At 31.7% G+C, this 64,442-nt stretch overlaps 2 protein-coding genes across 2 annotated transcripts; both read right to left on the bottom strand.

Annotated features, from left to right (window-relative positions):
• Positions 1–24,828: 24,828 nt before the first annotated feature.
• Positions 24,829–32,807, bottom strand: LOC134242307 (uncharacterized). Its single transcript, XM_062724389.1, has 7 exons — positions 32,614–32,807; positions 31,165–31,469; positions 30,882–31,022; positions 30,189–30,422; positions 27,574–27,677; positions 27,153–27,294; positions 24,829–25,662 (listed from the first exon to the last, which is right to left on the bottom strand). The coding sequence occupies exons 1-7, from the start codon at positions 32,762–32,764 to the stop codon at positions 24,829–24,831; spliced, it is 1,911 nt and encodes a 636-aa protein (XP_062580373.1). The 5' UTR covers positions 32,765–32,807.
• Positions 32,808–53,070: 20,263 nt separating this feature from the next.
• On the bottom strand, positions 53,071–63,487 carry LOC134242308 (uncharacterized protein in xynA 3'region-like). The gene is made up of 7 exons (XM_062724390.1): positions 63,391–63,487; positions 58,586–58,890; positions 57,833–57,973; positions 56,783–57,016; positions 56,148–56,251; positions 55,249–55,390; positions 53,071–53,434 (listed from the first exon to the last, which is right to left on the bottom strand). Exons 1-7 carry the CDS (start codon positions 63,485–63,487, stop codon positions 53,300–53,302), a joined length of 1,158 nt encoding a protein of 385 aa, XP_062580374.1. The 3' UTR covers positions 53,071–53,299.
• Between the last annotated feature and the right edge of the window lie 955 nt (positions 63,488–64,442).

The following is a 64,442-nucleotide window of genomic DNA, read 5'->3' as shown; positions in this document are numbered from 1 at the left end:
TCTTTAAAGTTTTAACAAACGGTATTAAAAAAGTTGACATTTGTACCTCATAAAACTAAGTAAAACTAGCATACTTTTAAAAAAAGCAAAATTCTTTAATTTAACCTTTGTTACCAATGTTTATAAGCATGATTCGAAATAAGAAGTGATTTCCAGTGTTTTCTTTGAAAGGAAACACTTCCTTCACTATGCATTATGAAACGATGGAAGTAAGTAGGAGAAAGTAAAGTACCGAATAAGTAAAAAAAATCATGCAGTTTTCTTTAAAAGCCTGGATACGTATGATTTTTATTCATAAAATGTATTTCTTGATCAATTATCAATTAGAAAATATGCAGTAGGTAGTTCTAATCGCATTTCCTGAAAAATTATTTGAGATTTACTAATTTTCCCTATATAATATGATTAAATTTAAAGATGAAATTTAAAGAAACACCGTGGGTAAATACATTTTACTTTGAGAATTTAGGGACATCTTTGTGAGCATTTTCAATTACTCATTGCCTGATTTTCAGAACCTGAGGATCGGATAACCTTAAAATATCAGAGGTCAAAGGCATGCGTTCATATATCCTATCTGTGCAAAACGTTTTTAAACCTCTCTTCATGAATCTAAATTCAGATTTTGCCATAAAATTTGATAAATAACAAATTCCCTTTCCCTTATGAGATCTATACTCATTTGGGGGTTAATCGTCACGAAAAGATTTTTTTAATCTAGCTTTCCTTTGAGATAATAAAATAGTTTCTGTTGTAAGTTTTAAAGGTAATAATTAAGTTTTGGTCTTGATTTTGCAAACTTTAAAATGTCTCATTGACTTTAAGGTCAAAAGCTAAAAGACAAAAATTGACCTTTTATCTACAATGTTTTAGATCTTTTTCTTTAAGCCGGGGACACATTTTTTTGTGAATGACCTAGTTTAAATACTTAATCTGATTTCTATAATACCAATGTTAAATATTAATGTAGAATATTTAATACTCAGTAATACGAACGCATGGATGATTAAGTTTGATGCAAAGTACGTATTCTTCCAAGGAATTATGATTGTTCAGTGAACCCTAATTAATGAATAACCATTGAAATGAGCTCTACCTAATTGCTCATAAAGAGAAGTCACAATACAGTGATGAATGGCTTCAAATTTTGACCTTTACTCGGCACTCAGGGACTATTTTATTAGATGTAATGGATTTTAATTGTTCCAACGGCTTTCGTAACCTGAGGCGTCGAAATTTTTGATCTAATCCGAAAGACCCGCAACTTTCACTGCAGGTGCCGATTGCAATGCTAAGAAACAGTTGCTACCCTTTTTTGATCGACGTTGGTCAGTCAGGGTCGAGATTCGATCTCACGACCTCCCGATCACAGAGCAAGTGCTCTACTCCAGATCAGAAACAGATTAATTATCTTAATCATATTCTACTCTTTCTTTTTCAGAACGTTTTTGAATTTTGAGAACCATGGCCTACCTAACTCTTTTTATTTTGTTTGTTACACCATTGGTTTTGTTGCCTTCTAATGGATTGGAGCAAAATGCAATTATACATATAATCTCAAAATTACGGTCCCAAATATATAAGTTAGAAGAAGGAATAGGAATGCGTGAACGTATTCTCAGGGATCAAAGGCGAGATATTTTTAGATTAACGCAGGAAAATTTCCAATTGGTTGAAGATACAAAGAAGTGCAAGAAAGCGGAAACTAACGGAATTCAGCAGAGAGGCACACCAATGAAAAAGTACACTAATTACCTTAGTTACAGCAGTTTTCCGCACTATTCTTCTAAATGCTTGCGGATAGCGTGTTGGTATTAAATGTATCCTGAAGAGTTGAAGAGTTAATGTTAAAATAAAGTTACGGTCCTATGATTTTTAACGTATTTATGCCTATTCAAAATTGTAAAAGATTCCCACATTTTTGCCTAATCTCTTGCAGATAATGTGTGGTTTCTTTCTTAGTTAGGGCCGGTACACACAGTCGTGTTTGCCTTATAGGTCATGTGACTTTTGTTCTAGCCTTCCAGTGTGTACACATTAAGGACAGATGATTCAAACAAACTTTTGTCAAAATTTTGAAAAATTTGTATAGAATAACAAAGATGGCTTTAGAATTATAGAATTTCGAACTTCACAAAAAGTTTACAATTTGTTTATATTCTAGAGATTTATTATTTGCATCATTTGCAATGAAATTAGGTCAACATTTTATTTGCATCATCTGCAATGAAATTAGGTCAAAATATATACCAACCCAGGCATCATTTTTGTTTGTATCATCTTTCCTAAGCATCATCTGCACCTGTCCTTATAAACTTTTTTTAGTTCTCCTGAGCTGAAAGCTCACCTGAGCTGAAAGCTCAAGTGAGCTTTTCTGATCACATTTTGTCAGGCGTCCGTCTATCTGTCCGTCTGTCTGTCTGTCTGTCTGTAAACTTTTCACATTTTCGACTTCTTCCGCTGGGCCAATTTTAACCAAACTTGCCACAAAGTATCCTTGGGTGAAGGGAATTCAAGTTTGATCAAATGAATGGCCACGCCCTCATTCAAGGGGAGATAATTGGGAATTAATGAAAATTAAGTGGCATATTTTAAAAATCTTCTTCTCAAGAACCACTGTGCCAGGAAAGATGAAACTTATGGGGAAACATCCTCAGGTAGTGTAGATTCAAGTTTGTTCAAATCATTACCCCCGGGGGTAGGGGGGGGGGCAAAATGGCCGACCAAAGTTTTAAATAGATATATATAGGAAAATTCTTTAAAAATCTTCTTCTCAAAAATGACAAAGCTATAATTCATCATATTTATATGGAAGCATGCTCATGTAGTGTAGATTCAAGTGTCTTCAAATCATGACCCCCGGGGGTAGGGCGGGGCCAAAATGGCCGACCAAAGTTTTACATAGAAATATATAGGAAAATTCTTTAAAAATCTTCTTCTCAAAATTGACAAAGCCATAATTCATCATATTTATATGGAAGCATGCTCAAGTAGTGTAGATTCAAATTTGTTCAAATCATGACCCCCGGGATAGGGCAGGGCCCAAATGGCCGACCAAAGTTTTACATAGAAATATATAGGAAAATTCTTTAAAAATCTTCTAAAGAATGACAAAGCCATAATTCATCATATATATACACTGTATGGAAGCATCCTCAGGTAGTGTAGATTCAAGTTTGTTCAAATCATGACCCCCAGGGGTAGGGCGGGGCCAAAATTGCCGACCAAAGTTTTACATAGAAATATATAGGAAAATTCTTAAAAAATCTTCTTCTCAAGAATGACAAAGCCATAATTCATCATATATATATGGAAGCATGCTCAGGTAGTGTAGTTTAAAGTTCGTTCAAATCATGACCCCCGGGGTAGGGCGAGGTCAAATTGGTCGCCCAAATTTACATAGAAATATATAGGAAAATTCTTTAAAAATATTCTTCTCAAGAATGACAAAGCCATAATTCATCATATATATGGAAGCATGCTCAGGTAGTGTAGTTTCAAGTTTGTTCAAATCATGAGCCCCCGGGGTAGGGCGGGGTCAAAATGGTCGACCAAAGTTTTACATAGAAATATATAGGAAAATTCTTTAAAAATAATCTTCTCAAGAATGACAAAGCCATAATTCATCATATTTATATGGAAGCATGCTCAGGTAGTGTAGTTTCTTTTTTTTTATTTATACAAAATTTTATTCACATAAGTGAATGGGATTGGGCAGCAGGCAAAGCCTATTTTAGCGTAGTGTAGTTTCAAGTTTGTTCAAATCATGATCCCCCGGGGTAGGGCGGGGTCAAAATGGTCGACCAAAGTTTTACATAGAAATATATAGGAAAATTCTTTAAAAATATTCTTCTCAAGAATGACAAAGCCATAATTCATCATATATATATGGAAGCATGCTCAGGTAGTGTAGTTTAAAGTTCGTTCAAATCATGACCCCCGGGGTAGGGCGAGGTCAAATTGGTCGACCAAAGTTACATAGAAATATATAGGAAAATTCTTTAAAAATATTCTTCTCAAGAATGACAAAGCCATAATTCATCATATATATATGGAAGCATGCTCAGGTAGTGTAGTTTCAAGTTTGTTCAAATCATGAGCCCCCGGGGTAGGGCGGGGTCAAAATGGTCGACCAAAGTTTTACATAGAAATATATAGGAAAATTCTTTAAAAATAATCTTCTCAAGAATGACAAAGCCATAATTCATCATATTTATATGGAAGCATGCTCAGGTAGTGTAGTTTCAAGTTTGTTCAAATCATGATCCCCCGGGGTAGGGCGGGGTCAAAATGGTCGACCAAAGTTTTACATAGAAATATATAGGAAAATTCTTTAAAAATATTCTTCTCAAGAATGACAAAGCCATAATTCATCATATTTATATGGAAGCATGCTCAGGTAATGTAGTTTCAAGTTTGTTCAAATCATGACCCCCGGGGGTAGGGCAGGACCAAAATGGCCGACCACATTTTAACGTAGAAATATATCAGAAATTTCTTTAAACATCTTCTTCTCAAAAATGACAAAGCCATAATTCATCATATTTATACAGAAGCATGCTCAAGTAGTGTAGATTTAAATTTGTTCAAATCATGACCCCCATGGGTAGGGCGGGGCCAAAATGGCCGACTAAGATTTTAAAAGATATATATATATATATATATATATATATATATATATATATATATATATATATATATATATATATATATATAGGAAAATTCTTTAAAAATCATTTTCTAAAAAATAGCAAATCCATGATTGGTCATTGGACTACTTTTGGATTTAAACTTTACAATAAAAAGCCATTTTCTACTTTTTCCTACCCTTAGTGCTCAGGTGAGCGATGTGGCCCATGGGACTCTTGTTTATTTCTTGATTTAATTCTTTATTTCTTAATATAAGATTTAGACGACACTTAATTCTCAACCAATAAAAGCCATTTACCCAAAGTTCAAATTACTTTTATATTGGCATACGTGTTGGGGGATTGAAAGGAATACAAAAGTTTATTCCAATAGAATAATTCATATTATCATAAATAAGATAAAGAGAATAAAGAAAATACCTACATATCCTTCTGTTAACATTCTCCTCTTTGTAAAGAAGTGTTAATACACTTTTCGGTAAAATAATTACGTCCAAGCCAGTTATCTTTTATTCTGTTTTAAATAATGTTCACTGTTTTACTGTTTATGGATCAGACACATGCGGAATTTATGTAAATGTTTATTATCTTGGAAGTCTTGCCTAAGCGTGTGGACATGTGAGCCTAACATCCTTGAAAACTTAAGGTTTTAGAAAAATAAGGTAAGCATTACTGTGTGTACCGGCCCTTAGAGATCAAGTCTTCATTATGTATTGCTTAAGTATTTTTATTTGTTATTTCAGGTGACAAGGCCATTAATGCATATACATAAGGGTAGAATAGACAGCTCTGGCACCATACAGTCATCTTTCAGCTGCTGGAAGATTTTTTTTTAAAAATTGTTATATGTGCCTGCATCGTAAAAAATAAATATTTTAAAAGTCTTCTTTTATTTTTACATATGAAGGACATGCATATGTTTGATTTTTCCTTCTTTCCGATTCTTATCACATGTAAATTTCGAAATTTGAAAAAAAAAAGTTGTAGTAACATTTTAGCTTAGCTTTAAAATCTGTGGAGTATGGCTTTTTAACTTTTTGATAATAACAAAGAAGAGGGGCACTATTTGTAAGATGAATTATTATATTATTTTCTTGCTTCGTAACATGCTCACATACAGACAATGAGCTAATATGAAATGACAACATCAAGTTGAAATGACTCAAAATTTCAGGTTACTTGATAGTTATGCAAGATCAGATTATGGAGGAAAATAATTGTTATATAGTGTCAACTAAATCCTGTTGGTCTAACAAAGCTGGCTCTGGGGCCATAGAACTTAGAATAATTTACTTTTTTCTCATTCTCACTTTAACAAAATAAATATGGGAATATAAAGTGGAAAATTGAGACTAAATCTAGATCAATAGTAAGCTCATTTTCATCTTTGTTTGGACCCTGAGCCTGGATCATATTTGACAATTTGCTAGAAAACGGCTTTATTATAGCATAACAACAATGCTTTATGATAATTGTGATGGTTTCAACATAATTTAAAATACGAAATAAATGAACTGTAGTCAGCAGAACACAAAAGCAAGAGTAAGTGCCAGTCCGTTATTCATGATCTTGAAAGTTCATAGACACAGACTTGAAAGTTTTTTTTTCAATTTTTTTTTGTGAAATTATAAATAAAGTAATAAATTAATAAATAAAGCAATAAATAAATCTAAACATTATACAAAAGTTTTTGGAAAATATACCGGAAATTAACTTCAAATTCAGAATGTTTGTAAGATCTGTATAAATTCTGTTCAATTCCTGAATATTAGGTTTAAAAAAAAATACACTTAGTAAGGTTTCAGAACCAAAATTGACAAACGTAGAATTTTTGCATGATCCGCGTATTTTTTTAATTTTCCAGAAGTATTAACTTTCAGAAAATTACAGGTTTCAGAACCTAAAGAATCTATTTTTATGAAGGAAAATAAAAGTTAAAATAATTTCAGTATGCCCCATAACGAAAATGTTGCTTTACTTATTTCTCTCTTTGTAAGCGTGCGTGCACAGAAAGGTCGAATAAGTAACCATAGTTACTATGTTCTAAGTACACAAGAACGAATGTAATTAGACCAAAAATTTTGATGCAATCTTTTTAAAGAATGTTGTTAGAACATATATCTATTTTTTCAGTTGAATGTTGTTTATAAGTTTGAGCTAAAAATAAAAGTGGCGTGACTTCGACATACACAAAACAACGAAACGGTTGAACAGTTTTAATAAAAAAAATATGAAATTTATTTAAATGGGGAAAGTTAATAACTAAATACCTTATAATAGAAGTCTTAATTCTTTCCATTGTGCATGATTAAAAAATCATTAAAATCCGCAAAACACACAAAGGGTTTGAAGTCGTAAAAAAACCCATTTTATTTCATGTACATCATATTAATATGCCATTATGGTGCTGGGGGGCAGATTGTGCAGATTGTGCAATTCTATGCCTAAGATGTGTAATACTCTATTTGAGTCCCCCTTTTCCAGACCCCCATTTTGTAACTGTTTTTTACTCTTTTCATCATTTAGTTCAATAAGTGCCATATTGCACTTCTACATGATGTTATATGTTTTTGCCTGCTTTTAACATACAAAAACAGCTCTGTCGTTTGGCAGGAGAAATATGGAACATAAAACATCAAAACAAATCCACAAAACACACAAAAAATATTAGTGCCCTTGAAAACCGTCTATCTACGGCGCCGCTGGAGGGCCAGGTAAAAAAATATTTTTATTTGTTCGGACAAATTAGAAATTCGTTCGGACGAATTAGATATTCGTTCGGACAAATTAGAAATTCGTTCGGACGAATTACTTATTTGTTCGGACGAATTAGATATTCGTTCGGACGAATTAGTTATTTGTTCGGACAAATTAGATATTCGTTCGGACGAATTAGTTATTTGTTCGGACGAATTAGAAATTTGTTCGGACAAATTAGTTATTTGTTCGGACGGATTAGATATTTGTTCGGACAAATTAGATGTTTGCACAAATTATCTTGTAAAGAGAGATATACAATTTGTTTATTCAGGAGGATTCATCCCTTTTTAATACATAAATAGCTCTTTGGACCATGACGTACACACGTTGCAACTAGACATGTGCTATTAAAGTCGGGTATGTTGATTGTAAATATTCGGAAATAATGGTTCTATACCGGTATATATTATAGGCCTAAAGTCTGCCATTCTGAAGGTATATTATCTGAGAGCCCATTAGTTAATTCAAAGGGTCAGTTACTTCTTACCAAACATCTTTTCACTCCCATCCCTGACACACTCATAAGATTTTTGTGAAGTTTTCTTAATTCACAAACCGGAATATTTAATTAAAAACTCAATGAGGACCTTTTTTTCATTTTATGCAGCGCATATGTACCAGATTGATTAATTGAATGTTTTACGCCGAATCGGCAATATTTCAGACACATGTCGGCGACATATGTATCAGAAATGTATATCAAAAATCATGTCATGTCATGATTAATAAATGCAGGGTAGTGAATATGTACATTAAAATTGTAAGAAAGAGATCAACATTAAAACGACTTATCTTCAAAATATTTATTGATAATGTTGTTCATTAAAGTTATTTTGCACAGAATCAAAATGAAATGAAAGGTCTTGGTGCAAATCGCACATTAATCGCGGTGTCCTGACAGTTGTTCACATTTTCTCTAATTTGTCCGAACAAATAACTTATTCGTCCGAACGAATTTCTAATTTGTCCGAACGAAATCTAATTCGTCCGAACAAATAACTAATTCGTCCGAACGAATTCCTAATTTGTCCGAACAAATATCTAATTTGACCGAACAAATAACTTATTTGTCCGAACAAATTTCTAATTCGTCCGAACGAATTTCTAATTTGTCCGAACGAATACCTAATTCGTCCGAACAAATAACTAATTCGTCCGAACAAATATCTAATTTGTCCGAACAAATAACTTATTTGTCCGAACAAATTTCTAATTTGTACGAACGAATATCTAATTCGTCCGAACAAATAAGTAATTCGTCCGAACGAATTTCTAATTCGTCCGAACGAATATCTAATTCGTACGAACAAATAACTAATTCGTCCGAACGAATTTCTAATTCGTCCGAACGAATATCTAATTCGTCCGAACGAATAACTAATTCGTCCGAACGAATTTCTAATTCGTCCGAACGAATTTCTAATTTGTCCGAACAAATTAAAATATTTTTTTACCTGGCCCTCCAGCGGCGCCGTATCTATCTAATACGAGATCGGCTAAAATAATGCAGCGGCAATGATCGGTCGAACATTTGAAAAATTATAGCGGTAATGAGATGAAATATTTAGCGATTTAGGGTAATGTTTACCACCGAGAAAACATCTCATACTGTGGTTTCATCATTATTCGTGGAACAGTAATTTTCGTGGATTTCGTTGTTGAGTTGATCCACGAAATCAAATGTTCAACGAAGTTTGGTGCCTCAATTTTGATTTACGATAAACCTTTTAGAAGCCCATTTCGACTTTCGATAATATATATTATATAGCCCTATCCTCAACAGATCGACTTTAAAGACCTTTTTTTTCCTTTTTTAAAATAATTATTTTAAAAGATGAGTAAATAATTTTAAATATTTATCTGATTTTTTTTTGGTAAAACGTTTTGCGCGGAGATAAACAATTATACAACACGTAGATCTTTCAACGAAGTGCAAAGCCATAGAATGATAATCAGGCGTAAATGTGTTAAATTGTTTTCTCAAACAATTTAAGTGTTTAAACCCCAATTATCACCTGTACAGTGAAAACAACAAATTACCGTCACATAAAAACGTTAAAAACATGCTAAATCCATACAAATTATCAACACAATTTAATGCTATTTGAATCTTATCTGTTTGCTTAGAAACATATTTTTGTTATCATGGTTATACATGAGGTAATGGGTACATGTATATATGTATGCTGCAAAAGTCCTGTCATTCATGGCTGAATTATTGTCGTTCATATTACTTGTTTAAGCGGATGTTGTACCCATCGCGCATGATCGCGCATGATCGCACGTGAATGTGTAAGTTCCGAGATCTTCAAACAAGGGTCTGGATGTCTCTGTAAAGTCCCGAAACACGCCGTGCATGTGAAAATGAGTAACTAACGCCATTTTGTGAATTGAAATAATATTTAATTGTTGTTACTTTTAATATCCTGTTGCAACTTAATTATCGTCCGTATTCCACACTTGCAATCATAATTTTTGTCCGTATTCCACACTTGCATATTAAAGAAATAATTCACTGTTGAAGGTCCCGAGTTTTAAAAAACCAATGGAGATAAATAGTTAATTAAAGAGTTTACTCCTGTTAGTGATTTTCATAAAAGATATCTACTTACCCTGACATTGTAAATGGCACAATGTTCCCGGTAAAGCATAACGACGAAAGAAAAAATGAAAAGATAGACATTTTTTTTTCTGTTTGGACCATTATCCACGAATTTACGTATCCACGAAACTGTAAATTTTACTAAATCCACGAAAATTGATGCCCACGATATTAATGAAACCACAGTATTCTTTGTAAATACAATAATAAAGATAAGCCATGATCTTTAATTGACGGACTAGACATAGATAATAAAGAATCAACACCTCCCTATTAGCAAATCTACTAGCTTGGATCTTAATTTCGCAATATCTTATTACACTTACAGAAAAATACCATCTAGTATTCAGTACCTTTTATGAGCAATTGATCTTAAGTTAATCCGATTAACATGGAATGGGTTGAAACACACGACCTTAGGGATTTTTTTTTTCTTTCCGCCTATAGAAATTTGACATAGCGTGGATCCACCACTTTTATCTAACAGATTGATCCACCATATTGGTTTTCCACCCATAGAAAACTTACATATCTTGGATCCGTCACTTTTATCTAACTGTAGAGCCGCCATATTGGATCTAGCCTTAATCAACCCTTCATCCGATTAGCAAATTATTGGTCGAAATGCACATCCCAAAATTTATTGTTCCAAATGCCTAACACCTCCTTATACTACTGTTATACCTCTATTGTCTAAAAATCCAGCTACATTTCTGCAGCAAGTGAAAAGCTGGACATTTATACTTGTACGATGTACGTGATACTGACAGCCTTAAAGCATACAGAGAAATATGGAGAAAATGAGCAATATTTCAGCCATAAAGACATTTCAAACAATATAGATCACTATCAGCGCCTTTTAAAATCAAAGGCTGAATCAGGTGACATTGATACTTTTTATGCCAGCACATATCCCCTGACGAGACCGTTGCGTATACGGTTTCATAGTAAGAACCGGTCTCAGCGTCTTGACTCTGCGACGTACATGTAATGCATGTACATGTACTTGAATAATATTTATTCATATCTTTAAAGAAATCAAACGAACGAAACTTAATTTATATTCTAATAATTTCTATTATTCATATTCCCCAATTAATTCAAATTACATGTACTTATTTTTGGGTTACATTAACCCTTATTTGTCAGCCAGTCTGTTAATCTGTCATAAAAACTTTATATTTGATAATAAATTTTGAATGAGTTGAAATGGGACTTTCATGCTTCACACGTGCATTATTTGTGACAAGAAGTTTTCAAATATACATGTAATATGATTATTGACCTGTGGCCTTGATGTTGAAGCTTGATCTACTTAAAAAATAATATATCTTTAAATTGACCTTTAATTTTTGAAGGCTTCCATTTTATGAACATGTATTACCTGTGACAAAGCCTTTCAAATTTCACTATGAGTTTTGACTTCTTGACATCTAAGTTTGCCCTGCTTTTCAAAAACATGAACAATAGTCATTCCTTTGAAATATGAAGAGATAGGGCTTTTTCCCCTGAGTATTACATGAGACAAGACCTTTCTAAATACAATTGATTCTTGACTCCATAACCTTGAGTCTGACTCACTTTTCACAATTCTAACCTTGGAAATAACTTTAGAATGAGAAGAGATAGGGCTTTTATATTACACAATAATCAAAGGTACGTTACCTGTGATAAAGTCTTTTCAAATACTAGAACATGTCTATAATGAATATTGACCTTGAGATTTAATCTGCTCTTCCGCAATTTTAACATTGCTTAAAATTACCCATAACTTTTGATAGAGAAAGGGTAGTGCATTCATACCTGGTATTACACATGTACATGTATATTAACTGTGAAAAGTCTTTTCGAAAAAAAAGGTATTGTTGATATCATACCGCGTATGTCATGGCTTTGAATCAAGGTCATTTGGGATAAGATGTTTTGACTTGATGCATTGCTTTAAAGAACATGTGTGAATTTGTTAATAAAATAGCACACAAATTTTATTTGCTTATCACCAGGTGTGTCATGGTCTGACGCAAGGTCAATTCGACAAGGCCAAGGTCACAAACATTCCTTTACCATCTTTTTCACAAGTAAAACATTATAAGTTGAAATCTACCACTTAAAAGATTTCAAAATGTAAAAATAAGAATGTTTTAGTGTGCTTCATGAAATATGCATACATGACAAGTCTGTGTGAATCATACACCTATAACTCATACAAAACTTAACAACATTTCTCAAATGAATGACTGTATTTCCAGTCTGCTCTGTCGGCTGAATACCTTTTGATGGACTTTGTTATTTCCTGAACGAAACTAAGGGAATCTTGAATGATGCAAAGGTAAAATAAAACGGTGCCAATGACAATATACATGTAGTTAAAAATCATATTGAGTTTTGTATTTAATTTCATAAATAATGATTAATAGATTTTCTACACTTATATATGTTATATACATAGATAACAAATGGGTCTTATAAACAAAGATAAAATTGTCTACATTCTGTTGCAATCGATACACAAGCAAACAAAGTAAACATACGGAGAAGAGCGATCAAGTTCGAAAGTTCATTAAAAAAAATATTGCAGCTCTCCACGGGAAAATGGTAGCGTCTCTATTCAAGTGAAAAATTCTCTGTTTAAAAAAAAATCTAAACCTTTACATTGCTCTTCATCATATAACCACTAATGGGCTGGTAATGTGAGTGAGGAAAAAAACTGATTGCCTTTAAATACGGATATTTGTCATTAAATTAGTAATCTGTCTTATTACAAAACTTATCATATTTTTAAAAAATAACTTTGTGTTAAACAAAGATTTAAACATTTTCTCTTCCGCTTCAGAAGAAAATGTGTAGAAAAATAAGAAGCACCAACTATATGTTCATAAAATCAGATAAAAGTAAATATATTGAAAAAGGTAACAAATTTTCTTATCTAAAACTTTTCTTTAGAAAGGAAGATAAATCTTTTGAAGATTAAAAGACACATTCCTTAATAACTTTGTTGAATATAACATATATTCACTGTTTACTCAAGTAATGTTTTAGAAATATTTTTGATTGAAACAAAGATAATGTACAAATTCAAAAATATATAACTTTTACATAACAAAAGTCACGTTATGTCCAGATTTAAAAACCAAACCACTTTCTACCTTAGTTTATATTTCAAGGCGGGCAGATTGTATTCCTGCTAAAACCGACACGAAGGCTAGTTTTCGTCTCAAATGGTTATTTATGAAATCATTCTAGCCGTACCTATGGAACATATGGTTAACAGTTGAAGGATGATACCATGTATTCTAAATACAGTTATTTTATTTAAAGTTAGAACAGATTTTTTTTTAAATTTACATCGTTTTTATAAACAATCCGTAAGATATATAAGGAGGCTTCGAAATCATACATTTCATCATCAGTTCTTGAGGCGAAAGCAATCATGAGAAACCTATACGCCTGTTTGATTGTAAGTAACTTTCTTATTTATGTAGGTTCTCTTTTAGATATACGTTTACTTTACGATTTTTGTTAGGAAATTATTTCATAATTATAAACATAAATATTCAAGTGTGTTGACACTAAAAATATATATCATATTTCTTATTTATTATCATTTTTTTATGTATTAGATATCCTTTTTTATATAAACATTTATCACTTATTCTAACTTAGGTATCCGAAAAAAAAATGTGAATAAGTACCTGTACAAAATTCTTGATTCAATCTTGATTCAATCATACTATATTGTGATTTGAATACCAACTTAATGATTCCTAAAAAATTCTGAATAAATCAAATGTCTCAACTGAGCATAAACAAAGGCTTATGATATAAACTCATTTTTTACATACATAAACTCATATGGTAAAATTTTATTTCAAATTGGTGTTAGAGAATATTTTAATCGAGAGGCATTGACAAGCAAGTTGATGAAACAAGAATATTCTCGTTTAAAGACATAATTTTGTAAGTTCTATTGCCGATACAATGACCTTCCTGAATTTCTATGCAAAAACGGATCTAGAAAAGACGTTATGAACGAGCTTGACATGCAGATTTTCTGAACTTGAGTTGCAAGTCAGGCTTTCATATTATGCTATCAATGTAAAAATCAAAATAAAACAAGTTTGATCTGACCGAAGTAAAGACATGTTTTTAAAATGTTTTATCACGTAATATTTTTTTTTATTTTAATGCAATAAGTATTATGATACCCCAGTTACCCATCAACTGGCTAATTTCTTTCTATAATCCTTACAACGCTAGAACACCTTATCTTATCCTCCTTTAATGAGTAGAAAATCTCTAAACAGTTTGTCATGTGTTGCCACCTTTGTGGCGTTTAATAATTTGTTTGAAATTCTCAAAAGTATTATTAACAATGACATATAATTTTTTTTAGCAGACACAAGATATCAGGATGAGAAATAACCAATTTTTTAAAGAGAGATAATCCACATTTACAGTAATTACCACTTAGATTTAACAGAAAAATCATAAAAATGGGTCTGAAAACGCTTAAACATAAATTTAAACAACAAACAAAAAAGGCGGAGGCGGGGTAGAAGGAGGTAAATAACAAACTTTGAAAAAACGTCCCTCCTCCAAGGATGTAAATAGCAGAAAAGGCAGAGTAACGCACCGCGTGGTCAGAATTTCAATCGTTAGATTTTTGATTGGTCAGATTTTGATTAGTCAATCTCTGCCTCTCCTACCTCGTTAAGACATGAAACAAAATTACCATTACAAGCACAGCTATACAATATTTAAGATTTTCACACTCAAGGAGGACACTTATTGATTACAATAAAAAATTTTAAATAAACTAAAATTTATTTATTTTAATGCAATAAGTATTTTGATACCCCGGTTACCCATCAACTGGCTAATTTGTTTCTATAATCCTTTCAACGCTAGAACACCTTATCTTATCTTCCTTCACTGATCGAGTAAAAAGTCTCTAAACAGTTTGTCGTGTGTTGCCACCTTTGTGACGTTTAATAATTTGTTTGAAATTCTCAAAAGTATTATTAACAATGACATATAATTTTTAACAGACACAAGATATCAAGATGAGAAATAAACCAAGTTTGTAAAGGGAGATAATCCAAATTTACAGTAATTACCACTTAGATTTAACAGAAAAATCATGAAAATCGGTCTGAAAACGCCACTGACTTGACCGAACTAGGGAAAGTTCAGACCCATAAAGGAAAATAAATGGCAACACACCTCAAACATAAATCATACCAAAATTGAGTAAAATGTACATATCTGTTCTGTACATTTCGAAAATGGGAATATACATATATCCCGTAATGCAACAAAACAACTTTCTCATGAAATATATATGACAAGATACTGTTTCTATTAATCTTTAACAATTCCATTATGATAAAAAATTTGAATTCACAAGTGTCTTATGGGGGATAAACATATGCCCCCATCACAACCAAATGAGGTTACTATTCCAAGTGTATGCTGTCTGTGGGTCCTACGTATTAACGAATGACTCCGTGAAATGTTCGATAAGGGATAAACATATGCCCTTATATTCGCAAAGCATCTCTGTACTCGTTGTTTTTTACAAAGTTCACATGTGTGTGATTTTCACATAAGGACTACCTCGAGCAATGTTTCAGATGAGGGATAGACATATGCCCCCATATTGAAAAATATTTCACACTGTAAGCTTCTTCACTGTTTTAAAAGTCTACATGCACGCAATCTTGTCGCCTACCAGCCTAAGTATTAACAAATGACTTAGGCACTATTGTTCTGGATGAGGGATAAACATATGCTCCCATAAGTTAATATTTCTAAAAATCACTTCAAAGTCAAGATCCTTAACAAATTACAAAACAAAATTTTCTCATGAATCCATTTCCACTCAAGCATACCCATTATATCAAGATGGTGTCACGTGTCTTACGTAATATTTAAATGAATCCGACTTCCATCCACCCAGGAATCTAATCTGACTTTCGTTCATCCTTTGTGATGCACAGTAAGAGGCCATTCCAATTCGGAAAGAATGTCCTTTGAATCTATTGACATCCAAATTACAAAACATGAGGCTTTGCTTTAATTTGTTTGAAAATTCTTGCCTTGTGACTGCAGTGTTTTGGGGTAGCAAAAAGGGGCCTATCGGTCCTCCCTCTCATCTTAATGTAGTGTTCTAATGTCCCCACGGGACAATATTTGAAAGAGTTGCAAGAATTATTTGTAAGAGTAAAAATTTTACCATCAGAATGTTTATAATTTTGATAGTGAATCAAAACTTTACTTTTCTGAAAAGTAACCTGTGAAACTTATGAAACCTTATTAGCAGTGGAAACTGATGTTATCTCTCCTATTCTGATGAAGCCGTGAAAAGCCAATAAAAACATTGTTTGAAATAACGCCCTTTTATTTATGTTCGATACTGTATGTTCTAACGCATCACAAATTTTATGCAGAACGTCCATGGTTATTGGTAAAGGAATATCCATTGAAGGTCTTGTTTCGCGACAGGAACTTAATAGTTTCTGAATGAGAAAGCATGATGTATTGTCAGGCAAATTATTAATTTTATGTATATATGCTATTGATGAAATAAATGACACGATAGAGAAGGCAGCGTAACCTTCAGCAAATAAATAAGAGATAAACAAAGCCAAAGTTTCCTGAGACAACGGAAGATCATTACTCAAAACAAATTTGTTTGCAAAATTTCTATAAATAAACCATGCCCGTTTATATGCTTGAGTGGAAGCTGGTGCCAATGTTGAAGTCAACAGGTTCCTCAAAACTGGTTCTAAGGAGGTAACTGTTGGCAGATTGGGAATCACCGTTGGTTCATTGTCCATCTAAGGAGCAAGTTGATGGAACTGCTGCACCTACATTTGCTACAGGTCGAAGTTCAGCACCCACAATCTGTGATCTGTGTTCGATTACAGCACCCGATACCCGTCCTGAAATACCTGCATCCACTGACTTATTTGTTATTTGACAAACTGACCCAGGACTTGCTGTTAAGCTATTGCTTGATGTAGTGGAAGCATTATTTCCCCTATCCCCCTTATATTATGAACAGAGATACTCCCCTGATGTTGCAGCAATAGTTTTATCTCTGCTAACACCTTCTCCAAGACCGACTTTGATATGGTTTGGGTCAATGCAGCAAAGGTTTCAGGGGGAACATCAAGGGGTTGAGTGCTTGTATCGACTGCCACAACATCAGTGGCGGTGGACCCTCTAGTTCAGTTTTGTGTACGACGTGGTCTTTTCGCCTGACTTGTTTTGGACTTTGGGCTTTATTCCTTTTGCCTGACATAATGCTGGTAATATATCTATGGAAATTTCAAATTAAGGAAGAAGTATCCAATATATTACGTTAGTATAAATATAAACTGTAAAAGGCTTCGGCCTTATTTGACAATGAACAAGAATTGTAAGACCTCACTGTAGGCCCTAACTGTAGGAATCAGTCACATTACAACGTATTTGAGCATATTTATATTTAACATTACATTAAATAACCACTTTCAAGGCTCAATACAATGTGTACATGTAAATCTAATACAACAAACTAGAAAGTGGTGAACCTTTTCTTACAATTAATTTCAATCACCTCATTGATTCTGTCGGTTTTCGATAAAACACCCTGTATCTCCTACAGTAAGTTGTTGACAAAGAATTTCCTGAAATATAGTAAATAATAGAACCAAAAGTGTAGGAACAGATCTGTATTTCCCGAATTGCTGTAAGCCAATAAATTCACCCATTGTGCGACTGCAAATGCCATTAGTGAAAATCACTAAGCCGCTGCTGATCAGTAAGAACTATCCGCCAGATAAAACGAAAGTCTGACATAAGTAATAAATCACCACTTTTTAAGCTGACACCCCACGCACCGTGTCAAATTCCCAAAAAGGCTGTAAGGCCTTTCCCACAGATAACTACCTGTTCGGCAGTTGTTCATTATTTTCATCATTACTATAAACGAGGTACTTGATGGGCTTGTAATGTATCTTAGCTCAGTTGCAGAACAATAAAACTTTGATAATTAAGTGAATAGTGAAAAAGAAACTATTTGTACAAGACACAGTATTATATAAAGGGGATAACAAAAACAAACAGTAAACTTATTCCTTCAAAATTGAAATGCAGATTTTCTTTCTTTCTTTTTTTTTTTTAAATTCTTCCATAATCTGGACCATTGAATTGAACATGATTAGGTAAACCAACTTGAAGTGAAATCGATTTAAAAATCATCAAGTAAAAGTGGGCCTAACATGAATTGAAAAACCCAAACCGGCTAAATGGCAAGAACAAAAGACTGCCTGAAACTTGTACATAGGATCTGCATAAAGTACTGTAAAAATTCACAATATTTTAGAAATAAACTAACAACAAAACAAACAAATTGGCTGATACTTTTCCAACGAAATTTCTTGACAGAAAAAGGATAAATCTGTATACATTCCTAGACATCCTAAATGCCTATCGTACTGTTAAAAAGAACAAAATATTGTATAATTTGAAAGAATATCTATCTGAAAAATTGCCGAAAATTAAAAGTAACAAAATGGTGACAATTTTCATCAATTTGATGGATATCTATTTTCTCGCTGAAATTAAAGCTCCCCTTGTCCTCCTATATAAATGAACATACCCCTGACTGTTCAAATGAACTCAGTCATGAACAAATTTACGACTGCAGTCTCCTTCACCGGGAGAAAAAAAATAATTCCCATGTTCCCATAATACGCAGTAACCAAGTGCTGGCAATGCATCTCTCAATATTACGTTTACTTTGTCTGCAATATCATTGTACCCAAAACGAACACCAAATCGTGGCAATAATATACAAACAATTATTTTCGCAACTTTATATCGGTGATGCATTACCGATACCACTGATTCAATTTTTGCAGCTAACAAGGTAGCGTCGGTACTAGGTGAATATCGTTCTCCCCAATCATTAGAACAACTACATTTGGACCTAAAGCAAACACGCTCTCCATATCCTTAGATATTACATCATGAACCTTTCTTCGACCCGCTCCCCTGTACAAAACGGAATGCGTTTCTCCAAGACCTAGCCTCAAAAAATATCTAATGTCACCATGTTTCACGAATTCATGAAAACGACGCAAAATTGAGTGTCCAAGAATGACAACTGAAGTTTTACCCATTGAAGACATAATGAAATGATTTTACTCACCAAAATCTTGATATAATAAATAACAAACTTTGAAAAAACGTCCGTCCTCCAAGGATGTAGATGGTAGAAAAGGCAGAGTAACGCACTGCATGGTCAGAATTTCAATCGTTAGATTTTGATTGGTCAATCTCTGCCTCTCCTACCTCGTTTAGACATGAAACAAAATTACCATTACAAGCACAGCTTTACAAAATTTCAGACATTCACATTCAAGGAGGACACTTATTGATTTCAATAAAAAATTTTAATTAACTTAAATTTATATAGTCTTATTAAATTGTTTTAAAAAAAGCCATCATATTAAACTGCAGTTAGACACACACTTTCGCATTAAGGAATGAGAGTGACAGACAAAGCTCCTGGGTCATTTCAAAAATTTATCAATATCCGCTACATTTTAAATTATGAGTTCTTTAACATGTGAAGTTATTGTTCTGACTATTTTTTAAAGTGTTTGGAGTTAGTTGTGCGCAAATGCTTTTTACGTAATTTACCATTTTCTGTGCATAAAGCTTAAAAAAGCCAATAGAAAGACGACTAAATTTTATATAATTCTCAGGCATAAGGACGCTACTCGCAAAAGTTTTTATGCTTAGGAAATTGTCTTAAGGAAAACACAATGGGTTCTCGTAGAATGTCCGTATACCCTTGGAATTTTACGATCTTATTTATGTGCACATATTTATTACAAATTCTAAAAATTCCATATGGCAAACACTTGATGTAAGTGATGTAAGTGAATTGGACTTCACTTAGGCAAAACTTTTTGGAAATGTTATTTATAGATATACAGAAAGGGATAATCTTTATTCGTCTGAACGTATGCCGTTTCAAAAAAAATAAAATAAATACAAAATGTATTTATTTTCTCGGAATATTTTAAGAAGTATTTCTTATGGGCGTCCTTAACCTAACTTTGAAGTGTTTATCTCATAAATGTAATTTCACTAACACTTGAGGATCAAAGTACATCTTTATTGGTGTTAAATAAATATGATCTGCGTCTTGTTTTACTAAAATACTAGAAACTAAGACCAAAAAATACAATGATTGTAAAACAAAGTACATAATTATTTATCCTCTTTAAAATTGCTGGCATAAAAATAAATTGTTAACTTCTTTTTTTTAAAATCAAATCAATTCAAAATAAATAGTTATGATCAGAATTAAATTTTGGTCTTAGGCGTAAGTTCTTTGTAAAAGAGTCCCTGGACTTTTTATGTCTTTCACTAATATGGGATCTCAAGGATATCTGATCCTCAGCCAAGAAGGAAAAAAAATCAATATTTTAATTAAAAATCATTAATATGAGGCATGAAAATGAAAACTTTTCATGGAACAATTTTAATCTTATTCATCTTTATATGATTCAAGGTTTATGGAAGCCTTTGAAAAGGTCTTATAAAAAGTTGACATTTGTTCTCCATAAAAAGAAAAAAAATAATTACAATTTTAGAGAATTAAGATTTTCTTGAATTGAGCCTTAGATACCAATGCTTATTAAAATGATGTGAAATTAAAATTAATTTTTTATGTCTTGCAAATATAGCAAAAGCCTTTTACACTATGTACATGTATTATATAATACATGAAGTTAAGAGAAGAAAATACCAAATATGTATACAAATCATGAGAATTTCTCTGAATTCCTGGATTCCTATTGTTTTTTAATCTACAATATATTTGTTTATCAATTTGCAATTAGAAAATGCATGGCTGATATTCCTATTCGCTTTTTCTGAATATATATTGGAGATTTGACAATTTTCCATGTATGATATGATTAACTTTAATTCTTAACTTTAAAGAAATTTTGTGTGTAAATTTACATTACTTTGTGGATTCAGAGATATTTTTATCATTAACTGCTAATTTTATAAACATAAGGATCGGATTACCTTAATTTTATTTTAAGAAAAAAGAACATCAAGGATTCCCCTGTTTGCTTTGTCTTTTTTTCTATGGACAATCCCTTTGGATTGTAAATGGTTTAAAATAAATCATTTGCTTTACATGTTACATGTTCAAAAAGTTCAACTGACCTGCTTATCTTGTATAACTAGTCTTTGATATACATGTACAAATGTAATTACTGTTTTGGAGCTTTTTGATTTTTATTTATCGATTTCCCTTCGAGGTATTTGCGCTGCTGCAACTGTCGCTGTCATGGAATACTTTTGTTGTGAAAGACCTGGGAGAGAACAAGGATCAACGATGTATGTAGCAAATTCTCTCTCTCTCTCTCTCTCTCTCTCTCTCTCTCTCTCTCTCTCTCTCTCTCTCTCTCTTTGTTGCACGACACGTACGTTTCGATTAAAATGATCCAGAAAAATAATTTGGGAAAGAAAATGATCTTTGATGGTTGTCTTTGCTTTATTAATGTGTTCTGAAATATTTGTCATTAAGGAGTTAAAAAATAAAAGGCTTTTGGCCACTTTGAGCCCCGATTCAACCCCTTTTCTTTGGTATCAAATAATAGATCTTGTAATTTTTGTTTCAATGTCTTTTTAGAGATTTCTTTTCGTTGAGAGGATATGTTGAATAAAAATATTTAGGGACCATGCCTCCAAGTCCTTATTGAGGTCATTTTACATAAATTTTAACTATGCATATTGTTTAGAACAGTATTCTTATCATTTTTGTTCATTATTGCTTATCAAAATATTCCTCCTTTTTTGAGATATAAAGCGTCAAAGATTTAGCATTCTGGACCCTTGTAACCCCTAATTACGTAATATATGATTCAAATATTGTAATATATTGTTGCAAATTGTGAAGATAAATATCTTTGCCTCTGTTATGTATTACAAAATATTGGTCATAAAAGTGTTATTGATGAAAAATTTTGGACCGTCTAAACTTTTAATTTGACGTATGAGCCCCTTTTTTTCTTGATATTAAATGAAATGTGTTGTTATTTTGCATATCTTTAATCATATATGAATTAACAGAATATTAACAAATAAATTTCATATTAATGAAAACGTGTCAAATGCGAGATGTTTGGAGGCCTATTTTTTGTGCCCAGCTGAGCTTCGGTGCCTTTTTCCCTGGAAATGGTCTTTTCCAATTAATTATGTATTCTTATTTTTGTAAACGGAATATTTAAATTATGTTTTTTTTTTCATATTATTTGCTGAAGACGAGGGAGACAACTCCAGTGAACGCCGAAGCAGGTATAATTTTTTTTTTCTGCTTGTTAAATTATATTACAAAAAAAATATAGTTTTTACATGCTTTTTCATACTGTTTTTAATAAACATACATTGTATATTCGGGAGGTCAAATTTTGTGGTTTGTGTTAAAATTATTGGTTCCTGAGGATTTGAATTCGTGGATGAAGAATTTTAGAGAGGTTATGTATGAAACATTTTACATTTTGTGATAAACATGAATTCTTGGGTCTCTTCACACATATACCTCGAAAACAAAAATTAAACCACCATGAAAAGTTTTGATTTCACAGTATATTATACAATTATTGCTGTTTTTTTTTAGGTCAATACAATGATTTAGCCATCTGAGGAGTGCAATATTCACCGAGCCCGAAGGGCGATGTGAATATTGGACTTTGAAGATGGCTAAATCATTGTATTGACCGAAAAACAGCAATAATTGTTTTAATCTATGATTCATTGATAAAATGATACAGCTTATTACTTGTTTGCATTTTATTAAGTAATAGCCAAATACAAGAGAGAAGCAGAATTAAAATGTGAATAAACCTTTCCAGTGGTATCAATTTGAAATGTTTTTAAATCAGTTTATTTGTCATGAAAGAAATATATAATGTCAGTCTTTTTTTGGATATATTTTGAAAGGAAGGAGGATTGTCAGGGAAAACTGACTGAAAAAAAGTAAAAAAAAAAATGTTATTCAGTAAAAGTGTTGGAGGGGGCTCCCTGCATCCCCTTTTACCATCCTTACCCTAAAATATATATTTGCTTATGTTCACATGAAAAAAAAAATCACAGTTCTTAAAAATAGCTTTCCAAATCAATCTGTATCAATTTGGAATTTCCCAATCTATTTTTAGATCAATGGAAATGAAATAAATCCTTGTATTGACCTGGAACGTCACGTGCAGGTCAATACAACGTAGTATTTTTCTAACATAGATGGATCTCAGCCAATCCGAGAGATGGAACTTATTCAATCATATAATAAAAATGATTGTTTACCACTGATGCCTGTGCAATGTTACATATAATTTGAAACCCGGATTGCATTTTCCGAAATGCATTGCTAGTCAATAGATCGGTTTCAAAAGATAAGAAAAATTGAAAACAAATACAGAATAGATGAAAATTTCAAATAATCTCTAACAAAACAACAAAATTAGTTTGATTAGATAATAAAGTAAACTATACTTCGCTTTAGTATTTTTATATTAAGAACAGCTCCTTTATTTATTGCAAGTAAAAAAAAAATAGACTTATTTTATACATTTTTTAAAATTATGTACAAATATCTACATGTATAACCCAAAATTCACTATAAAGAAAGTAAATTTAGATACGCTTATGCGTACTAAAGGTATTCGAAAGTGAAAAGACTTAATGACAAATCTGCAGTATTAAAGATACTGAAAGAATAAATATGTTACCCCAATCTGAAGGAGATTTTTTTAACTTTGATACAAATGGAATTTATGTGTACTATACGTATACGTGATTATTTTCTAAAAGCCCTTCATTTTACATTTATTTCGTGTTGGGTAATTTTGGTAGTTATTGTTCCATAGACATCGGCACTTTGAAGTAAAAATGGTGAGTTCTTTGGTTGAGACCTTTTAAACCGAGGCCAAGAGTCGGCAGGAGTCGGCGAAAAAAGATTCCTCATTGCCAAATGACAGTAAGTGCCAAGTATACATGTAAACATGGAAACGCTACTCACAAATACAATAGCTGCTAATAAATTTAGCACCCGAAAACCCTTATCCCCGACGGCTATTGACGTTCTGTAGGGAGATTTTACAGGCATAAAAACAATGCAAAACACCTTTATGGTTTTCTACAAAGATGTTCTCTGATAGCAAAAGACGAACATATCTATCGGCTGACGTTTACTTAGGTACCACACTGTGTATGCTTTTACCTTTCACATTTTACCTTTTCATTATTTGTACGTTTAAAAAACCGAATTGATACATTTTACCTTGATTAAATTCCAATATCAAAGATTATGTGCTTTTAAATTGAGTAATGCGACACTATGTGTATTTAAAAAAATGCAGAAAAAAATGTATAGCTCCCTGTGCAGGTCGTTTAAGACATGTTTCTTAGTGTTACACTCAAAATTAATAAAAAGTAAATTTAATTCATTCCTGTTTAAATGAAATGAGATTTTTACAAATGGTACAGGTGTGTTTTGAGTGCAGTTTTTTCAGTTACATAAAATACAATGTTCGAAATAAAACTATGAACAACAAAAAAGAAAATAATATGTGTTAACATCTCACCGTTTGCAAGTTTTACAAGTCTCAAATTCTAATCAATAAGTTTATTCTTTATTACATCCTTTTTTTTAACCTCCTGTAGATGTTTCGGACAGAGGTCGGTTTTTCAATGTCATTTCCACACAAGGATATTGATACATTTCAAATTGAAATATTACATTTATATTTTCGTTTCTAAATGATGCTTAATTAATATTTTCTCGGTTGAACTGGTATTTAATTCATGCTTTATTTTTTCTGTCACATCTTTCATATTCGTGATTTTTTCTGCAAGACTGTTTAAATATTTTTGGTTTGCAATGATTTTGTCTCGGTTTTCAGAGAGTTCTTTGATGGTTTCTTCGATGAATTGTATCCTTCGTGGCAAAATATCTCCGGCTATCTTTGATATCAGTTTATTTAATGAATCTCCATGACTGTGTTCCAAAGAATTGCATAGCTTAGATTTAAACAAGGACTTACTTTTTTCATATTCTTTATCAATAAGTTTCTTTTTTGTAGAATCGCTACTTAAATAAGCAATAATTGGTGCAGCCACTGGTGCTGAAGCAACGGCTATTGCACATCCAGCCACCAACAGTGGAAACCAAAGTGGGGCCACTGCTATTACCCCAGCAACATAAGGAGCTATCGACTCCCCTTTATAAGTTCCATCTATTTCCGAGCTATTTTCATCGCTGTCCCTGGTCCATTCATTTTCCAGTTTTTCTATTTTGGAGGAAACTTCTTTATAGAAATCCAAAATGTCGTCATTGATATTTTTAAACGCTTCAACTACATCTGGAGACAGTACTTTTTCTTTAATGTATTTGTCAACCCTATTCTGAACGATGTCAGCTAATGTGCTTGGAACATTTGATACCTTCATTATAGGTTTTGAGCATCTTGGATTAAGAATTCTCTCCTTTCCAAGGTCAGATGACATGTATTCAAAACTTGCATTTGCCTCTTGTTCTATGATGCTTGAGATAAGTTTTCGCCAAGTATGACTTTTCTGAAAGAAATAAAAAAAAAACGTATTATGAAATCACTTATTTTTGTAGGGGTTTAATTTCGTGGATTTCAATGTCTGAAGACCCACTTTTCACATTAATTACTACAGGGCAATTCTTCGACATCGAATTAAAATCTCAAATGACCTCAAACCACGAAATTTTGACCTCTTAAAAATCTGTGATTTTACAGTTTAAAGGATAAAATTTATCATTTCTCAGCAGAAGTTTTCTGAAACTTTGATTACGCTAAAGAAATATAACTATTATATGTTTAATTTGTGCAATGAACTTTCCAAAAAAAATAATAATAACCTGACGGAAACAATACAATGATAGATAAAACAAACTTTAGGTATTTTCTAATTATGTTTTCAAAGAGCTCCAACAAGCTGTCAATAATTCTTACTTTGATGTCCAATAGAAATATAACATGCATTTTTGATATATTTACGTGATAAATGCTCATAAACCCCTCCCCTCTTTTTTTTTTTGAAAAAGTAACTTGTACAAATTTCTTAAGATAAAAACGGTAATACAGGAACATATGTTCATTTTCATCCAATTAGTGGTGTTAAACTATTTTTTCTCGTATGAAGTGTAAAATTTCTACGTCGATACGATATATCTAGTAGAGCTAGAGATAAAATATACCATAGAGTCTGACTCATCTGTTTCATACTTGGATACTTTGCTTGAAAAAGACGTTAATGGTAACCTAACAACCAAGTTATATGCCAAACGTGATAACTTTAGCTTTTCTATCGTCAATGTCCTTTACTTATGCAGCAATATACCTTCATCACCTGAATACGGAGTGTATGTATCTCAGTTGATTCGATACGCAAGAGTATGCTCTACGTATGAAAAATTTCTTAAACGAAATAAATTACTGACAAGCAAGTTGATGAAACAAGAATATCAGCCGTCTCATTTAAAGTCATCATTTCGTAAGTTCTATGGTCGATATAATGACCTTGTCAGCAAATACAATTTATTAGTAAAAAATTGATGACTGACGTTTTTCAAACTTATTGTTAGTCCATTATTTACACACTGAATTGACGACAGATTTCCCGTTATTTCCTGATCATGACAAGGAGCACCTGGTGTGACCGGTCGGCAGGGGACGCTTACTCCTCCATGGCACCTGAACCCACCTCTGATGCTTCGGAGGTCCGTGTTTGCTCTGCTCTTATTTTGTATAGTTTTATGGACTTTGAGATTGAATACTTCGATATCTCCATATCCTTCTTGATTAAGTGTCCGATAACTAATATTTGTACGCAAGATTTAAGATTTTACATCTGAGATTTTGCAACGATATGCACGAGCGTTGATTCAGTGATTAACAATTTATAATTTGACGATTGAGTTGAGGATGTCGTTTAAAAGACAACGTCACATTTTCAAAGCTCTAACTTTGTTATTAAGCTATTTCTATTAGTACCTAGTTGCATATATTACAATACGAAAAGAATAATGGAAATACCATTGCGCACTTCTCTTTTAAGGAAGCAATTTTCTTTTGATGTTCTTCAGTTTTTCTGTCTTGCTCATCTTTTGATCTATTAACCAATTTTTGTCTCGTGCGAACTACTGTACACATATCATCTAACAGTGTACACAGGAACCTGAAAAAGACACAAACCATAAACTAGGGATTTTTCCGGTGATGCAATTAGAATTTTGTCAAAGACTACAAAAGGGGATGGAGATCAGCTTTTGTAATAACATTCACATTTGATCTCATTTGTATACATATCAAAAATAGTGTCATTCACACGAGTGTGAAAAGGACATGATTTATATTCAATCTGTTTTACACACACCCCATATCACATCCATCCAATAATTTGGATCTGGTGATTTACAGGAGTAAAACAAAAGAGTTACATGTAAGTTGAATTTACCTGTAATGTTCCGTGATTCTTATGTTTTCGTTTTCTTTTACCACTTTTTCTAAAGCTTTTCGAAATTTATCAAACTCTGCCATAGAGGTCTTTTCTTTGTTTACCTGAAGTATCAAAAAGTACGTTCTGACATTGTTTTCGGTTTGTTTTATTTTTTGTTTTATCTATTTATTTTTTTTTTGTTTTGTTTTGAGGTAAATGCTTAAAAATGTATGTATATACAATTGAAACGCTCACAAGATGTATTGGATATTTATGTAAAATGTTTAATGTTTTTGAATAATAATAACGATTTTTACATTTTCGTTCATACAATAACCTACAAAAAATGTAAATTAAAATCAAAACACTTAAATATTTGAGAAATAAGGAATCGTTTTTAACATCTATCGGGATATAAATACTGGTTGGTCTCGAGATGAATTCCAGAAAGCCCGAAGGGATTTATAATGAATTAAATTCGTACCAGCCCGTATTTATAGCCCGATAGATGTTTTAAATGATACCTTATTACTTATATTTACATTTGTGACTCATTCATACTTTATATTTGCCTGATTGTAACTTTTAACGTGTGAAGTGCGTTATTTTTCAAACCCAACGGTATGTATGTAATCCACTGACCGCGCGTCTACCCTTTATGACATCACAGAGAAAATACTTCGAAAATTTATCCATACGCACGTCTATAACCTCTTGACCCAGTACCTGTATTTACACAGTAATAGATACACATTGCTTTCAGTAGTGTTATATAAAGGAAAACATTTGCAAATGTAAATATATATGTATGAAAGAGCAGATGGTGTATTATCACTTTGTAACAGATTTTTTAATCACCTACATTGTTATTCAAAGTTGAAGAATAGAGGACTATACGCCATACATGTACTAAGTAATAACTAAGATGTATTCCAAAACACGTTTGTAATCATCATGCGTCACAGAAACTGGTGTGCACTGTGTTCATTAGAGGAATTCTGTAGTTACATTCTATAGCATGAAAAAAAATATCTTAACTCCACTCTGCATAAATATGTGCAAAGGAAACAAGTAACTAGGTGATTCAATTAAAAGAGTAATACTGACATCGACAACGAAGTTTACTCGTCCTAACATCCATATCCGGTAGTTTTCTCGAGACCAGTTTTTTTTTTATACCTAAATATTAATTAAAAGAGGAACAATTTCTTTGTAGGTTTATAATTGAACAAATAATGTTTTAATCACTATATAAATCATAATTGCTCCCGTCTGTTTTTTTTTTCATTACTAAACATTGCAATGTTTGTCATGCGTCTATGATTATCAGTATGGTTATTGGTGTGCACTATATTTATTTGGGGGACAATTACGTTTTATACGCTGAAAAGATATAAACTCACACTTTGTATAAATCCATGTTAAGGCAACAAGTTTAAGGTTGATGCATTTGTTGTATATATATTGCCTTGAATTAAAAGAGTATACGTAGAGAGAGAGAGAGAGAGAGAGAGAGAGAGAGAGAGAGAGAGAGAGAGAGAGGGGGGGGTCTCAAGACGCTCTAATCGCTGCGCTACGCGGGTAATGAGAGAGACAAGTCTCAAATATTTTTTTTTTTTCAGTTTTTGCCAAAGTAAATATTCCGTGCGATGCTTCTTATTACTTTGTATGAAGAAAGTTTTGTTGTTAAAAAATGAAATCTTTGTCTGCATTAAGCATGCACTTTTTATGTGATCGGATTATATTAACAGTTAATATCAGATAATATATTGATAACAGATCATGAATTTCAGTTTGATGCCTCATAAAAGAATTATTATGTTTGCGGTCCATTTTTACTTCGTGCGTCAATATCTTCCTTGTTTTGTACTACTACCTAGACTACCTAGGAGCATGGACAAAAAGACTGTTTTATGTTTATATTTACTCTCTCTCTCTCTCTCTCTCTCTCTCTACAAATAAAAATATAAATCGAGGTCGAAACCAGATCGTGTTTTTTTTTCAAAATGGCGCCATTAAATTAAATAACTTAATGTAAACGGTAAGTGTTTTCATAAAAATGAAAATATCATTTCAAATATCGTACCTTAAATAAACTGTATGTATGTGTTACTGTTTATGGATATTCTGAATGAAATGATTGACTTGCAAAGCCACTTTTGTAAAGGATTCACATCCCTAATTGGCCCAGACTCTCTATCCTTAAATATTTGACTCGTACATGATATTCTGATATCAAATTAAAGAATTTAATAGTAGAAAACAATTGCCTGCGAGAAAGTTTCAAACTTTTTAATTTTGAGACATAAGCTAATTAAGAAAGATTAGATTGAAGTTTATGGGGAAATGCGTTTCAATTAATAAAAGTGACATTTGTTTCAAATTGATTAATTAGAAATAGAGGGATATAACTGTTACCAAAATTCAAGGTCATAGATAACAATATATCCCACTCTTGCATGGTAATAATTAGGAATTTTGTCTGAATATACCGAATATTCAACACCAAGATATCTGTTATTTCAATTTCTTTGAATCTGTAGTATAAGGGATTAAATACCTTGAATTTATTTTACTTTTGACGATTACCTCATTTTTTTTAACGGAAAGAAATACAATACTTGATAGCTTACATCAATGAGATTCAGTTTGAAAATATTCTCTTTTCTAACTGATGGCCACATTGTAAAAATACTGTCTGTCACATTTTCCCAAGTTTGAGTGGCATCATCTTCCTCGTCACTGTCATCCGGGTCCTGCTTTATTGAATCCCATTTGTTCGTTATGAAAATGACACTGCTTGGATCAAAACAAGGCATTTCGTCATCCATGTGCAGGTCGATAACGGATTTCAGTATTTTTGGAAGCTGTGGAATTAAAACATTTTTAAAGTTGCTGTTTTGTTTATAGTATCATATTTCACACTGGTGTTATATAATGTGAAATTGGGATGTTAATGAACACGTATTCAACCATACCTATCATCACTTTAGTCGAAATAGGTAAATATTTTGAACGTTGACATTGACTGAAGAGAAAGAAATTACAAACACCATCTATCGTGATTGCATTATGGCAATTATAGGACTATCAAAATAATACACGAACAACCAAACCATCATCATGAGTTTTAGTTTATTTTGTTATTATTTGTTGCATTTTTGGTGTGGAAATGAAATATTTAAACGTATATAAAATACAACAAGGACAAACAAATAATGAAATATATAGTTTCAAACTGTTTTGTTCATACAAGGTAAAATATAACATCTTCTGTTTGCTTCATGTAAACTGAATTTTACTTTTTTTTTTATCATTGTGCTTACCCTGTCTTTCTGCATTCCGCCTGCACTTGCCACATTTATCACAAAGATGAAAGATACAGCATTTGGCAAATATTCCATCACTTTCTGGCTGACTTTTCCAGAGCCCCCGATGCCTGGTGTATCGACTATTATTGTATTTCCCTAAATACAATATAGTAATTGTTATCTTGTAAATGAAATGGGTTTTTCATTAAAGATAGGGAAAAATACGTATAACATACCTGTCTTAAGTTACAGAATACATAATACATGGTCTCATTCAATGCAATAATGTTATAAATACCTTCAAAAAGGAAACCGGTAATCCAATATCTACACATTCATATTTGATACTCTCTTTTTTTATGGTCATATCTGTAAGAGTCTTCAAAGTATCTCTTAGAGTTTTTTCCCCTTTTTTTGTTTGTACATCAATGTGACTCATATCTTTGACTTCGAATTCACCATTGCACAACTCTTGTTTTATAACCACTTTATCAGAGTTTCGTACTTTGCAAACTGTTGACGTTGATTCCATGTTTCGTCCTTTGAAAATTCTCAACCCTAGTAGTTTATTGATAAGAGTGGATTTACCAGCGCTTGTTTCTCCTAAAAATAGATTTTCTGACAAAGGTATAGTAGGTATGAGTATTTGAAATGTAATGATGCAATTTATTGGTCGATCTTAAAAAAAATCTATTAACAAAAGAAATATATCTTAGTAGAGGAGTTAATGTTCAAATTAAACCTTTAGCCAGAAAATGTTGATCATGTATTTTTGCATGCATTGATACCTTATAATGCTTGAAATATTTCGTGAAAAGCCTCTTTGTAATTTTTGTAATATACCAACTTAAGAAACATTTATTCTGTTATTATTATGATTATAATTAAGCCCCTTCTTATCTGTATGATATATTTCAAGAAAAGAATATATTCTGAAAGAAAAAGAAACGCAGGGTTACATTATATGCGTAACATTTTTGACATAGCGGCAAAATATTAATGACATCAGCAAGAAGTCTATCATGGTTATAGTGAACTAAAATAGGTGTTCAAATAATTCAAAAATGTATGTCGTCACCTGGGAAAAAATAGTTAGCAATCTTTGTGACCGTAAAACATGTTTAGAATTTGTGTAAGATGAACTGGAAGCGATCGATATTTAAGAGAAGGTACTTTTTTTTTTTATTGTGCCCTAAAAATCTTATGTTTTCAAAACGCTTTGAAACTGGCTTATAGATGAGTTTAGTTTATGAATATGATAGATCAGGAATGAATATGTCATGAAGAATTACAATTATGGAAATATGACGTCATTAGTTTGATGCATTTATTGATTTGTAACAGAGGAAGCATCAAAATGACCCATTTCAAGGGTAATTTTCCTTCAGATAATAGTGTCCACAGCCATCGCCAACTTTAATTTCTTGATACGTTAAATAAAATTCAATAAAACTTCACGTATTTCAAAATATTTGTAGATGATGTATGTGGACTATATTAACTGAACGAAAATTCCGTTGAAAATTGGTGTCGTCTGCAAATTAAAAAAACCGCACATGTTTATGACGTCACAATTAGTTTTCAGGAATGTATATGTGTTTATATGAAAAAAAAATATTTGTATGACTCAGTACTTAAATCTAAAATCTTCTTAGAAAATAATACACATCATGTATGAACGTGTCATGATAGTTTACTTACACAAATTCTAAACATGTTTTACGGTCATAAAGATTGCTAACTTTACCTGCCACAACTATTCCGTGATCTGATTTCAGAATATCTTCCTTTCGCTTAGCAATATATGATACAAAATCAGGAGATGATTTTTCCAGACATTGTTGAAGATTTATGCCATAATCTTCACTTTCAATGATGTCCATTATGTCATCAAACATGGAAACAATTTCCTTCTGAATTGAAAAGAGCCTGTGTCTTGTTTGTTTACTAAATTGTAGAAAGAAAACAAAAAGTGTCTTGTAGTTTAATAATAATAATGCATATATATAAAGGTAAATTTAGAATAAAAAGGTAATACAGGTTAAAACGTTTTAAACTTCAGACGTTTTATAAAATATTTCGTTTTTGCGGGTTTGGCTTAATTTCTTTTCACATGTCAGCTATCTCTTTATGATTAGTAAGAGACTGTGCAACAATACATTCAAGAAGTGGTGTAAATCAGATGTGGATACTTAAAAATAAATTCCATACAACTTTTGATCAATTTGGCTTTTTATATCATTTACAGCTGTTTTTTCAATAAAAATGGAACTCGTAAATTTACCTACCATGTCAATGGTCATTTGCAAATTTACTTTGTTAAAAACATTCATATTGTGCATACAAATACTCTAATGTTTTACATCAAAATGATACACGAATTTCTGATTGACAATATCTATGCTGTTTTTGGAGACCAGGGGCTCGTAACATAAAGCTTGCTAAGTTTTTGACTTAAGTAGGGTCGTAAGTACGTTTTAAGCTCAATCTTAGGACCTGTCTAAGTACTACTTAAGTATGTCTTAAACCGTAACATAAAGCGAACTAAGCTAGGTCCTAGCTAAGTCAAACTTATGTTAAAATATTTCATATGAGTCAACCTATGGTTTTTCATTTTATATAGAGATATTGCTAAATGTCATTCAGTTAGGGTTTTAATTAAATACATATGTATGTTGGCGTCCTTTCCTATCGGTTTTGGTTATGTAAGATTAGATTTCGTATTAAAATTATAATTCTGTTATACATTATTCGGAATGTTTGACAACAAATGTTGCACGGTCAGATTAAATCGGCAATTTGTGGTTCATTGTAAATGTATGACTATTGTTTTATCGGGACCCGTTTTATCACCTGAGATGTTTTCAGTTTACATTTTGTAACTCTTTTGTTTTGACAAATGTTCACTTACCCTGTTATTATCGCAGAAAAGACAAGATAACCGACCGTCTATCTACTTGAAAGTGAAACTCTAAAACGTCCAATACATTTTGAATCCCCCCATGTATCCAGCCATGCATTTCAGAAGAAAAGACTACAGAATCCACTTATCAACAATTCTCTCTCTCTCTCTCTCTCTCTCTCTCTCTCTCTCTCTCTCTCTCTCTCTCGATCGATCGAACTGTAGTGAATCCTGTCTAAATCTGCGCTTTTATTCTACTTAACAGACACTTTTTATTACTGTTTTGTTCATCATCCTCATTCTTTTCTGTTTTTAAATTATTTCAATTCATATTTTCAAAGTGAACATACAGGTCGATCCATGGTTCGTGGCTGTGTTCAATTTATTTCTATAGCCGAGGTGCCTCTAATTTCAAGACATATCTCTAAAATTAAATTTTGTATTTACATGTTAGGTATGCTGTGTTGAGAGTGATATTAGAATCAGGGATCAGCCCCCCCCCCTCCCCCCGAAAAACTAAAATTATTAAATCAGCGTCAAATAGAGATAATTATTTTCTTTAATGCATAATATGAATAGAAGAATGTTTTAACATCGAAAATCAACGTTAAATAGTTCTAAATATATGAATAAGAAAGTTAAGATATACTTAAGACACCTGTACTGGCCGCCTAAGTTTTGCTAAGATTGCCAAATCTTAGTACGCTTCTAGTTACGGTCTTATGTTTTAGACTGTACTTAAGTCCTACTTAAGCACGGTCTTAGACTTAAGTAGCCTTTATGTTACGACCCCCCAGGACCAAGGATCATTAAATAGACTTAGACTTAAGTCAAAAATTTAATCGCCTGTTAAATGTTTTTTTAATCTTTGAATATATCTCTTATTTTGCAGATAGCAACACTTTTTTAAAGCAATATTTAAAAATATCTTAACTTTTGTCTAATTGACTTCATCAAAATTCTAGTATAACAGGAGTATATTTTGACTTTCGTTTAAGATGTTTCATATTTGGATATTTCACTTGAAAAAGACGCTTTTGGTCATATAACAACCAAGCTATATGATAAACGTGATAGCTTTAACTTTTCTATTATCAACTTCCCTTACTTATGTAGCGATATACCTTCCTCACTTGCATACAGGTATATATCTCTTATATCTCATTCTATATCTCAGTTGATTTGGAAAGCAAGAACATGCCGTGCGCATGAACAGTTTTTTTTTAATCGGGTTAACGTATTGACAAACAAGTTGGTGAAAGAAGCAATTGAGTTGAAAGGCTTCATTTCGTACGTTCTATCGTCGAAGCAATGGTCTTGTCGGCAAATACAATTTATCATTGAGTCAAATGCTGACTAACATTATTTATACACTGAATTTACTATGTATTTTCCCCATTATTTTCCGATCATGACAATGAGCACACGATGTGTGTGATCGGTACATATGTAGGCTAGGGATGTTCACTCCTCCATGGTACCTGATCGCATCACTGATGTTTTGAAGTCCGTGTTTGCTCTGCTCTTATTTTGTATTGTTTTATGGACTTTTGATCTTGTTCTACTGTTCGTTATATCCATATCTTTCATTGCAGTTATTAATCAGAAAAGTAAAGACAATCACATTTTTTACTAACAAAGTAAGCAAAGTCAATTTTAGAGAGAAATAAATAATAAAAAAAAAATTAAGAGCCCTTAAATCCATGTTTCATACTATGAAAAACAAATAGGCATCACGCTTATCAAAGTAAATTCCCTAAGCAAAAACTTTCTTCTTATACTTGCCGACTAGATCCTCCCGGTGATATATTGGATGATGCCTCTGAACAACGATGAATGACACTGGTCCGGGAACTTTGAATTGAAACAGCTTGGGCGGAAAAATTCTGAGACTCTGTTGATTGTCCCGATGTTCTTTTACGCGATGTCCTAAGTTGAACTTCTGTTCTAAATTTGAAAATGAAATAGCTTTTGGAAATATTTAATTGACATCAAAATCAGAGAACAAAAAAACTTATTCAATAAGTATATAACATTCAGAAAAAAAAACACTAAGGGGAATTTGGTCAAATTAATTGGAAATCTTGATCTTATCAATCTTGAAGGCTCTGGCAAAGCAGAGCTTTATATGACTCATAAAAACACAAAAGAAAACAGACCATGAATACAGGTAGTGCAAGCAATAAAAAGTTGACGACTTTACTTATAAATAAATATCCTTCAACAGAAAGGGAACAAAATTAATACAGAAAAGAGCAAAATACCTACAATGGAAAAGTAACAAACTGAGTATAACAAAAAGAAACAAAATGATCACAAACGATACCTTGTTGGGTCGGTAACAACAGCAAGCGAATTCTGAGTTTTGCTCTTTTCCATGATCTAAAGGTTGGAAATATTTGTAAATACATTTATTTGTTTAAAAACATTTTTTAAATGATGCTTAAATAGAAATGTTTGAATATTTCAGCAAAATAATATTAACATTCTTCAGTTTCAACGAAAACCTTAAGATTATTATCCTGTTGTTTCTTTACCTTATCATTACTATTTTTTCTATTGAGTTCTCAAAAATGCCACAAAACTTATTTAAAATGGAAAATAATGAGAACTTTTGGGATTTTTTATGTTGCCTATGGAACTTTAGTTCACTATAGTCGGTCATGTCGGTAGTAAAATAAAAATTTACTACAATATCACGTATTTGCGTTTAAATCTCTTTTCAACTTTTCGATGATCGACAAAGGCCATTTCGTCAGTTTATTTTAATACATTTATTTAAACGATAAAAGGATAAAGGTTAAAAGTCCAAAGCAGTCTTATAAACCAATGGATTTCATTAAATTGGATGATTACATGTATGAAGTACAAGTACTGAACGTGTACTTTGTACAGCGGGTTTGATATTTTTTGCACAGAATTTGATGCCCTAATTCAAAACACCGCAACGAAATTATGTATAAATACAATACAGAGAGTGGAATTGTGTAGTGCTAATTATATAATAGTGTTGCATTATGCATGTACTATGCCTAAATAGTAGGCAGGGTTTGACACATGGTGCACGAGCCGGAGGCGAGTGCACTATGTGTCAAACCCTGCCTACTATTTAGGCATAGTACATGCATAATGCAACACTATTGTTATTATTATGCTGACTGTTAATTATTTATGCGGCAATCTATTTGACTTTTTCCTGAAAATATCGGTGCTTAAACAGCGCACCTGCAAGAACTAATTCAAAATATTCATGCTAAAATTGTTTGCATGCTTAGTTATTTTGGTTACTAGTATTTTCTCTAAATAAGTCGGGATTTTCTGTCCCAAAGCAACACATCTTTATTTTCTGTTTTGTTCGTAAGCCTTATTTGTTTGCAGACGTCGATTCTCATTGACAATTTTCTTTTACATCCTTCAATCAAGCGTCATATAAAAAAGCGTTTTAATGACCCTATAAAATCAGTTCATCTAACGATCTGTATGTAATTATTTTGAAAGTTTGTTGTACACATTAATCTAAAGTTCCTTAGAATAATATAACTGTTTTCAAATAATATTTGTCTATTTTCTCCTTCTTGTGTCAATTGTATAAATTAAGTTTATATATTTCATAAAATTATACCAATCAGTGATCGTCTCTATGGCGTAATCGATAAGGCATCGGACTGACAATTTCATGGTCGTCAGTTCGATCCCCGGCATGTGCATGGAAGAATTTTATTCAGTAAATAAAGCCGTGCACTATTTCGGCATAGTATGCTTACGCTATATAAATCCTTAGACCACTATGCGAGAATAGTAGGGTATGGGTTATATCGAGACAAACTGACAGGAAGCATAATAATTCATAAATACGCCAACAACTCAATACCCAGTGATTGCACTATAAAGTTTGAATACGCCAATTTGTTTACATATACAGTAACTTCTAAAGCAAAGTTACATGTATGAATGCAAATGATATTTCTTTATAAAACAAACATATAGCCTTATAGGTGAAATAATTTCTCATTTTTTTCTGGACCAGCAATATTTGAAGTGGGCGAAAGGTTTTCATGCATAACAGCTGCATTATATCCCTACCATATACATTTCGTTTTCTCCAGTTTAAAATATTTAAAACACTTCTTAAGTAACTCTCTAGAGCTCGAGTGTTTGAAAGGTTTCGTCGTATTAAACCTGCTCCACATCCATCGGTTAATATCAGATTTTAAAAGTAGCATTTGTTTTTACCATCACAAAAGATGCAAAAAAGTATAAAACTATTCAACGATGTATGTTACAAAACAAATATTCAAGGCCATAAACTGAAAGTCTTTCGTTTACTGTTTACTTTCTCAGTAGAATAATTTTATCAGAGAGTTATCACATAGCGGGGATCTTTAGCAGGACGTTGAATTTCAGGTCTTTTGTGGTTTATAGGTAGCCCGCAAAATTTAAATGATATATATTTCATCCTTACAAGTAAGTATGAATAAAAGAAAAAAATCTTGTTTATATATTATAAAAAAAAAAAAAATGTTTATTTCCTATATTGCGTTCCTTATTTGTCATTATCGGAATTTCACCGAATATGAAACGTGCTGATAATACATGAGGAAGATAAACGTCCCCATTTTAACTTTGAAAAAGCAAACCGAAATTTACGTCTGTTTTAAAACCACTATTCCGTATACATAAAATGCTTAATAAATAAAATTAGTCTTACCTTTTCTAATTCTCCAGTGATGCGAGACCTTCTTACAGAAGGCTTGGGGAGAAGCTTGGGTGGTGTCTTTTTTCTCTTATTTGCGTCTTTCGGTTCACTTGATTCTCTTTGGTATAAGGAAGACTCAGCGGGCGTTGCGGATTGTGCTTGAGCCCTAAAAATGGGGTTTCCTATTAATTCAGATTAAATCTTCGGAGAAGAAGATAAACTATCTCTATATCTACAAAACCACGATTCGGATTAGAATGAAAATCGGTACACACATACACCTTGTTTGTGACGTCACAATGTGAAAATGACGCCACTATGTAGGTCACTTGTGACGAAAAATGGTTGTCTCAGTCGAACTCGTTCAACAAACGACTTTACAATTTTTTGTATATCTTGGAAATCACTCTGTAGTATCATATAATAATTTGTACACAGATTATTAAGATAAATGAGTTCCTATAAATTCAATTAATGATTGGATTGATAGTTTCAGTGAAGGAAAGCAGATGGTTAAAGATGATACTTGTCTTCTTGACCAGTGAAAGCAAGTTTGAAAAGATAAATGTTTTTAATTTAGCAATTTGCTATCAAAGACTTCCATTTACACTTTGAAAAATAGTTGAATATTAAAACAATAATTTAATTATTAAATACCTAAGATATCGTTTACTTAAGATTTTAAACATATTAGATTTGATAGAAAGAAGGCACCAATTCTCTATCCATCTTGAATAAAGGTCCCTCCCGAGACAGAAGATTTGTGTTTTAATGGTCGCCATGCTTATTTTTGGAAAGGTTATTCTTATCCACCCATTTTGTTGCTGAGATTTGACCATTTCTAACAAATGAACTGTTCTTGTCATAAAAATTAACTCACATGGAAAGAAATATAAAACTCAGAAAAATCTTTCAACTTTTGTGACAGAACGCGACGGAAGGGGTCACGTGACCGCCAGTATCACTTGATTCACGCATGCGCAGAGCGGTTGCTGATGTGCATTAAAATTAAAGAGGATTAATTTCAAATATAATCAACACTGAAACCAAATATTGTTTCTTTTATGGAAGTTATTTAATTAGTTCGCGAATTTTTTGATCATCCCTTGTACATTGGTAACTTATGTTTGTATTCATGGAATATCGTTAAACTTGTGACTTTATTCTACATACAATCATGTGTCTTCTAGGAGTATCTCATTTACAGAGATAAGGCTGCATAAAGAAAAGAGTCTAATTTATATGCGAAATATGTAATGTGACCGCATACCAAAACAGAAAAAAACAATACCTCTCAATTCCAAGAAGGAAATGGCTTGCGCATTTTAACTTTATATGAAATCAAATCAACTACATTAAAATACCACTGCATTAAGTATTATAGTTAAATAGCAAGGTATTTACAAGGACAAGTAAGTAACTGATTTCAAGTCACTTGTTGACACGACGTCATCGTGAGAAAATTTAATTTGAATTCGAAGTATTGTATTTTTAGTGGAAGGATGGCCAATACAGTTTTTACTGTAAAAAATGCATTTGAACACAATTATTATCTACAGATATTTGAAACCCCATGAAAACTAATGCCATTTCGTTTAAATCCTACGATAACAAAAGCAAACATATCGCTTAGATTTTGTTATTTAAGTTAATATAAAACAACTGTGGTAGTTCATGAGAGACTGATAGATGGTATATAAAATATATTTTAGTCTTCGCTCCATCCCCACCACCACACCTTTCTGAAATGTATTTGCAGCAATGCGACGACAATGCCCGTTGACAAAACACATTTCAAATCTAATAGAAACTTTATGTACTCCTTTTTAGTGAAAAAAATGAAACAAATAAATCATCTGATACTATTATCCAAAAGACAATTGAATGCAATTTAGGATTTGCACAATATTGTAGATATTGGTCCAAAGGCTCTTGTATACATATTGGAGTGTTTTCCTGCACGCATTGATGGTCACACCGAATAGTAGCATTCAGAGCAGTGGCATCGATTTGAAAACCTGTTTGAAATATTAATGGTCACATATCTAGGGGTTTTGACCAGGTTTGTCAGATTAGCTCTGGACATCGAACTGTGTGGATGGTGTGAAATCATGACCCATACTTCGTGGATTGGGCGGTTCCCAGGCTTTGTGGATGCATTACTCAGTGTTACTGGTACTTGTGTGGACCATTTGAAACCTTTTCTGGACTGTTTGAATTCTGTGTGGACCGTGGGCCTTTTGTTTTTGCATGTGTAAGAGTTATTTTTAAGTGTTATTTTCCTGTTTTTCTTTGAAGTTTATTTTGTGCAAAGGAAAGTATTTGTTTGTTGGTACACTTTTGATGATACAAGACGTAAAATACCTGGTTAATAGGTTTAAATGCAAGCATTGTTACGAAAGACCATATTTGTTAGTAGTTTTTTCACGTGTATACGTAAGGCATGTTAATGAGAAGTTATTATGGTAGATAGATTAGTTTATTATATGATGTTCAATATTTTAGATAAATGACCTTTGTTATTGATGTACATAAGTCTACTCTGATTGTTCATCTTCATGTTTTTGGACAACTGATTTCCTGAACACAGACTGTTTAATTCCCGGGGCGACTACTTCCTAATTCCGGTGATGATCTGTACTTCCAGACGACACGAGGGGGAATGCCACTGATATGCTTCTTCGTATACAGTCTAGGTCACGTGGTACTGATATCTGATGTTTTTACCACGCTAAATTGCAGTCCGAGTTCAATTTTGAATTTTTGTATATTGGTAAATAATTGCTATTTTGTTGTAAATTATTGTTTTTCTTGATTGGCAAAGGTCATCTATTCACTAGATTGTTAAATGTTAAGTTTTCAAAAGAACCTAATACATTTGAAGGGAGTTGTGGAAGTTACTACATATTGTTAGAGTTTTGTTCCGCTTTAAAATTGTGCTGTTTTGTTGCTGCTTTATGTATGTGTGATATACATGTATTTGCAGTATGTTTGTAACAAAAATGATAGAGCATTATAGAATTATGGGTCAGTTATTTTTGCATCTTAAGTGAGTAAAACACCAATGAAAAGCATTTTAGAAGAAATATTGAGCTCATATTTTCAATACAATACAAAGTACAATAACCTAGAATTAAGTATACAAACCTCTCATCTTGTCCTGATGTTTGTGGATTATTGTCATCCGAATTGGACAATCTGAACCATTTCGTTTATTTGAAAGAAAGAGCAAGCATAAGAAACAAGTTTTTAAAGAAAAAAAAAACGGTTTTTGACCATCATCATGTTGTTTTTGTCAATGTGTATGCAGATTTCTATTGACACCTCTTTAAACTTTACCCTTTTAGTTGATACTGTTCCAAACAGTACTCAGTTTAATTAATGCAACGTCATCATTTACATGTATGTTCTTCATTGAAATTCAACAATCCGATACAAAAATTAAAACTGACCTTGAAAATCTCCGAATGATGTCTGCCACCTTTAATGGTTTATCCTCTTCCATTTTAGGTGATGAGGATCTAAAATTGCATCTAAATGTTTTCTGATTTAGTTGCATTGTCACCCGAATAGAGTATACATGTATTATAGTTTACAGTATTTACTATATTTACCCTTAGTTTACTATAGTTTAATGATAGTTTACTACATTAGAGAGGTTTAGCAAACCAACGTGTACGCATACGTGTACGGGTAGCACCAGAAATCTGTGCATTACGTCATCACTTTTGCTAATGACGAATTTCTACAGAAATCCTATTACACAAGTTACGTGTAGATTACCAAGTACACGTAAGTCAAAACTTGTAGCTTATAATTCTTTAACTGCTGTTTATTTTTCAAAATGTGTGCGTTTTTCCAAAACCTGAATATTTAATGCAAATAACTGATAAAAGAACTGAACGTCAGTGATTGAAAAATATTAATTTATAGGGAGTTAAAATCACAACATCTAGATTTTCGAAACAGGCACTGACCGATTAAAAATATAAGAAATCTGTACAATCGTTTTCTCATAAGTACATGCATATATTTATGTAAAACGGTGATATACGTATTAAAATTATTGCTTTTTGGATGATTTTTAAATGTAAACCATTTTTACATTTAAAAACTTACAAGTACAAGTTATACTTTGCTAAAAAGAAAAAAATGTTAACGTGTACGTGTAATTCTAATTTGTAGTTTACACGTACATGTACACGTACAAGCGAGCTTGCTTAACCTCTCTATTATTCAATTATATTTACAATTAGATATCACGTATTAATGTATAGTATAATATGTATAATATAATGAATCACTGTATAGTTTGAGGGTATGTGAGAAAGTTTGAAACCCAACTAAATAAACATCGTTTTCTTCTCAATTCTACTGAAGAACAACAAGATTTAACGACTTTTGTAACCATCGTGCCTTTTGAATGAAACATCGCCTATATAGCATCCAACTCATCAGCACTTGGTCACTAAGTTTGAGTTATGTCTAAATCAAATAAATCTCCCCATACAACGGTTTTTCCATCTGATTAAAACTTATAATTAGTTGAACTTAGTCTATCAATCTGTCAAGAACACTTTAAATCGTCACAGCTTTGTAATAATTTAATAATTAAAAAACAATAGATAAATACATATACTATTTACTTTGTGTATAATGAACATATATGTTGAAATTCTAAAGAAGCAATTATTATGCAACCATTTATTTTTCCTTGTTAGAAAGTTTTTATTCATATTTGATTTGAACATATTAACACATTCATATTTACATATGCATGTAAAAAAGCAATTGAAAAATCCTTAAAGTTAAGTAATTGCTTATAAGTTTATATCCGAATTCTAAGATGACTAAGCAACTTTCACATTTTTCATTAACTTGCTAAACGTATTGAAATTCATTTTTAAAAAACCCAGAGTATCATTACGTTCCCAGTCTAGTTTCGAGTTTGTAGGCCATAAACAGAAATACAAACAATCTGCACGAAGGGATTTCTCATATTCACATATTTGATACGATGTTACACGACCTTGCTGATCACATGACGCTAGTCAAATTTTTTCAGCACATATAGTTTATATTTTTGTGGGATACATTGTATATGTGTATTGTTTCTAAATGTATGTAAAAGTAGGACCAGTTTTAATCTCTTGAAAGTTTGAAATGTATCGTGCGATTATTAGATTACAGAAGTATTTGAGGGATGTATTCTTCGACAAAATTGATATTCACAAAAAAGGTTCAATAGAAAATCATTTCGAGAGCTCTTACACGTTAAAAAAATTTACTGATTATTTTAAAATATCGTCTTATTAAACACTAGCAAAAACCTGTAACGTGTGCGTTAGGGGGAATTCAAGTTGAAATCTTCACATAGAATTTTTTATTTTGAATCTTAATGAAAATATTCAAAAGTCTAAATAATCATTTGCGGTGCGAAAAAACAAGGTGGCTTACACACAGCAACAAATCTCTTGAAAATAGCTGAAAACAACAATTAAATATAATATCGATGCCTCAAAACTATTATTTATGATGTCATATTTTCGGCACTTTAACAATAAAGTTGAGTATTTCCGGCATTGTCCGAAAGCTTACTGAGGTAAGAGAAGTTTTTATTTCTCATCAATATATCCTTTTAATCAATAAACATTTTCTTTCAAGACGAAGTAAACATAAATATGACGACTTTACTGAAAATGAAACATCATCAACAGAATGAAAAAAAAATAATTAGAAAAGTGTACAAAGATGGAATACTTCATAGCCAAAAAAGCTAAGTTCGTCCTAACGGTAACATCGTATTATTTAGTACATGTTTTATTTAATACGTGTAAAATGACACAATTTCTAGCCTTTCAAAAATTTGTCAAGACAAGTCAATTTAACAATAAAAAATCTTCATGTTACTCTTCCTTTCATAGAAGCGTAAGTTTGCAATGTATTGAAGTATTTATTTTGTTATTAAACCCATGTACGCCCTCCAAGGCAGTGGTTTGACGCATATTGTATCTTGAAGTCGTCAAAGATAGGAAACTGCATTGGATGCCCTGTTAAATCTGTATTCCTTGGAAGACGTTATACCGAGTTGAAGTATTTTAAAGTCTTATGACTTCGTATTTACTCTCTTTTTTATTGATAGAAACTGAATGAAGAAAAATATCAGTAAAATGTCAGTTATTAAATCGGTTGAAATGTTGTTCAATACAAAGGAATAATTTTCGGTTGATCTAATATTCTGTCAAATTTTGCAATGTTTTTCAAGCTTTCAATTTTATAAAGAAAAAAAAATGTCAAAAGAGACAATGGAAATAAGCAGAAATATTTTCTTCCAGACACTATGTAGCAACATTGTGGCCCATAACCATTACTTTTGAAATGTTCGTTGAAATTGAAAGGCTTGCCCCCCCCCCCCCCAAGTTTTGGGTAAAGGAAAAGAATGTAATTATTATGATAATTTAGGTGTTGTAAGAAGAACATATGATACTGAAAGAAGTTTGCGTTGAGAAAAGTTTGCCCCTCCCAACGAAATAGGAATTTCAAGTTTGGTTATTTTTTTTATTTTGGTTTTTTTGCTTGTAAACTTTTTTCAGGTCAGTAATTGTTCTTCTCTGGTTGCCCCCCTTTTTTTAAAAAACGATGAAAGTCACTGTCTTTATAGCTTTCGTGTCCTAAAGCAATTACAAAAACGTTTCTATAATTTCATTGAAAACAAAATTGATCTTTACTGCAAACTGCTTTACAGTTTGTATGCAATCCTTTTTTTGTTTTTTTTTTCTTTTGCACTATCTACATGTAATCTTGCACTATCTACCTCGGCAACACCTGGAGCACCTTAGTAGGTTCGTGCCTCATGTTTTGATGCAAATGCTGAATGATCTTAGAGTCAAAATTTACGGAGAGGTGTTACGAATTTCTAATGTCCGTAAAAGTAAACGAAGAAGAAAATGCAAATCCGAGAAATTTTCAAGAATAATATAATCTGATAAGTTAACTGTTTAAGGTTGTAAGTTTTTTTTTTGGAAAAGGCTCTACCTGTATCAAAGATTGTCCTTAATGATCTTGTCTTGCTTTAATTATTTCTATAAAGAGGACTAACATTGGTTAATCCTATTAATCGTTTAATACATCTGTACATTTTCAAAGTCTTAAAGAAAGTTTACTTACTTTTTTTATGATGCACAATATGAAGTTAAATCATGTAATCCAGGGATTGTCATACATGTAGTTTTATTAGGTTAGACTCTTTCTTTAGAATACACAGAAGTAGGACACATATACATTACCTTGCATCAAGCGTTCTGTTCTGCGCATTTATACATTTTAAGCTCAAATAACGACTTTATATAATTGTTACATGTACCTCTGACCTATTTTCCCCTAGACTTAAATATATAGCTACACTAGAGTGACTTTCAATTAAATTCAGCGTACATTTAAAGAAGTATGAATGAAAAAAAAATATAAAAAACTGTAGACTTTCGAATCAAATTACGATTAATGTTATAATTTTAAGATCAAGCTTTTTTCTAACAAATTTTCTTTAAACTACATAACAGAAAATGATTTGCTGGATTTCTTACATGGGCAACCTACTTGGTTTTACAGAGGATTTTTTTTTTTCATTGCATATATTTTTCAACAACATACTTCATTTTTTTGATATTATACACTTACGTTCGGGCTTCTTAAAACAGAATGAAATACTGAAAATGCTCTCTGCATATAGGTAATAGATAAACTTTTTTTTCATTTTACAGGTATTTTTAGCAGCATTTGTTACAAAAAAGGTAAATAAACAAACAATGAACATAATTTCTTCATTAAATGTTTAAGAAGGTTGTCCAATAAATTGAAGACACTTGTTTTAACATTTAAGGAGGAACAGGACCTTTAGTTGAAAAAAATCCTGTCAATGAATTTTTTTCGTATTTTTTATATTACTAGTTTAATATGCACTTAACATTTTAAGACTGTCCTCTCATGGGATTTCTTGACTTATTTAAAAGATATCTCCCCACAAATACCGCCCTGTATAGAGTTTGTATGGAGCTTAGATATACTTCATGTTTACGGGCCCATCAAGGAGTCCATAATGCAAATTTTTAGGCACAAACGATAATAGATAACACTATACACTCGAATATTTCAGAATATTCATAGTCTTTAAATTATATGAAAGCAATTGGTTTAATTTTATATAGTATTTGGGTGGGATAATTTCTGCATTTTTCAAGGTACCTTAAACGACAAAAACCTCATTTGGAAAAAAAAATCTGTCAATAAATATTTTTAAATGTACGATTGAATGTCAGTCCTTCATCGTAATTATTTACTTCATAAATATCACAGGGTCAAGCTTACCTCAATATCGCACAAAACATCGTTGAATTAGACGTAAGCATGATGAAAACGCTTCACGTTTGTATTTTCCGAGTGCGGGAAATCAATTGTGACGTCACACGAAAACATAAACATTCAAAATTATCTAAATAGAGGGAAGCTCTGCTAGTAAACACGAAAAAATATTAATTCAAAAAATCTTCTTTAAAAATTCATCATGATACATTGACTGTGACCTGTTTATTATGAAATAAAACTGATCATGACGGGTGTGTGTACTTGATCTCGCTGCACTGAGAATTCAAACACTACGTCTATCACGTCACTAACGTCAGACTGCAGGGTAAAGAGAAACAAATGTGTGGATTGGGCAACTTCACAATATCTAAATGATGGCAAGACCTTTTAAAACTTTATTAATAATAATTTCTAAAATTAAATGTTTAAAAAATAATTTTAGAATTAAGATTAAAATTACACAAGAATTGTTGATTTTTAACAACGTTTGACATGTATATCATCATCGATTATGACGTAATATGCCTTTTTAGTCATGTGACCTGTCTCCCCTGTAACAATTATAACCAATGTTTTCATTGCCATCAAGTATTATATCTTCCTTAAGATATACAATATTTTTTTTTACATATCTATCATAGTAAAATGCCAATGAATTGGAAGGCCGAAATTGTCTTTTTTACAGACAGAAAAATGTAAACAAATGATATTGTTTAGTAATGTTAATAGATAAATTGTTAATAAATAAAATAAACTGTACAAGACTTAGGAACAATTATTCTTCTCCGTGTCAATAAGATCAAGGTGTTTAGAGGTAAGGAAAAAGTTCTTTAAGTAAAAAAAAAAGACGATGAAGAGTTGAACTTTGGGTATTCTCTGTTCGTACAATGTATTGCGTTTAATATTTCAAAAAAACCAAACTCAATATTTGTAACTATGTACAATGCTGGATTTTAATGGGTCCTTTTAGTCTATTGTTGGTGGCAGTGACTTACAAAATAGGTGTAATGTAGTTTTTTCGTTAAGGACAGATGATACAAACAATTTTTTTCTTTGAAAAAGATTAAATATCATGTCACAAGTTTAGAAAAGTGCATGGTTCTTAGATTTTTTTTTTCTCCGAAGAACTGGAAAATGAAATAGATTTGGAAAATATTAGTAATATTTCAATAAAAAAAATGAATATAGAAAATCACATTCAGTAAAGGTTTACAGGTTAAAATAAATTTCAGAATATGTTATCCTGGCGTTAAACGTGTAATATAAACCTTAGAAAAATATACCAAGCCAGGTGAATTTTAAGAGGAAGATCGAACTTACAAAAAAATGGCAATATCACATAGGCTGATTTTAACCATTTAGCTTTTCCTAATAAAATTCACCTGGCTCAGTATATTTTTCTTAAGTTTATATTACACTTCTAGCGCCAAGATAACATATTCTGAAATTTATTTTAACCTGTAAACGTTTACTGAATGTGATTTGTCTATATTTGTGCTTTCATTGAAATAATACTAATATTTTCCAGGTTTTTTTCATATTCCAGTTCTTCGGAGAAAAAAATCTAAGAACCATCAACTTTTCTAAACTTGTGACATGATATTTAATCTTTTTCAAAGAAAAAAATTGTTTGTATCATCTGTCCTTAAAAGAAGTGTAAATTAGGCTTGCTTTCAAGTGCTGATGTACATGCTTAATACCTTTCATGTCCCCGGATCGAATGATCCGGAGGGTATGTTTTTTTGTCCTGTCTGGCTGTTGTCAAACTACTGCACTGTCAAGTCTAAGGCCATGATATCTGACATGAGTATTCATTAAGGCGAGGTCGCCCGCGTGGCGCAGTGGTAAGAGCGTCTGCTCTAGAGTCGCCAAGTAAGGAGTCAATCTTTACGTCGCGGGTTCGAATCCCACTGCGGGACGTGGAGACCGGTCCTTCGGATGAGACCGTATAAACCGAGGCCCCGTGTCGCAGTAGGTGCTGGCACGATAAAGATCCCTCACTGCTCAAAGGCCCTGAGTGCCGAGCAAAGGACAAAATTTGTAGCCCTCCACCGGCAAGTGGTGGCGTCTCCATATGAGTGAAACAGTCTCGAGAGGGACGTCAAACAATGTACAATCAATCAATCAATCATTAAGGCGAGACATTTTCAATGGTAGAATTTTTTTTTATCTTCTGACCTCAACTGTGGTCTTTGTACTTTGAAAAAAAATAAAATTGATTATAACTATTTCACTGTAGCTCATGACTATTGCATCATCACAGGCAATGCTTTAATATTTTGGCATGTATGTTTTTCCTTTCAAAAGGTTTTGAGGGTACTTAACACAAACAGAAATTTGATGAATAGATTTGTTTTATTTTATATATTTTTTTGCCTGATTTTGATGTGAAATTACATAAATAATAAATCCTTAAAATCTAAAGAAATCTTTTTATATAATTCAATATCGAGTTTTGCACAATTTTTTAACCTCATGATGAAATCTTAAACAGTTCTTCCACTTTACTTGGCAAACATTATTCAGGTTACCAATTCAAATGTAAATCTAAGAGATATATTGCTGTTTTCTTGGGAAAAAGCTTGTTTATGTAATTTATCCTTACGTATTCTCACTTTTGCAACCCTTAACCTAAACATTTTTACAAAAGTTTTCTTGATTGAAAATATGTTGTTTAACGTCCATCTGGATGATTTTTCACTCAAATAGAGACACCACCATTTTCCGATGGAGACCTGCAAATTTTGTCCTATACTCGGCAATAACGTTCATTGAGCAGTGCGGGGTCTTTTTCTTGCCAGCACCTACTGCGACCTCAGTTTATAAGGTTGTATCCGAAGTACAGATCTTCACGTCCCTCAGTGGGATTCGAACCCGCAGTAGCATTAATGCCTTACCATATAACCCTAGAGCAGACACTCTAGCCAATGCCCACGCCGGCGACTTTTCATAAAAGAATATTTTTAAGAAATGTAAATTAAACTTTTTTACAGGTTTTTTCGAGAATTTCATTTTTTCTTTGCATGCTTTGGTAATTTTGCAGTATAATAAAAGTATACGCAGTGAAATTATTAGCAAATATTTGTGTTTCGTTTGTTTTAAGTACATTTCGGGAGTTGATACAGACTAGAGGTGCAAAGCTCTCGCTGATGGTGGGATTAACCAATGGAATGTACTGTGATGTCAACTTAAATTCCATTGATGTATCTCTCATTTCATTTCCGAGTTTACCCAGAGGCATTTCATCAAACCCTTTATCTAATTGATCAAATGATTCCATATAATTATTATGTAAATGAAACTTCAAGAAACACTTTCTAAGACTTTGATTGGAAATTTTCTTCCACGTTCTCTTGGTTATTGTTAGTGTCAGATTAAACATGGATTAATTTTTTTAACAGTTTTGGTCTGTAGTTGATGAGTTCTTTTTAGTGGTGAGTTCTGATTGAATTTCATATAGCTTGATAATTAGACACGTGCATCCATCTGTGCCCACATATCGCAAAGCAGTGACCATTCTTTAACCTTTAGCAAAACAATAAACTCTCTGTTCAATCTACTTTATTGATTTATATACCGTTCGGATTCAACATACATGTATATCTTTGTGCTATACACTTACAGTTTTTAGTTTTTTAAGAATCGAATTCAAGGGGAAATTTATAATATAACATCAAGTAATCTATTTTGTTTTACTTTATGCAATTGCTCGGTTACAAAGTCAACAGTGTTAGAAATAAACTCATGCAAAATAATTATACACATTTCAACGCACGCCACGTATTTAGCTTTCACGAGTCTCAAACTAAGATTATCAAGTCTTTCATCATGCATCAATTTCAAACTCATGAAAATGCTTCAGACAAATATCACATTCTGAAATGTTATTTCTACACACACATAAATGTTTATGTAACGGTTGATGGAAATCATATATTTACTAGTGTTTAAATTATGTTTACTCAATTGAACAATTGTTTAATTATGCATGCTTTATTTCTTCTGCAACATCTTGCATGGAGTTTATCTTTTCTGTAACTCTTGTTAAATTCTTTTGGTTCGCAATTCTTTTCTCCCGGTTTTCAAAGAGTTCCTTAATCTTTTCATCGATGAATTTTATTCTTCTTTGCAAAATAACATCGGCGATCATCGATATAATTCTATTCAATGGATCTCCGTAATTGCTTTCCATTGAATTGCTTATTCGGGATCGAAACATTAATTTACATTTTTCATATTCTTTCTTTATTTTTTTTTCTACTATCTCTGCCTAAATATGCAATGATTGAGCCCAAAAAGGTATAGAGAATACAGCAATAGCAAAGCTTGTTGCAAGAAGTGGAAACCATATTGGAGACGTTCCAATTAACCAAGCATAGTACATTCATTTTTGAAACAGAGTTGAACAGTTAAACTCGGGTCTGAAGAACTCGAATAAAATATTAAGAACCAGATGGGTTCACAAATTTGTAGTTTCTTTTTAATTACTAAAATATTCAATTGATACAAATTCAGGGAATTTGCCGAAACATTTTAATTATTTTTAAATTTCGAAAAATAGTTAAATAATTAATACATGTATGAATGTTGTTTAATCATAATAGCAATGGGTGTTTACTTTTCGGGGTGGGGGTTGGGTGGGGTGGTGGTTGTTATAGTTCATCATATCAATGCATATTATATAGTCCATCATATTTTGGGGGAGACAAATAACACCGATTAATTAACAGAATTTTTGCATCCGCTTAAATTTATTTATTTTACTTGTGAAAATTAAACAGCATTTTAAGGGAAACTTAGGCAGTTATATTTTCTGTCAGGATGTTTTATTCACTCTTCCTTTTGATAACAGAGCACAGAACACCTCTCTCATGTTTAAGAATATTCTAACAGGGAAAGAAAGTCTTAAGTTTTTGCTTCACTTCTGATAATCTGGCACATTGTCGCAGGATATCACTTTCATATCCTTTCATGCAATGGTAGAATATCACTTTGATTGAATCAACAATTTACAGTATTTCGCTGTTACGGACAGAAGATACAAACAAACTTTGGTAAAAAAAAAAACATTGAAAAAAAAACAACTTGAGTCATGTTTGAATGAGTAAAATGAAAAAGTTTAACCGCGTAGTTTTTCAAATTTTATTCAAATTCTCACAAAAATGGGATTTGAAGTGAAAAATATTTGTAAACATTATTAAGGATGGTTTCAGAGACATGGAATTTTGAACATCATAGAAGGTTTACAATTTCTTTATATTCTAAAAATTTATTTCTTACATCATTTTCAATAAAAGAGACCAAAAAATATATACCAAAACTTTATTTTCCTATACCCGATTAATCCGCAAATCTAGAAAACAAAAATCCCGTTTTACTGCTCTCTATGTTCTGAGCATTGAGCAATTCGACTTTCAAATTTATTCCGAAGCAAAAAAGTCTCCCAGTGTAAGAGATATTAGATATGTTTAATGGTACGTTACAATTGTAGATTTTAAAAAAACACAAAGAAATAACATTGCAACAAATCGTCTTGATTTATTAAAAATGACATTCTTCAGCAAATTAAGTGTTTGAAAAAAGTAGAACAATCAATTAGCAATAATCAACATATTATTTCAACGTATATGGCTTTCACAGTTTCAGATTCAAATCTTAAGTCTATTTCCTCATACATATCTTTTCAAATACTTCGGTTAAAGATTTTAATCCAATAATAACATTTTCACACATGAGTACAGTGTATATATGTTGCAAGTCTTGGAAACTTTAGAAGCATTTTTTTCGTTTTAGAATATTGTGTTACTCATCTTTACTAAGTTGAAGAGGTATTTAATGTTTGCTTTAGTTCTTCGGCAGCTTCTTTAATAGACTTGATCTGTTCTGAAAGACTATTTAAACTCTTTTGGTTTGCAATAATTTTTTCCCGGTTTTCAGAGAGTTCTTTGATAGTTTCTTCGATGAATTTTATCCTTCTTTGCAGAAGAACGTCGGTGATCTTTGATATCAATTTATTCAATGCATCACCGTGATTTTCTTCTATTGAGTTGCACATCTTGGATTTAAACAACGATTTACTTTTTTCATATTCTTTATCTATAATTTTCTTTTTCCTAGAATCGCTAAGTAAGTAAGCGATGATTGGTGCAACAACTGGTGCTGAAGCAACGGCTATTGCAAACCCAGCATTGAGCAGAGGAAACCAAATTGGAGCAGTAGCTATAACTCCAGCTACGTAAGGAGCAATTGACTCCTCTTTATACATTTCTTCCTTTTCTGAGCTAATTACATTAGGAGTCCCCGTCCATTCATTTTCCAGTTTTTCTATTTCGGTAGAAATTTCTTTATAGAAACTCAAAATATCATCTTTAATAATCTTGAATCTTTCAACTACTTCAGGCGATCGCACTTTTTCATCTATATAACGGTCAATCCTTTCCCGAACTTCCTCATCAAGCATGTTCGGAATATACGTCACCTCCATAACTGGTAGCCAGTCTTTTGGATTAAGGATTCTTTCCTTTCCGATGTCTGATGACATGTATTCAAAACTTGTAGTTGCTTCTTGCTCAATAATGTTCTTAATAGCTGACGCCAAAAATGGCTTTTCTAAAAGTAAATATTGAAAAAAATGTTATCTCCGTGCAAAAGAAAAATCTACACAGCAGAATTTGCTTCAAAAATATATTTTGCAAGTGCTCTAATGAGTCCCCTGCTGGTTAAACCGGATGGGGCCTATAGATTTCCAATGAAGCTGTCCGTCCGTTCTTCTGTCTGTCTGTCAGTCTGCCCACTTCGGTTTCTGGACTTCGATTTCTGAACGCTTGTAAATGTCTTTCTTTATGAGTTAAAGATCAAGTTCACATTTTGTTTCACTAAATTGATTTCTGACGTAGTCATTAATGTTCAAAACGATATCGCCTTTTTTTTTTAATAAATGTTTGATTTGAAATTTGCTATAAAAAAAATTATAGAAATTCTTATAACCTTAATTACTGTTGCTTTGCCGATGTACAAATGTATAATAGATTTATAATAGTTTATTATTATTATTATTGTTATTATTATTATTATTATTATTATTATTAAAAATATTCTTTAAGATATCTTTTTTCAACTTTTTAATATTCTTGGCTAGTTATTCATACTCCTTTATTGAGAAGTGTGGCGAAAACAAAAAAGGTAATGAAAAAAATGTAGACTAATTTCTATATTATTTGATTTGAAATATATTGATTATTTTTGTAAAACGTCCTGATGCAACCCTTCTCTATATCTGTAAGCTACATATGTTTTTCCAACTCAGAATATATTTCAATTACTTTAATTTTCTAATTGGTGTCACATATTTAGGACCTACGTTGTATTTGTTTTCTGATATTTTATAAGTTTGCTTTACTTTGTGATATATGTAAAAGTTTGATACTTATGGCTGTTTTTTTCAAATATTAATCGTACTAAGAACTGTTGATAGATAAATTTATCACCAACTAAATTTGTAGTTTAAATATTGTTATTTTAGGTGATGTTTTCTTTGTTTATGCTGATAAAAAAGCTGAAAAGATATATTGTTTTAGGTTCAATCATTTCTAAGAGGGTAAAAAGAATGTGTAGACGTCATAATGTTACCAAGTTTGGTTAATTGAATAATTGATTAACGATTACACGTAGTTAAACGTCCCATACGATGTTTTTTTTCATACAATAGAAACGTCACCATATACACGTGAAGGATTTTGTTTATTAACTCAACACTCAGGGGTATTGAGCCCTGAGTGATCTTTTTCGTGTAAACATCTTCTGCCACACAGGGCTTCGATTGTTAATATTTCATTCAGCTGACCTGCAACTTACACTGAAAGTGCTGAGTGCAAGACACAGGAAAAATGCTACCCTTTTTTTATTTACTTAAGTCAGGCGCGTTAGAATCCAAACTCTCGACATCGTAGCGAGCGCTTTACCGACTGAGTTACTGTGACGGTAATGGGCAGATGAAAATTTGAGAAACAATAAATAACAAATTATTAACTCTTTGATTTTCTGTTGAGTAGTGCCTTCTTAGGAAATAGCACTAATAATTGCTATGTTTATCACAGACACAAAACAAAAGATATCGCGAGTTAGAATGTGCAACATTTCAAATTAATTTATGACACTGCAAGAAAAATCGATTGCAATTAATTTTCCTGGTTTATAATATGTATTTGGAAAAGAAAACTGTATTTTTTCTTTAAGGTATTGTAAAAGAAATATCTGATATGGACAGTCTTTCCATTTACAAATATGATTTTCAACGTATACACTGTCACGATAGGTGAAAGAAGATTAATTTCAAGAATTGGATTTTGAGAGACATTCTTGTACTTCTTATAACTGTTACTCATTAATAGTAGATTTTCTTGCAAAATAATTAGAATCAATACCACTGTGCATTTGTTCTTCAGTATATCAATTTTCGTTTGATGCTCTTTAGTCTTATTTTCTTGTTCTTCTCTCGATCTTTTTGCCAGTTCTTGTCTTGTGAGAACTCCTGTGTATACATCGTGCAAGAGTGTACAAAGGTATCTTAAAATATAGAACGAATCAAATGAATAACCTTACTGAATCCTAACATGCTTAAGCCTCTTCTGAAATAAAACCCACAGTAAAATATTTATTTAAATAATAGATGAGACCGTATTTCAAAACGAAACCAGGTTTCAAGCACCACATTGTAAAAGCATACTTTGTATTCATCAAGGTTTACGTTAACTATAGGTCCCTTTTTTGTCGTCTCTATACGGTGAAATATAGAATTTGCGCTTGAACATTTGCAATATATTAAATAGAAATTTTCTAGGTTACGTCTCTTTACATGAATGTGGCAAGTTCTATTGCAATCATTCAAAAATGTTGGGTGAATAGCTTTTTTAGTTTTTAAAAGAATTTTACTGAAATTTCAATCATAGTAACCATGGAAACATCATCTATTCAAATAATTAAATACAATTATGTTTCTCTGCACTGGTGTTTACCTGATTTCCAATTTGCAATCAATCAAATTGTGGGTGTTGATAAAACTCTATCGAAATTTAAAAACGAATTTTGTGAATAAATAAATAATAATATAAATGTATTAAAACCCATTTTTTTTATAAATCCCCAGGCATTATGAGGAAAAATTATTCTTTTATCCTTTCATCTCATGCTTGATTTCAAAATTGGCATTAAATCAATTAACATACCACAAGAACATGAATACCAAATTGCTTCACCCTTTTTCCCATGCAGTCTTTAGTAATATGATAAAATGGCTGAAAGAAAAAATATTTGTTCAGATTACCTAAAATGTTCCGTGATCCTAATGTTTTCATTTTCCTTAACCACTTTTTCTAAAGCACTTCGAAATTTCTCAAACTCTTGCGTGGATGCTTCAACTCGGTATACCTATATATTCAAAGTCTAAAATTAACTTTCCATGATCGTTTTCTCATTTACATTTTATATTATAAATAAGTACATTTTACGTAATCTGACTGCTTAGATGATCTTTCATTATAGGAATTTTGAAACTAAGGTGTTGGTATTTTTACTTAGGGAATCAAATGATCTTAACCTTGGAAGTTTGGAAGATGCCAAAAATCAAACAAATGAACGTTAATGATTTACATTCATCAATTGACTCTTATTTAGATTTTTTTTATGTTTAATAAATGAATTATGATATCATGATGCTATCATGTTGAAAATGAGTTTATTATAATTTACAATTTTTATTCGATTCTTTAATGAAATAACTAAGAAACATCTTAATTACCTTAAATTTCAATAAGGATGATTTAAATATTGCATTAAAATGTGTTTCGTATTAATTTTAATCTGAAGTAGACAAATATTTCAAAATAAATTACATTTACAACCTCATATTCAAAATTTACAAAACACAATAAGTAAAAAATTCAATTCTGTATATCTTACATCTGTAAGATTCATTTTGAAAATATTCTCTTCCCTGATTGATGGCCAGTTTCTATAAATGCTGTCTGTTACTTTTTTCCATGTTTTTTCTTCCTCATCATCATCACTGCTGTCATCCGGGTCTTTCTTGATTGAATCCCATTTGTTTGTTATAAATATAACACTTCGTGGATCAAAACAAGGCATTTCATCCTCCATTTGTAAGTGGATAATGGATTTTAGTATTTCAGGAAGCTGTTATTTATAAACAGAAATGTTTCTATATGGTTTGTTACATGATTCGTATTATACACAAATATATATTCTTTTCCCATTTATGTCGTGTCAAAGTATCTATGTAAAGTGGTAGTTTTATTTCATACCAAGTACCGTATATACTCGCCTATAAGTCGGTATTTTGGGAGTTAAATTTTAGTTCAAAAGTCTATGTCCGACTTATAGGCGAGTCATAAAAAGACAGGTATTTTTCTAGTCGGCAAATCATAGTATTCTATAATCATTTTCAACAGCTATCGTTGAACAAAGTATGGAATCCGATACATTATATTATCTATGTATTATAATATTATACATAATATATATCAGTTTTAATCTTAAGAGGGCAGTATTTATCTTTTACGATTTAAAGTTAAACTTCATTTCTTAAAAAAATAATTAAAAATTAGGGTAAAACATCATAGCATATATATAGAAATTGTCATCTGATTCTTGCGAAAAAATGGTACCGACTTATAAGCGGGTCAATGGCAAATCCCTTCCAAATAACTTAAAAAAATACAACCGACTTATAGGCGGACCGACTTATAGGCGAGTATATACGGTATTACTTTGCGAAACAGAACGAATTGATTATAGTTTCGTCAGCTTTTCAAATTTGAAAATAAAATCAAGCTACATGCGTATCAAATTTACGAATTCTACCTTGGAAGTTTCATGATATAAAACATTAACTAATAAGTTCAAGATTAAAACAATAATACACCATTAATTACAGTTTTGTCGTCTCTATATCTCTACGCTAATGCGTTCAACAGTTAGAACATTTATTACCCTGTCTCTTTGCATCCCGCCTGCACTTGCCACATTAATCACGAAGATAAAAGAAACTGCATTTGACAAGTATTTCATCACCTTCTGACTGACTTTTCCAGAGCCACCAATGCCTGGTGTATCTACTATTATTGTATTACCCTGGAAGATGGACAAAATTGCTTTATGTGGGTTATTGTTTTACATGTATACTAGTAAGTGGTTTATGAATTTGATTATTGCATTAAATATTAATAATAATAATAATATAATCATTGAAACAGGATAGCACACTTTAAACTTTTTTACATCGCCGTCATGAAAACATTTATACAGACTGCAAATTTATGTCAAGATACAAACAAAAATTAAAGCAAAGAGTTTGAAAAGAGAGTATACAATAACAAAAATACATTTTACATACGTTATATAAAATAATTGCATAAAACTAAAAGTGATATATTAGATGAGAAGTTTGATGTATTGTAATCAGTTTGAAGACTAAAAACATTTCTCATATATGCTAATTTTAAAACTTGTGATGATGGTTTTAAACTTTAACATCTTGAAATTCATTCCATATCTGCGTACAATCAATTGAAAGAAAAAGTTCTATAATATTGATTTTTTCGCTTGGTATATAAATGTATTGATTTGGACTAAATAGACAAATCTGTGGTTATTTCATATAAAGTAGCCATATTTTTCTAAAAATATTGTTTTATATCATATCATCGGAAAATATAATTGATTCAATTCATTTTAGAACGATACCTTCAAAAAGGATACTGGCAATCCAATATCAACACTTTCGTACTTTCTACTACCTTTCTCAATAGTCATATCTGTTAGAGTCTTCAAAGTATCTCGAAGAGTTTTTTCGCCTTGCTTTGTTTCTACATCAATGTCACTCATATCTTCTACCTCGACTGCACCAGTGTCTGACTCAATTTTTATTACCACCTTTTCAGAATTTCGTATTTTGCAAACAGTTGATGTGGACTCCAGGTTTCTCCCTTTGAAAGTTCGCATTCCTAATATTTTATTGATAAGAGTTGATTTCCCGGCACTTGTCTCTCCTGAAAATAGAGTTAAATACTAGAATTTATATGTTATATGTAAATTAGGAAATAACTATCGGTCGCTTACGCGTCGCCGGTAAAACTCAGTTTGCGACCGTTAAATCAGCATTAACGATCGCAAATACCAAATTAGAAGATCAGTTATTCCCATTCTAATGCAATCCATCCATTTTGATTGTTGTTTACGTCTTTTTTTGCTGAGTTTCGTGATATCAAATACATCACGGAGCATTGTTTTTTGCGTCGCTCTATTATGACGTCACAATGAAAATCCTTCACTCACGTTAATGCTCGTTTTACTGCTTCAAACGACAATGCATTAGCCAATCAAAACCTCTTTTACAAAACAATTGCATTAGAATGTATTATTAACTTCCCAGACATTGCTCTCATGTAATAAATATTAATATATGTGTGGCACATTCATTTGAACAAGTGAAACATATGTTGATAACGATCAAACTTCAAGATCAAAAGTCCATAAGCTGTCGGGAGTGGGGGAGGGGAGTAGGAGGGCATACCAGTGTTTCACAAATGTGCACACAAATCAAGTTTTTAACTTACGAAAGTAAACCAGTATATATATATTGTAGTTCTTTATTGTGTTTGTTCTATTTCAATTATAAAAAAAAGTGTTTTATTGCACAATCAAGAAGTAACAACAAATCTGAGGAACTTTTGACACTGCAAAATATTTTAAATAGAAAATAATGTAATATGCACATAACTGTAAGAAAATATACATAAATGCTTTAATATAAGAAATGAGTAGTGATCCTGAAGATAACATAGAATACATTATGTGTTTTATTTTAACTAGAGACCATAGACACTCTCCAAAAAAGTGAAGCTTTCCATATCAAATCAAAAGTTCTACAGGACTCCATGAGGAGGTATAATTGTCATTGACAACCAGAGTTGAAAAAAATAGTAAAAAACAGCTTTTTCGTCAATACGTCTTAGTTAATATTTATTCGTTTGACTATTTACCTCTTTGACTTTGTATCTTTCTGTTTTACTTATTGACAAATTATTTAAAAACTTAAGAAAAACAAAACAAGTTATACTCGTACAAAAAAGGCATCTGTTAATAATTTAAGGTGAATTGTTCATCCCTGATTCTATCAAAAAATTACATTTGCAAAAAAAAATCAAATAAATATAATGCTGAAGCCAATGCTTAATAATATACAAATGGGACTACATGTACATACTAGTACTAGATATTAATAGCTTAATTCTTAGCTTTATTGATGACAAAGATGGAAATGAATTATTTCCATGTGATGTCTAAGTAATTTTTTTCCGTTCATTTGATTTAACATAATATCTTTAATTCGATTTGTCGGAAAATTGATCAAGTTATCTTTGCCATTAATTTTTTTTTTCATTTCTTTATTTATGGACTATAATTGTGATACTAAAACTTTAAACATAATTCCAGAAATTTTAAGATAATGTATCATCCATGTATATATGCAATAAAAAAAATATCTCATTTTTATTTCGAAAGGCATTAATTTTGTCACATGTATTTTGAGCACCAATTCTCGAAGAAAAAAAAATGAACAAATGTTACGCAGAGGGAATAAAAAATCAATAAAGCCAAATTTCTTGACATTGGAAAAGGTTACTTTTCTATGCGGGACTTAAATTCAAAGAAAACAAACAAACAATGTCAAGGTGACACACTTCTGTGGTCTTAAATAACAAAGCCAAACTTAAAAAAAACAAACACATGTGCTTAATTAATCTAAGTTCGATGTAGTAATCATGTAAACAAGTGAATGATGTCCTTAGAAACTGCAAAATATTCATGTCATTTCAAACAGAAATTTTAAAAAATGAAAAAGGGCCTCTAGTTTTTTTTTTTTTTTAATTTTACAAAATAATAGAATAAATACATATATGGAGGTTTTATTAGTTGCATAGTCTTTTAGTGACAGGGTATGGGATGATACCTGGTTAGTAAATTTCATACCTGGCGAGGCGGACCCCAACAATGAAATATTTACATTTTATCTGTAGTTTATAAAATTAATGGTTTTCTCTGCTAAATGATTTATCACGCTTGTACTGTGCCTATTATGACGTCACGTTTGTGTTTGTGACGTAATACATCGACCGGGTATAGATTTACTGACAGGGTATGGATTTACAACTGACCGGGTATTATTAGTTACATAGTCATTTAGTGACAGGGTATGGGATGATACCTGGTTAGTTAATTTCATACCTGACGTGGCGGAGCCGAGTCAGGTATGAAATTTTCTAACCAGGTATCATCCCATACCTTGTCACTAAATGACTATGTAACGAATTTACCCCACCAATGAAACATTCACGTTTTATCTGTAGTTTATAAATGGTTTTCTCTGCTAAATGCTTTATCGCGCTTATACTGTGCCTATTATGACGTCACGTTTGTGTTTGTGACGTTATACATCGACCGGGTATGGATTTACAACTTACCGGGTATAAGTAATCCACTGTCTTCACGTGACAGCCTTCAACCAATCGTAAGCCTTGATTTCAAAGAAAAATCAACAGAGGTGGGGTAAAAGATATCCATCGCCTTCACGACAGACTTCAACCAATCGTAAGCCAGGATTTCACATAAAAATCAACAGAGGTGGGGTAACTTGCTTTTCCTATCATTTTGCCATCATGTACTGAAATATCATGTCATATCTGGATCATATTTCTCTTTTTATATTATTGAAATATGTTTACTCATCTGGCCATTTAAAAATGCTTGAAAGGAAATGGTATGCCATTTTTAAACTTATTTCTTTTCCTGAAATCTCTAGAAATAAAAATAAATTTAAATACCTTTACCAAGTCAATGACAAGTAACTCCTGCTGTGGAAAAAATCACTATGCAAAAGTTATTGATAGAAGTATTTATATTTTAAAAAAATGTTTTGACAAGAGAGGTAATTCCAACAATGGTCTATCCTTTCTATACTGTTGCCCCTCTACGCAGGGGTTATAAGGAAGGATATAAAATATTCTACCTTGACTAAATCAGTGCTACATTATGACGTCATAGTAGTCGAGATGACAATTTTGGAACACAAGTTTTTGTAATATTGGTCTTTAAAGATGTACTTAACCTCTAGAAAATTATTAGAAACGTTTAAACATTAGCAAAAATAAAATGTTTTCATTTTGTTATGCTGTATCTTTCTTTTTAATTAAAATCTACTACCGATGTTGTCATATGTGTACATCAAGTAACTTGGGAATTGATAATGTCATGTAAAGAGAATTTGGTTATGACGGCATGTACAAGAAAATGTAAACTGGAGTTAAAAAGGAAATATCGTGAATATTATGTGAAATTCAGATGGGGTTCTGTAAATTAAACAGGTATGCTAATCTATTTCTATCGGTTATATTCTCTTTCGAAGACAGTCAGCTATAAACATATTCGGCCTTTCCTCTGTCATTCGTGACAAAAATAATGCAACAGAACAACAATAAGCTGCATATTTCAAAAAATAAAATTTGTACAGATAAGAAGTTTGCCTTCTGACAAACTTGCAAAGTGCTGCTAGAATCCCGAGTTGAGCATGGTTTTACGAAAAATCTAGGTTCATATGTATAAAATTTAAAACATAGGGTAAGGTTTCGTGCGAATGTGGGGAATAATTATTTTACTGACAGGAAAGTGGGATTCTAGCAGCACTTTTTAGGCAAACTAGATGTTTTTCAACGATATTATTTATTCAAAGAAATTGTTTAAGTCCGGGGTATTGTTGTTCTGTTTGCTTTTTTATTAAGGAAAATTTCGCTATTTATAGAAGTCACGTGATGCCGTGGCGCGGTGGTGCACGTCTTTGCGTTAGACACTCTTTTATCTGTATGCAATAGTTAATAACAATTTACATTTATTAGCGGTTTTGGTAATTTATCAAACTTAGTTTTTCTTTAAAAAGTCTAATTTTCCAGAGAAATGACTTATATGTTTCCTTAAAATACCCGCGTAATTTCCTTGCTCAACAGACAACATACCAACTGTGGATCAGTATATTTTGACAGCATATTATTTTCATGAGATAGTTATTGACTCTTTCTGAGTGTAAGAAATTCACAAATTGTTATATTGCTCAATACGATCTTTAGAAATCGCAATATATTATTATATGCAAGAATTAATTTTTCACAAGCACACTGTTTGGTGCAATTTTTGGGAAAATAAAATTCTCACTAATAAAAAGTGATGAGCAGTATATATTTTAAATGAAATTATTTTTATTTGCTAAAAACTGCTTTACATAAACAAATGCCTATAATTACAAGTTACATTTATAACAGTTCACCAATCTCTTCATTATATCCATTTTATCTGCACACATTCACACAAAATGAAAATAAATACACACGCATTGACCATCAAATCTTACACACCCCTCCTTGATCTTCCTCCTTCATTCTTCTTAGTTCTATATCCTCAAGCTCCGACTAAGACATTTATAACTAAAGTTTATCTACTAGTATTTCCTTCCCTCATCATCTGAATATAACTGTCCATACTAGACTTTTCAGCTTTACGGTAATCACAATCTGCTGCCATTTTATTTCCCTCCATGATTTCAGGTCCTGACTTTACACCTTCCCTCTTGTCAGACTCAATACTGTTCTTAATTTCCTAAGTTTACCCATGTCTTACGGCGGCACAGTACTATGTAGCTTGGATATTGATTTTGCAATATTTTATTACACTTACAGAAAAAAACATCTAGTAAACAACACCTTGTATAAGCCATTGATTCTTAACTTTTTCCGATCAACAAAGTAAGGGTTGAAACCAACGACCTTAGGGATTTTTCTTTATGCTTATAGAAAATTTACATATCTTGGATCCACCTCTTTTACTTAACAGACAGAACCGCCATCTTGGTTTTACACCCATAAAAACTGACATTTCTAAGATCCGTCACTTTTATTTAACTGTAGAGCCGCAATATTGGATTTAGCCTTAATCAACCCTCAATCCGATTAGCAAATTACAGGTCGAAATGCACCCCCAAAACTCGTGGGTCCAAATGCTTAGCACCTCTTTATACTACTAATGTTGCTCTATTGTATTACAATACAGCTACATTTCTGTAGCAAGTGAAAAGCTGGACTTTTATAAATGTACGATGTTTGTGGTATTGGCGGTCTTTAAGCATACGCAGAAATAAGAGAGAGAACAATATTTCAGCCTAAAAGACAATTCAAACAACAAATATCACTATCAGCGCAACTAGAGTACTTTTATAAATGTAAATAACATTAAAATTTGTCAAAAATGACTTTGATGGTATAAGTTTCCCAATTGATGTTGCAAATAAAATTCATTATGAAATTCGGAAAAAAAACATTTTTTCCTAAAATATATTTTGATAAGTTTTCATTTAAATTGTATTCTTGGTTATTTTTCGCGGAAAGGACATGAAAATGTTCAATATTCCTTTTAAACGAATATCTGTGTATTACATCATATTTTATATAATTTTCCCTATCAGAAAAATGCTTCATGGTAAGTTTACAGCACATGC

Source organism: Saccostrea cucullata, unplaced genomic scaffold, assembly GCF_032062105.1.
Source record: "Saccostrea cucullata isolate Sc308-1 unplaced genomic scaffold, CSIRO_AGI_Scuc_v1 ctg2755, whole genome shotgun sequence".
NCBI lineage: Eukaryota > Metazoa > Mollusca > Bivalvia > Ostreida > Ostreidae > Saccostrea > Saccostrea cuccullata.
This window is presented reverse-complemented; position numbering and strand designations above follow the sequence as displayed.

Bases quoted from the DNA above. Each gene is read 5' to 3' on its own strand.
- LOC134242308 (XM_062724390.1), bottom strand. From the start codon at position 63,487: ATGGAGGGAAATAAAATGGCAGCAGATTGTGATTACCGTAAAGCTGAA. The intron at 57,017-57,832 runs GTAATAAATGTT...TATAAATAACAG, and splicing joins GCGGGATGCAAAGAGACAGG to CTTCCTGAAATACTAAAATC. The intron at 55,391-56,147 runs GTAATCTGAACA...CTATATTTTAAG, and splicing joins AGGATCACGGAACATTTTAG to ATACCTTTGTACACTCTTGC.
- LOC134242307 (XM_062724389.1), bottom strand. From the start codon at position 32,764: ATGTTTGATGACATAATGGACATCATTGAAAGTGAAGATTATGGCATA. The intron at 31,023-31,164 runs GTATTTATAACA...TATTGTATTTAG, and splicing joins TACCGGTTTCCTTTTTGAAG to GGAAATACAATAATAGTCGA. The intron at 27,295-27,573 runs GTAAATTCAACT...TGTCTTTTTCAG, and splicing joins AGAATCACGGAACATTACAG to GTTCCTGTGTACACTGTTAG.